This window comes from Cryptomeria japonica, chromosome 2 (genome assembly GCF_030272615.1).
Source record: "Cryptomeria japonica chromosome 2, Sugi_1.0, whole genome shotgun sequence".
NCBI classification, from domain to species: domain Eukaryota; kingdom Viridiplantae; phylum Streptophyta; class Pinopsida; order Cupressales; family Cupressaceae; genus Cryptomeria; species Cryptomeria japonica.
In genome coordinates, this window is record NC_081406.1 from 287,450,354 (window position 1) to 287,522,442 (window position 72,089).

Below are 72,089 nucleotides of genomic sequence, written 5' to 3' on the forward strand. Positions count from 1 at the left end.
ATCAAGACCCCATTGACAAAAAGGCTAAGATGTTACTAAAGCATGAAGTTATTGTGCTAGTGCATGAATCAAATTCCCATGGATTTGACATTATTTGCATGTTCTAGCTATTTTAAAAGAATCTCGTTCCATAGTCAACCAATAATAGCCCAAGCATATGAGTTTTCTCGGAAGGGTAAGACCACTTGAATGAGTACCACAAATGTTGTTATGGACTTCATGTAAGGCTTTCTCAGATTCCTCTTGTTTGAGACATCGTAAGAGAGTACTATCTAGAGCTCATTTAAACAGGGTATCCATGATGAGAGTAAAATGAGAGGATTGGTGAATACAATTTCTCTTTTGGTTCTTTGATAAATCTAGAGGTAAGATGTTGGATTTTAGGTATGTGTAAGTTTTGCCATAGCAAGAGGAATCATGTCCAATAAGTTGACAGATGGTTCAGGAATCATGATAATTAAATGCGGGATGAACAACTCTTCAATGAGGAATTCATAATGTTGTTAATTTTTCTATGTCTGCAATAGAGAAGCAAGTGTAGCCATGGCGTCTGATTCTTTGTTGTTATTTCTTGGAATCTGTTCAAAAGTGATTTTGACAAAGTACTTCTTGAAATCATCCACCATCTTTTTGTAAGGCATGAGCTTTTTATCTTTTGTTTGATAGTCATCATTGATTTGATTAATGACAAGATGAGAGTCTCCAAAGACTTGAAGTTGTTTAATGTTCCATTCCACAACCATTTGGATACCTATTACCAATACTTCATACTCTGCTATATTGTTTGTACACATAAAGCTTAATTTGTATGCTTTTGAGATTGTATGCCCTTTGAATGTTTTCAATGTTTTGATTTCAGTCTCTGTGATCCTTCATCTCTAAGCTCTAGTTAGAACAAGCATACACATGTGCTATTTTGCTTAGGATTTGATTGTCCAAAAGTTTGTTTTGAGTAAGTGATCAATAGTCAATTACAAGGCAATAGAGTGATATGACACTAAAAGAGAATTCAAGTGTTTAAAGGTTTGCAAGTTTTTTCATCTTTGGTTTAGGAGTGCAATGGTGATGATTTGATAAAAACCAAGTCTAGTAGGAATGATATATCCTACGATATGGGACAAGATTATCCTGACCAAACATTTCAGTTTCGTGATAAAGGATGATTGATCTTGGTGAGAAACTATGTTTGAGTGATCAGTTTATCAAAGAGGGTGATAATGAACTTTGAGATGTTTATGAATCCTCATTTTAATAAAAATGATACACACAATGACAATACACTACAAACAACAATGATACACACAATGAAAATATAGACAACTTTTCTGTACATTCAACAGAAGTGGAAAACTCCATTATGGATCCCCGTTTTAATTGATTGGTTGAGGAAATAATGAGGAGAGATCAAAAATACTTCTTACAAGTGATGGCACAAAGTGGAGCCAAGATTCCTCATGATTTTGACATTACTCAAATAATGGAAAATTGACCTTTGCAACAACCTCACCTCAACATGGATCAAAGGAGACCTAAAAGTGGAGGAAATAGAGGACCACATATGGTGCCTGAATCACCATCATCTTTGTTTCAAAAACCTGAGGTCCCATACACACATGATCAAGCATACGATACTCACCTTTGCAAACCATTATGGAAGTCATATAGAAAAATATACTCAATCATACACCAATGCTAAGGACCAACCACCAAAGCAATTGGATATCCAAAGGCATGATAAAAATTTGGACACAAGGAAACCCCACGTCAAATTTGGGGGCAACACACTAGAAAAATCTCATGACATGGTTGTAGAGTATGGTATACATGGAGAAAATAGATATGTCATTCCTCATCATGAATCTATACCAAGTGGTCCTTATACGCATCATCATTATAGACCTTCTCCATATGAAGATGTGTATGATCAATACCATCCATATATACAAAATTCTCCTCCTCCACCCAGTGGCTCAAGAATGGGATATGATCTAAGTAGTCAGTCTCCACCAAAGAACAATTTGGAATAGCAAATTAAGGACTTACAAAACAAAATGGAGGACATATATACACCAAAGCTAGCTTACACAATGAGAGACATATGTCCTTATCCATTTGACAAAATAATTCCAATGCCTACATTTCCTACACACTTTGTGACACCTAAGTTTGATGAGTATAGAGGAAAAGAGGATCCTAAGGAACATATAAGACAATTTTTCACAACTTGCATTAAGGTAGCAGTAGAAGAGACATATTTTATGAGATTAGTCCCACAAATCTTTGGTGATCAAGCTATGGACCGGTTCTCCCAACTCCCACCTAGAATTAAGTCATGGGGTGACTTAGTAGAGACATTTATCCAACATTTCTCATACAACATAGAGACAGATATATTAGTCACTACTCTATGCAACACCAAACAAAAGGATGGAGAATCTTTTTCATCATTTTTACAAAGATGGAGGAATTTAGCCAGTAGATGCTCTTGTGAAATTCCACAAAAACAAATGGTTGAGATGTTCACCCAGAATGTTAACAGAGACATTGGTTATGACTTGAGAAAAGAATGTTTGTCCACCTTCAAGGACATCAATGAAAAAGGCTTAGCAATAGAGAAGGTCCTAATTGAGCAAGGCATCATCAAAATATTCAAAGAAAAAAAGAGAACTTTAAAGGAAAAGACAAGCCAAGATTTTGGAATAAAAACAAAAACATGGTCAATAATGGTGTTGTTGATGCCAATATAGTGCAACCCAAAATCGTTTTTTCTAGATCAAGCTCTACAAACAATCAAGTGAATACTCAAGCAACTTCCAAGTCACGAAGGAAGTACACCCGATTGGGAGAACCACTAGAATCAATTTTCAAAAAGCTAGTGGCAAACAAAATAATAACAATTCCAAATTTGCCTCCATACGAGCCAAATGTTAAACCAAATTGGTGGAATGATGATGAATATTGTGAATTTCATAAGAGAAAAGGTCATAAAATAGGAAATTGTAATCGATTGAAGAACATAATACAAGATCTTATTGATAGAGGTGACATTGAGCTTGAAGGACACTCTTCTAACCAAGAACATGAAATTTTTAAAGAGTCATTCCCAAAACATGACAAGGGAAAAGCCAAAGCCACAGATGAGCAGACCAACTATACCAAAGCATCCTATAACTATGATTCAACTGTCAATCACATTTCAATGGACAATTATGTCTCTACCATTATCGTAAGGACAAAACACCTGAGGATTCTACCCAAAGACCCAAGGTTATCCTAAACAGAATTGGATCTTCTTCCGAACCTACCTTTGAATGTAATGTTACAACTCATCAACGTAAATTCAGTTTGCAAGGTGCTCTAGCTAAAAACACCGCTTCCTCATCAACCAAACCTGAGTATGACCTTGTAGAACAATTAGGGAAAACACCTATGCTTATCTCCATCCTTGAGCTTTTATGCATATCCCCCGCACATAAAGCCATTCTTGACAAAACTTTGAGAGACACTTCTATCCCCACTAATCTGAATGTGGACAAGTTTCAAGCCATACTGGGATACCTTTCCATTCCATACTCCCTTACATTTATAGAAGCTAACGATGCCTCTATGAGCCAACCACATAATGTACCTTTACACATTGAAGCCTTCCTACACAAGCATTGAATAAAGCGAGTCCTGATAGATGGAGGAGTAGGTCTAAACATTTGTACATTAAGCACTATTAAACAATTCGAATATTCTGAAAAACATTGTGAATGCTACAAACAATATTACTATCAAGGCATATGATGACAAAGAGCGTTCATCCAAAGGCACAACCACCTTACCTCTAAGAGTTGGACTGGTTACAAAGGATGTGATTTGTCAAGTCCTAGACCTAGATCTCACATACAACATATTGCTAGGACATCCATAGATTCATAAGATGAGCACGGTACCATCTAGATATCATCAATGTATCAACTTCCCACACAACGGAGTTGAAGTGACCATCAAAGCTGACCCAAAGCCATTCATATATCGCAACAATCTGGAACCTAGATCAAAAATAACAATACCAGTCAATTGAGAGGCTATTCCATCTTCAGCATATGTGGATCCAAAATCCTTGAAAGCTTCTACATCAAAACAAGTAGAGATCAAAGAAAAGTTCAAGTTTAAAGACATGGGATGTGGTGAGTATATCTTTCATGTTGATCAACTCCCACTATCTCCTAAAGTATTTAGTCGACAAGAATGATCTATAAACAATTTGCAATGCCAAGGAATTGGGTGTAAACAACCTAGTGTTGTGGCTACTAATTCTGAATGCAAATCTCCTCTAGTGGTGCGACCAACTCTTGATATCAATAGTCCTAAGAATGGTTCTAGCAAAGAATATATTGAGCGTATCGCTAGCCTTCTTGAGAGCTCGCATAGATTTACCATATGATCCACTCACTCCATTTCCACTTCTCTCCTAGACTTGGATCAACAAGAATCACAAAAGTCCTTACTCATTAAGGATGAAAAATCAAGCTTTGAAAAGAAAATAATAAAAGTCAAAAATAAAGAAAAGGCCTTTAGTCCAAATCAAAATCAAAATCTATTGGACTCTGCAAAAATCAATGTCAAGGATAAAATTTCTATGAAGAAAAAAGAGAAAGATTTGATCTCCCCTGATATCAAAATAACTGGGCGAAAAAGCTCTAAAATTTTAAGTGAAAAAGCATACTTGTTGATCCTAAGTCTCCATCATGCCATCCTACTTTAACTTCTTTTTGCAATCATAAACCTTCATAACTCATCCACTTGTTCTGCACATCCATTCCCTTCTCATGATACATCACATCAATGGACCTTTAATGGATCTTTCTCGAAGGACTTTGTTATCAGGGATGCCCAAACTTCTTTAGGTGACACGCATATGGGCCAAATTAGTCCACACATTAGTAATTCTATCTTAGTTCCTTTATCAAGGAAGACAGTCACTCAAGCTACACATCGTTCAGTTAAGGAACAATGTAGCTATAATCATTAGGTAATGCATCACAAATTTGAGGTAGGTGACTTATCTCTCAAAGAAAATCCTAAAAATCAGCAAGACAGAGAGAAGAAGGGAAAATTTGAACCAAATTGACTTGGTCCTTACATCATTACAATTACCTATGGATCTGGTGCATATCACCTCTCAAATCTAGATGGTGAACCTTTAGAGGATCCTATCTACAACATTCACCTTTGTAGGTTTTACACATAGCTCTTTAGAGTATCCTAATTCAAAAATACAAAAATAAAAATAAAAAATAAAAAATACAAAAAAAATCATAAATATAAAAAATTATTTCTTGGTGAAAACTTGGCAAACAGGCGCCTTGTGACACAAAAAAAATCAAAAAAAAAGAGAAAAAGTAAAGAAACATTTCATCCAATGGTGAAAACCACTTCGGTGGCGCCCTGGGCAAGTACCATGGTGAAAACTAGGTTATTGGCACCATGTGTAGAGATATTGCTCCTCCCTCCTTCAGGATTCAACCTCTTCATCCATAATAAACTTGCCCATTCCATCATTGCTTGTTATTGATCTTCACAAGATTAGTTAGCCATTCATAATAACCTCCCTTTTCACCCCTTTCCATCCATAATAAATCAGCTCCTATCTATGCTTAAGGCAAATCCTACATCTAGTGATGGGTGTGGAACTGAGAGCATTGCCTGTTCTGAGGAGTACAATTTCTTCCAGTTTTCTTTAGTCTATTCACACACAATCTGCAATAAAGCAGCATTTGCATCACCAGTCCACAATAAAGTTTCATATTCTCTGTAATAAATTATCAAATTCATGGATTCAGTCAGTTTCAGATGAGACAAGTAGCAATGGGCTTCAACAAATCAAATCTTTCAATAGACTCAGGCAATATTATGGTTCAATGCTATCTATCCTTTTGTGAAAGTAAACATTGTGACCATAGTCAAATAGACTTATACAAGTGACAAGAGACACTAAAATTGAGGACTATAGTGGATGTTGGTGTGGAGTCTTGGTATTCTTTTGATTTTTATTTTCTTGGTGACATGTCTTTTAGCTTTTCTGGGATGTCTTTGACTAGAGAATTTATCTCCAGGATGTCACTGACTAGAAAGGCGAGGATGGGGTATCGTCACCTATTTTTCTTTTGCTATTTGTGGATTGTCTCTTAGTAATTCTATGACTTGTCCAAGGATATGAAGACACTATGAGTCTAGTATGAACTAGGGCATTCCTTGTTTGCAATTGTCTTATCTCCATGCAAATGGGTACAATGACTTTCTAGGTCGAACATATGCCTCGATTGTCATAACCTACTTGCCATAATAAAACTCAATGATGATAATGTACAAGAAACTCTTTCAGTTTCATATCTTCTATCTTCCATCCCCCTTTCTTGATTGATTTCCATCATCCTTCTTGAGTTCGTGTAGCCTGCTATTACATGATTGAGTATAATGACACGCCAAAAATATTTGCATTTCACGTAGTTGCACCTGCATTACCACATATTAAGAATTTCATATATACATATAGATATCATAATTGCATCACATCCTACACATAACACAAGTTAGCACATTTTATATTTTCATCATGTAAATAATTATTTGCATTATCATATTAATATGCATTTCATACATTCACATTTGCATTTGCATAACATTTAAAAACATAAAAGAACAAAAATACATTGCATTTCCTCATGTACATATTTGCATCCATTTCATAAGCATCACATAGGTACACATGCATATAGCCACCACAATGATGAATCTCATTATTATATATATAATCACAAGTGTCATGATACAATGTTGTCAAATACATATGGCTACAATCACCTGAAGGTGTCATCATACAAAATGGTACAAAAACTAATACATAGGGAGCCCTCTAAGGCTATGATGAACTCCCTCCCTCATAGCCGACTGGCCTCGATGGAGTCTGAGCCCTGGAAGGACGTGCCCTAGGATCATCTCTCATGTTCCCTCTATCTGATGGTGTTGGAGGACCCATGACCCTACCACTAGATGCCTGTCTCTGTTACTACTTATCAAATTGCCATTTGCTTTTGTATTCAAAGTCATACTATATATTCTAGTCGGTTAGCACTACCGAATCATGCAGTCAGTACACATAGAGAAGTCGGTATGCACAGTCTAGTCAGTTACAGAGGAAAGTAGTCATGGAATGCAGTATACACTGATCTATCTACTGAGTATCTTTTTGAGACTACCAAGCAGCAAAGATAACACACCGAGTGAAACATGTTACCAGATACATTGAACCTAGACATGCATATGAAAACATGTTACAAGATCGAGGAACATCTAACTGTTATTACATTGGAAATTGCACCAGAAGATTGTGTATGATTACAAGGACAATCTAACCAATAAAATATTTTGTTTAGTTATTCATTTGAGGAATCTTATTTGTAAGATCGAAGCAATGAATTGGATCACCATTTTAAGAAGATCTATATATACAACATGAGTGAAGTGTATGTATGCATGAAGGAAGATTGTTATAGAGACACAAAGCTCACCGAGAAGGTTTTCAGAGAACAGTCAAAGAACAGAGTAAATAGAAGGGTTTACCGAGTTACTATATGGGTTATTGAGGTATGCTATAAGCAAGGTAATCTATTCTAAGCACATAGAATCTGCTATAACATTTCAAATGTAAAGTTGCAGATATTTGTAATGATTTTATTGTAATATTGTGAAGTTGAAAGAGAAACCTTTAATAGGGTAAAAGACTCTAATCAAGTCTATAAATTGTAAAGCCTCTAACTAGGTGCAGCATTCAGAATAAATGTTGTAAAATCCTTTAGCAAGGTAGATCTAACAGATCTTGTTACTCCTAACAGGGCAACCTATCAGAAATAGCTAAATGTAGCTCTAACCGAGCATTCTTTATTATTGCAGTAGTGAAGTTGTGGGTGCCATCCCCACCGTAGTTTTTCTCTCTAACCAAGTGTTTTTGCGTAACCAAAATATATGTGTTATGGAGTGAATCATGTATGATTGTTATCTATTTGTTTTAACTTTATTTTATGTTACTGCACTATTCTGTTTATGCATAGCAATAAAGTTATTATTCAAGAAAAGTTTTGGACTACTGATTCACTCCTCCCCTCTCAGTATAGTAGCTTTCCATATTGGGCCTAACAATTGGTATCAGAGCTTGAATCTTGGAAAAGGGTTTAACTACCTAAAGAGAAAGATCTTATCAATGGAAGGCTATAAAAAATCTCGGAGGATTGTGTATCTGCAAGAAGAGCTAGATCATGCAAATCAAGTGATTGCAGACATGCAAAGGCAAATGCAAAAATCTCTGAAAGTAAGAAGAAGATTATCTGATGATTTGCAGGATTCTCAAGAGTTAGTGGAACAAATTGAGACATCATCTGAGAATAGTATATCTAAAGAGACTGAAGAAATGATTGGAGTATTGAAAGAAAAGAACAAAGCATTGGCTGATCAACTAAAAGCAATGAAAAGAGAACATGAACATTTCAGTACATAGATGACTGAAAATCTAGATGCATTAAGGACATCAGAGGATAAAGAAAGAGATCTACAAAGAGAGAAACAACAACTTGAAGTCTTAGTATTTGATAAGAATGATGAAATCACAAGGTTAACTGGGATTCAACAAAATATGACAGATCAACTAGGTTATGCACATCATGAAGCAATTATGAGGAATGATGAAAATTAAGCATTAAGACTTGAAGTATCAAGGTTGACCAATGAACTTGAAACAGAGAAGAAATCTAGAGAAACATTGAAGAAAAGTTATGAAGCATCAAAGATGTTGGATGAGAAATTGAATACAAGAAGACCCAAAAAAGATGTAGGACTCAGTTACAAAGGAAAAGAATCTACTGAGAAAGAAATTCATTCTACCGAGAGAGGAGAATCATCAAAGCAAGCTGGAAACAGGAATAACATCAAAAGAAAGAAGCCTATTTGCTACTACTATGGAAATCAAGGTCACACTACCAACATATGACAAATCAAAAAAGGTAAGCAACCGAATATCACTAAGTCAAATGGTTATTGTTACAATTGCAATAAATATTTTCATACATCTAATCAATGTAGGACAAAGTCTGTTAACAATTATCAGAAGGAAAAATTCAAAGGGTTTTGTAAAAACTGCAATAGATATGGGCATAGTACCGAGAAGTGCTGGCTTAAGCAAAAGAACTACATGTGGTCTGCACACTGAGCAAATGCTTGAGGTTATCGAACTCACACAAATTCTTATCGACAATATGCAGCAGTACCATGGGATTACAATACAAAGATATGGTGCAAATTTTGTGGAAGATATGGACATATAAGTGCCAACTATTTTATAAGGTTTGGAATGAACAACCGAAGATCATGGAGAAATCTTGGAATGGCATGTTTTCATTGACACAAAGTTGGACATTTAGCTGGAGATTGCAGAGATCAACCTAGAGGAGACACTGAAGAGATAAAAGAAAAATTAAAGATGATTTGGAAAAAGAAGGAAATTGTGTCAAATGAAGAAAGCACCTTACCTACCGAGTTAGGTGCACCTATTCCAAATTAATCAGCAAAGGTACGAAGGGACTACATTCTCTGAAGGTTAAAATCATAACAGTTCCTATTCTATTATGTACTAAATCCAAAATTTGCATAGTTAAGATGTATTAGTAAGTTTGAAATTCTATCAAAAGTACTTTACAGGAAACCTATCAAGTCGGTGTATACAGGAAGCCTATCAAGTCGGTAAAATTTGGTTACTCAGTTAAAATGAAAAAAAGAGAGTAAATTGGTTTAAAGGTGAACCAAGTGCATTTAATGTTTTGACCTAACCCACATGGAGCCCGATAAGGTATTTTGTGTACTTAAAGGTATTTCCGCGGTCATTTTCATTCACCAAGTTTTCAAGAGAGCAGAACAAAGTGAATCAAGGCGATCAAACCTCATTCAAAGTGAATCCAAGGTATTTACACAAATCTCATCACACTGTTAAGCTTGTTTACCGATCTTGTCAAATTGCTATTATCTACTGAGTGTGAAGCGTCTGTCATTTGTAAACCGTCAAACCCTAAGGATAGTTTGCTAGTTTTATCTGAAATTTACACATGGCACCTAAGATCCAAGATCCCATAGTTGTCAAGAATGTCGAGAAGCCCACACTGAAATACTCTTTGACTCCTAAAGTTGCCTCTGAACCGGATGACAAAACTGCCTTTTCACTCATCCCTGATCGAGTCTTGTTAGTTGAAGATGTTAGATTCTTCACCAAATGTCGTGTTGAAGAACTTGATCATGTTGAGATAAGTGACACATATGATGAGCTATGTACCGATGGCAAAATGGATAGCAAGTATGAGCATATCAAAATCAAGGGATTAACTGAAGCCCTAGCCTATCCCTGTGTGTTCAAACCCCAGTGGGTTAAGTTTTTTTTTAGCAGAGTTCATGATTATTTTATGTGGCTAGAGGAGAAACCATTCAAAATCACTAAGGAAATCATTCATGTGATCACCGGTTATCCTATCTATGATCATGCACGAGCATAGAAGATGATATCATAGAAGGAGTTAATAAGTTTGACTAGAGTAGAATCTGATTACCAAGGATTGAAACTGAACAATGTCACTGATGTAGAACTTAAGTTTGCAATTAGAGTAATTGGTTACTATTTCTTCCAATAAGCAAAGGAAAACAGTGTACCTTGTGCAGCAGTTGACTTAGCCTATAAAATAGTGAAAAAGGGAATGAAAGTAGATTTATGTGAAGTGTTATTGAAAAACTTGTTTGAGAACCTGAACACAATAAGGAAGCCAAAGAAGAACAACTCAGCAAATACACTGAAGTTTGGTTCACTTCTTGTATGCATGTTTTTCTACTTTGAGAAATTCTTTCCATCAGTTGGTAAAGTAGTTTGGGGGCTACACTGACCAATCACCCATCAAATTAATGACTTTATCAAGAAATTGGGAGATAATTTCAATGATATCATGGATGACTACTTCAGAAAATTTCAAGAGAAGATGCACAATAGGTATTGGATTCCACCCCAGCTGGTAGAGAAATATAAAGATGATATATGTTTTAAGGTAGACACCAATTACTATTATGTGAATGCTATGGAACCAAGGACTCAATCTTTGCCACCAATGGGTTACGAGATTGACTATGATATCACACAATAGAAAATTGATGCATTTCTTACACTGCCAAGGCATGCTACCGAACTAAGATATGGAACTTATGAAGAAGTTAAGGAAAAGGTAAAAATGAGCATTGTAATACCTAAAGCTACAAGAAAGGCCACAAAGATGATTAAGGCATTATCTAAGAAATTCGGAGAAGAATCTTCCTCCACACCTATCAAAGGTACTCTTGCCATTATCAAAGAGGAATCAGAAGCTCAAGAGGCAGCAATAACATTGAGCACCGAATTGCCTAAGGGTAAAATATTGAAAAGAAAGAAACATGACATTCCAAAGGCCCTATTGACTCCTCCAACAAAGAAGCCAAATAAAAGAGCATCAGCTGCATCACCGAGTAAGAAACAAAAGAGTGTTATTGCTCCCAAGGTAACCAAGACCTACAAGAAATCTACTCGGAGACTCATTCTGGCAAAAGAGTCTAGTGATACAGAATCAGAGGATGCCAACAAATTCCAAATTGTCAAAAGAAAAAAGGTAAACATACATGGTGTTGAAAACTTTTGTGCAAATCTAAAAGAATACGGTGGATTTGGTTCTTTTAGATATGTCAAGTATGAGACTAGGAATAATGATGAGAAGAGACAAATTTAAGAAGCTGTCATTTGTACACTTCTAAAGTTTCAACTAGCTCCATTAGAACTAGTAAAATTACTTCCGAGTGAACTGTACTTACATATTGATAACAAGTGGAAATATGCAATGGACTCAGAGAAACAAATTAGAGAAAGAAGTCTAGTCCATCTATTTCCTGATATGTCTATAGCAGAGATTAAGGAGCATCTGACAACCTACAATTCTAAATTTCTTGTCAAATAGCGAGCCTTAAAATTGATGAATGGGCTATACATTGATGTAGAAAATGAGATAAAAGCAAAATGGCAGGAAATCTTCAAAATAAAAGATGTCGGTGAACAATCCAAAGTTGAAATTGTTGAAGTCATTGTATAAGATCCTGATGTCACCAAGCACGGTCCTGATGCTACCGAGCAAGACCCGGCTGACACTATTCAAATTGATGAAGATGTCATGGATGTAGAAGAATAGGAGCAAGAGATGATCGAAGGCACTACATATGCAAAACTTGTATCTAGTGAATCTATGTTAGTACAAGTTCAGCCTTATCTGCCAATCACTCAAACTCTCTCTACCGAAGCTCCTAAAGACATAACACAAGGCACCGAAGGTCACCAGTCTGAAGCAAGAGAAGGTACAACTCAAGAAAAGACCTCTCACGCACCGTCAAGCACTGAAAAATGTAGTAGCTGAGACACCCAGTATCAAGACACCCAAAGACACCATAGAAGCTACAGGTACCGACCAAAGTGTTGCATCTATCGAGCAACCTACCGAGGGTCAGTAAGCCTCACAATCTATTGTCTTGGTCCAACCGACCAAAGGTAAAGAGAAGAAGGTGAAAAAGAATAGTTTTAAAGTTGATTTATCTAAACCAATAGTGTTGCCCAATGTGGATATCTCAAAATTAAAGGGGCAAGCACTTATTGATTTTAGTGAACTATGCAAAGCAAAGGCCGAACAAGAAAAACAAATGGCCATTCAAAAGAAGAATGAAGTACTTTAGAAGGTGAAGACACTGCTGACAGATATGCTACCTACAGCTACAGTGTCAACCAATGCAGCCATCCACATTCAAGTAGATGAACTCCTTACTCAAATAGAAACATCTAGAGTTGATGCATCTAAGTACCTGAGCAAGCTAAAAGATAAGGAGCTTACTACAAAAATGATTGAAGAGGTACAAAAAGCTCTCACTATTAGAAAAGTCAAGCTTGTCAAATTCATTGCTGAGTTGTCCCCTCAACTCAAGCATATTCTTTATTTATTTCAGAAACTTTGTACATTTTCCATATTCATTAAAGATATCAAGAATAAAATTGATGCAATTGAGAAAGAGATCACCGATCTCTCAAATAAGTTGACCACAGAGCCCAATTCAGTTCAAAATTTTTATACCAAGCTTCAACAGCTCATGGCTCAATAGTTAGAACTCAGAAATGAAGAGCATAAGATCTGGATGGATATAATGACACTCCAGACATTATTCCTTCCTCATCTCTTATCAGTTCAAGATGTTGGAAATATGGATGGAGTAACTGAGAGGGGAGGGGTGAATCAGTTACCACAAAAATAAATCCACAAGTCCCTTAGATGTCTTAAATATAAACTGCTGAAACTCGGTAAATTAACTTATCATTGTTCATTAAACATTAACATGCATAAAACAAATAACATGAACACAAGTAACACCAGATATAACGTGGAAACCCAATTTTGGGAAAACCACCAATGTAACTAGTTACTGATTTTCACTCTTCTGAAGTGAGCCCTGTTAGGAGCCAACCCTGTTAAAGGTTACAAAACACACTGTTAGGTGTGACCCTGTTAGAGGATTTAATCACCCTGCTAGGAGTGGCCTTGTGAAAGGTCTTAAGAACAATTCAACTGAATTGTCACCTTGTCAGAGGATTTACAAAAATGGTTGTTAGACCAACTCTGTTAAGAGATTTCGGTATCACTGCTACAATGGTTAGAAAGCAACAATGAAGTGATCTGAATTAAATACAACTTATCTTGCTGATACAGATCTCTGTTCTGCGCCAATAGATCCTTACTGATCACATATATCTTTTCTGCACCTCAAGGATATCACTGATCCTTCATCAGAATTCGCACATTTCTGCTCCTTCACATTTCCATACTTCTCACACTTCCTCACACTTCGAAATCGCAACTTGATCTCTCATATATACCATTCAGGTTACCAAGTCGGCCCAATTACAAGTTACAATAAATATTACATAGGTCGGCTACATATACAAGTTTCAATAAATATTGCTTCGGTCGGCTGCATAAACATTTCACTGATGCTCGGTGAACACTGCTGATTCTTCGGTAACCGACTAAACTCGGTAAAGACTGCAAACTCGGTATAGCATTCTGGAGTGCTAGGTAGACTCTATAACTTGCTTCCCTTACCGTCTGAACTCGGTAGACTCTGTCTAACTGCCTTGCCGAACATTCTGAGCTCGATAGACTGATATGACATTTGTGTAACATCAAAGACAATACACAATTAAACAATTGTATCCAACAATCTCCCTCTTTGGCATTGATGGCAACACAACATGTCATAGCAGAATGAAATTTGAAAACAGGTCTTTTCTTTTATGACAGCAACATGCCAACATAACTTTCCCTTTGGATAGAGAACACTCCCTCTTTCAATAATCTCCCTCTGTGAAGTAACTTCATCTTTGGACGGTAAAACTCTCCCTCTTTATCAAACAACTCTCCCTCTTTATCTTAATGAACTTTCTTTCAAATTTTAGTAGGATATGACAGTAAAACTCTCCCTCTTTGACAACACATGCCAAAGACAATAAGACTTCATCTGAGTTATAATGTACCTTTTGTACTGATTCATATGCCATATTTTCCTGATTATACTGCATCAACTAGTAGATTTTTCACTTAGGATGAGTTGATGCATCAATAAAACTTTTCTTTAGTGAATTTCAGATAGGGGAGTGACCCCTAACTTACCTCTTAGATAAAAGAATGCATCCTTAGCCAATGGTTTTGTGAATATGTCAGCAATTTGTTCCTTTGTGTGAATATATTCCAATTTGATCTCCTTGTCCTGCACCAATTCTCGGACAAAATGATATTTTATTGCAATGTGCTTGGTTTTGGGATGCATCACTGGATTCTTGGACATGTCAATTGCACTTGTATTATCACAGAACATAACAATTGGTTCTTTGATTTCCATTTTCATGCCTGCCAATAGCTGTTTAAACCAAACAACATTTGAACAATTTACTGCTGCAGCAACATATTTTGCCTCTGCTGTAGATTGGGATATATAGTTCTGCTTTTTGCTTGTCCAGGAAACCAATCTCTTTCCTAGAAAGAATGCTCCTCCGCTTGTACTTTTTCTGTCATCAATGTTTCCTGCCCAATCAGCATCAGTAAATACTTTCAAATCAAAATTTCCTCCAAATTTGTACCATAATCCATACTCTTCAGTTCCTTTCAAATATCTCATTATTCTTTTGATTGCCATCATGTGACTTTCTCTTGGTTTTGCTGAGAATCTTGCAACAATACCAACTGCAAGAGCAATATCTGGCCTAGTATGAACAACATACTGCAGCTTTCCAATCATAGATCTATATAGTGTTTGATCTACTTCTTGTGATTCATCTTCCTTGGTAAGCTTCAATCCAGTACACATAGGAGTTCCAACTGGTTTACAATCTTCCATACTGAACTTTTTCAGTATCTCTTTGATGTATTTTGATTGTGTAATGTAGATACCATTTTTGTTCTGTTGAATTTGAAGACCAACAAAGAATTTGATCTCACCAAACATAGACATTTCAAATTCCTTATTCATTTGTACTGAAAATTCTTTGCAAAGATCATCATTTCTTGTGAAAATAGTATCATCTACAAATATTTCTGCTAAGACAATTTTGTTATCTGATCCTTCCTTGATATACAAGCTACTGTTATCATTAGTTCTTTGAAATCCAATCTGAATAAGATAGTTATGCAATCTTTCATACCATGCTCTAGGGGCTTGTTTCAGACCATACAATGCTTTATGTAATTTGCAAACCATGTCCTTCTTTTGTGGATCAACAAAACCTTCAGGTTGTTCAATATAAACCTCTTCATCCAATATACCATTAAGAAATGCAGATTTAACATCCATCTGATAAACTTTGAATCCTTTGTAGGCGGCATATGCAAGTAACGTTTTGACTCCTTCCAATCTTGCAACAGGAGCAAAAGTTTCTCCATAGTCTATTCCTTCTTGTTGAGCATATCCTTTGCATACTAGTCTTGCTTTGTTTCTTGAAACTTTTCCATCTTCATTCAGTTTATTTCTGAATACCCACTTAGTTCCAATCACATTTTTATCCTTAGGTCTGGGTACAAGAGTCCATGTCTTGTTTTTCTCTATCTGTTCTATCTCTTCTTTCATAGCCTCTATCCAACTATCATTTCCCAATGCATCTTTGACATTTCTAGGTTCAAAATCAGCAAGTAAACAAGTACTTTTCAACTTACCTCTTGTCATGGTTCCTTCAGATTTGTCTCCAATGATCTGATCTACTAAGTGATGTCGTCTGACATACTCGGCTAATACAGGTTTCTTGCCTTTAGAATGAATTTCATCATTGTCCTCTTGTTCTTCAACTGGCTGGTCCGGCTCGGTAAATATTGGCTCGGTTTCTTCAGACTCGGTAGACACTGGTTCGGTTTGCTCTTTCTATAACTCGGTTACTAATGACTCGGGAGTAGAAGATTCCTAATTAGCAGATGTATCTAGTATTGTATCAGGTTCAATAGACACAAATCTTCTATAATCTTCTGGTTCTCTTTTGCTTTCTTCTTCAGATCTTTCTGCAAACTCATCAACTTTCACATGTGCACTTTCTATAACTTTATGAGTAGACAAGTTCAAACATCTATATGCTTTACTCTTGCAAGAATATCCGAAGAATATACCTTCATCATCTTTCACATCAAATTTTCCTTTTCTAGATTCTTTCAAAATGTAACATTTACTTCCAAATACTTTTAGGTAACTTACATTAGGTTTGTAGCCATACCATAATTCATAGGGGGTTTTGAATGAGTCCTTCTTCAGCTGTACTCAGTTCAAGGTATGAACAGCAGTGCTGATAGCTTCCTTCCAGTATTTGATAGCAATATTCTTTTCAATCATTAAGGTTCTTGCACAATCCATGATAGATCTGTTCCTTCTTTCAGCTATTCCATTTAGCTCAGGAGTTCTAGGGGTTGATACTTGTCTTTTGATTCCTCTTTCAATGCAAAAGTTATTGAATTCATGAGAGATGAATTCACCACCTCTGTCTGACCTTAGACATTTAAGTCTTTTACCTGTTTCTTTTTCTACTCTAGTCAAATACCATTTGAACTTTTCAAATGCTTCTGATTTGTTCCTTAAATACATGACAGTGATTATTCTTGAGTAATCATCAACAAAAAGAATGAAGAACTTTTCTCCAGTATAACTTTCAATTCCTATGGGTCCACATAAATCAGTATGCACAATTTCTAATATATCTTCAGATTGATAGTTTTTACTTTTGAAACTAGTCTTTCCCATCTTTCCAATTTGACAATTCTTACATAGACTGACCTCAGGTTTCTTTATATCTGGAATACCTCTTACTTTTCTGAATTTACTTATTTTCACTAGGTTATCAAAATTTACATGACATAACCTTTTGTGCCATAACCAACTTTCTTCAACTTGAGCAATAAAACATGAATTTTCACTTGTTTCAAGTCGGAACAAATTACCTTTTGTTTGAGTGCCTGATCCAATCAGCTTTCCTTGATTATTTAGCGGTTTGGCCTTTCCATGCATGAATTCCACCTTGAGTCCACTATTAAGTAGCTGTGTCACACTCATCAAGTTGTGATTGAGACCTTCAACCCAGTAGGCATCATCAAATACAAGTTCTTTGGTTATAGGGATTCTACCTCTTCCTTTTATGTAGCGAGGTTCATTATTACCAAACCTTACACTACCTCCATCATAGTCTATAAAATGTTCAAACTTGGTTTTATCACCAGTCATATGATGAGAGCAACCACTGTCTATGATCCAAATATCATTTTTGCTTATATGAGAAATAAGTGCCATCTTATCTTCCTCATCATTATCAGAATCATCTCTTATAGCAATATAAACAATTTCATCTTCACTATTATTAGAATCCTTAGCCATAAAGCATGTTTTCTTACCTTTGAATGATTTGTAGTCCTTTTTTCCATTCCATTTGTGATCTTTCTTCTCATCTTTGCTCTGCTTGTTTGGGCATCTAGCAGCAATATGACCGACTTCATCACATGAAAAACAGATTAGAGGAACTTTGCCTCTGTATTTTCCTCTGCCTTTGGAATATTTCCTTGCTAGAAGAGCTTCAATTATTTCAAGATCACTGTCTGAACTTGGTTCTGATTCATCTTCACTTTCTGACCGAGATTCCTTTTTCTTTTTGACTTTCTCCTTGAGTGAAACCTTAGCCTCAAATGCTGATTCCATGTTTTTGGAAGCTGGAACATAGTTGTCATAGTTGTCTAACTCAAATGCAGTTAATCTTCCAACTATGGCCTCTAAATTTATCTTATGATTTGCTTCACATCTTCTTTCCTGAATTGCAGAAACTCTGATTGCATAAATGGGTAGTAATGTTCTGAGAACTTTGCTTATGACTGTTTCCTCTGAGATATCACCTCCAGAAGCTTTGATTGCACTGACACTGGCTTTGACTCTTTCAACATATTTTGCAATATTTTCATCCTCACTCATTTTTAATTGATCAAACTGTCCTCTCAAGCTTTCTGCTTTGGCTCTTCTCACATTGTCATCACCACCATAGATATCTTTCAGCTTGTTCCACATTTCAAATGCACTTTTGCAGTCTTTGACATCATCAAACTCTTCATAGCTTAGGGCAGATGCAATGTCTATCATCATGGTGTTATGAGTCTTCTTTGCAGCAATATCAGCAACAATTAGTGTACCAGTGGGTGTCACATATTCTGTGTCAAGATGTGTCAATCCTGTATCTCCAATGGAAGCCAAATGGAGTCTCATGAGACCTTGCCATGCTGAAAAGTTATTTCTGTTTAGCCTTGGAATTTCCCTCTTGTAAGATATCTTGATCTTTAGCTTAGATCCTTGAAATCCTTCCTACAAGCACCGAAATCTCTGATACCAATTGTTGGAAATATGGATGGAGTAACTGAGAGGGGAGGGGTGAATCAGTTACCACAAAAATAAATCCACAAGTCCCTTAGATGTCTTAAATATAAACTGCTGAAACTCAGTAAATTAACTTATCATTGTTCATTAAACATTAACATGCATAAAACAAATAACATGAACACAAGTAACACCAGATATAACGTGGAAACCCAATTTTGGGAAAACCACCAATGTAACTAGTTACTGATTTTCACTCTTCTGAAGTGAGCCCTGTTAGGAGCCAACCCTGTTAAAGGTTACAAAACACACTGTTAGGTGTGACCCTGTTAGAGGATTTAATCACCCTGCTAGGAGTGGCCTTGTGAAAGGTCTTAAGAACAATTCAACCGAATTGTCACCTTGTCAGAGGATTTACAAAAATGGTTGTTAGATCAACTCTGTTAAGAGATTTCGGTATCACTGCTACAATGGTTAGAAAGAAACAATGAAGTGATCTCAATTAAATACAACTTATCTTGCTGATATAGATCTCTGTTCTGCACCAATAGATCCTTACTGATCACATATATCTTTTCTGCACCTCAAGGATATCACTGATCCTTCATTAGAATTCGCACATTTCTGCTCCTTCACATTTCCATACTTCTCACACTTCCTCACACTTCGAAATCGCAACTTGATCTCTCATATATACCATTCAGGTTACCAAGTCGGCCCAATTACAAGTTACAATAAATATTACATAGGTCGGCTACATATACAAGTTTCAATAAATATTGCTTCGGTCGGCTGCATAAATATTTCACTGATGCTCGGTGAACACTGCTGATTCTTCGGTAACCGACTGAACTCGGTAAAGACTGCGAACTCGGTATAGCATTCTGGAGTGCTAGGTAGACTCTGTAACTTGCTTCCCTTACCATCTGAACTCGGTAGACTCTGTCTAACTGCCTTGCTGAACATTCTGAGCTCGGTAGACTGATATGACATTTGTGTAACATCAAAGACAATACACAAATAAACAATTGTATCCAACACAAGAATAGATTAACAGAGCTACACGCCTATCTACTACACAAGAGGGAAGCACTCTTGATGGCTTAATATCACTATTGGCTGGTATTCAAGCACAACATTCTTTAATGGAAAGTGTATAGGATTCACTCTCAGTCGCACTCACCGATGCCCAAAAAAGCATAACTCTATTTTTGATCAATTACCACCTCCAAATGGAAATTAAGTTTTTGATGTTTGTCAAAAAGGGGGAGTAATACTAATATTTGGGGAGTGATACTATATAGGGGGAGATATAGTTTTGGTAATATAGTTTTGATACAGTATTCAGAGTATTATATACAGGGGAAATATACCAAGTAGAGTATACAGAATATCCAAGGACAGTAAGCAGAGCACACAAGCACAAAACCGAGCACACAAAATCAGAGTTATGTATAGTATAATGATAAGGGGAGTATATCAGAATATACTATTTCATTGACTATTGTATTTACTGTTAAGTATAGTCATTTTGCAAAGTATATAGATTTCTGAGTTATGACTTTGAAAGTAGTTTTTGTCAAACATCTCAACTAATGTCAAAAGGGGAGATTGTTACTACTTATCAAATTGCCATTAGTTTTTGTATTCAAAGTCATACTATATATTCTAGTCGGTTAGCACTACCAAATCATGCAGTTAGTACACATAGAGAAGTCGGTATGCATAGTCTAGTCAGTTACAGAGGAAAGCAGTCACAGAACGTAGTATACACCGAGATGTCTACCGAGTATCTTTTTGAGACTACCAAGAAACAAAGATAACACACCGAGTTGACATACACTGAGTGAAACATGTTACTAGATACAGTGAACCTGGACATGCATATGAAAATGTGTTACAAGATCAAGGCACATCTAACCATTATTACATTGGAAATTGCACCAGAAGATTGTGTATGATGACAAGGACAATCTAACCAATGAAATATTTTGTTTAGTTATTCATTCGAGGAATCTTGTTTGTAAGATTGAAGCAATGAATTGGATCACCGTTTTAAGAAGATCTATATATACAGCATGAGTGAAGTGTATGTATGCATGAAGGAAGATTGTTATAGAGACACAAAGGTCACCGAGAAGGTTTTCAGAGAACAGTCGAAGAATAGAGTAAACATAAGGGTTTACTAAGTTACTATATGATTTATCGAGGTATACTATAAGCAAGGTAATCTATTTTGAGCACATAGAATCTGCTATAACATTTTAGATGTAAAGTTGCAGATATTTGTAATGATTTTATTGTAATATTGTGAAGTTGAAAGAGAAACCTTTAACAAGGTAAAAGACTCTAATCAAGTCTATAAATTGGAAAGCCTCTAACCAGGTGCAACATTCAGAATAAATGTTGTAAAATCCTTTAGCAAGGTAGATCTAACAAATCTTGTTACTCCTAACAGGGTAAGCTATCAGAAATAGCTAAATGTACCTCTAACTGAGAATTCTTTATTATTGTAGTAGTGAAGTTGTGGGTGCCATCCCCACCACAGTTTTTCTCTCTAACCAAGAGTTTCTGCATAACCAAAATATATGTGTTATGGAGTGAATCATGTATGATTGTTATCTATTTGTTTTAACTTTATTTTATGTTACTGCACTATTCTATTTATGCGTAATAGCAAAGTTATTATTCAAGAAGAGTTTTGGAGTACTGATTCACCCTTCCCCTGTCAATACATTAGCTTTCCATATTGGGCCTAACAGTCTCTTGTCTCTCCCTCCAGTGGTCGTCATCATCCACGATGGTCTCTGGAAGCTCCTAGCCTGCAGATCGGGTGGCACTGCTCCATAGTATATGTCTCTCCTATAGCCTATCTCCTCCTTGGCTCACAGAACATAAGCATATCTTGCCCCTATGTCCTCTACTGCATGCCTCCCTACCCTTAGTGCTATCTTAGCCTCTATATAGTGCTGAATAGTCCGATCCCTGTCCAATTTAGTATCCCTCAGCTATCTCTTGAGTCTAGTTGTATCCCTCTCTAAAGTTCTCTCCCCAAGCCACATGTCCATCCCTCATATCCAGTCTTGGATCCTAGAACACTCATCTCAGCGTATCCCTATCTTCCTCTTGATTGTAAGGAACTAACTCTTCATCGATTGGTATCCATAGTATCCTATATACATCCTCTAAGGTGACTGTCATCTCACCCATTGGTAAATGAAATGTGGAAGTCTCTGAGTGCCTTTTGTCAGCTAATGCAATAAACAATCCCATGTTCACCTGAAACTCAGGCACATACAAAATATATCATAGACCCATGACCTCAATTGATACTCTATCCTTGAATGTCAGCTCTGATCGCAAACTCTGAGTCGAAGGGAATCTCTCTTGCGACTCCAGCATCGGTAGGTCCTCCTACAGTCAAGCAAATCAACTATGTCAGTTAAAGTGGTATTCCTTGTTCATCACAAAATGCTACTTTATATCCTAGTGCATATGGCACTCCCTGTTCATCACAAAGTGTTGCTTTTTATCCTAGTGGTACTCCCTGTTCATCACAAAGTACTACATTTTTACACTCCCTATTCATAACAAAGTGTTGCTCTTTTTAGTACTCCCTGTTCATCACAAAGTACTATGTTTTGGGATTACCTATTCATCACAAAGTGTCTTGATCTATCCTATCCTAGGGCCTCTTCTTGAGTGTATCCTCTTGAGTAGTTTACTAATTGGCAATGTATGTTGTATCACAAAATTGTCAATCCTAGCCCTATCTACTATTCCAGTCTTCCCTAGAGGACTTGCTTGAGTGTATCCTCTCAGCAGCTTATCCAATCGACAATGTAACAGAACTGTCAATTTGACCTTGAAGACATAAACGTGCATTCATGGCATAAATGCTCTTGCATACTTCACAGACACACCTTGACATTTTTACCCCACTTGACATTTTTCTAGACATACCTAGAGTGCATTTATTGCACTAGCTAGCATGCATTTATGACAATAATTAATGCGGCAAAGTACAAGGAGGTTTTGTGGTACTAACTGGCTTTCCTACATCTACTGGCCTCTCATATCAGTGAACGTGATCGAATCTGTGCACCAATGCCATTGTTGTTGACTTCTCTCTATTCTCTCTGCACTCTAATGTCTTAGATGTGTGGATGACAATGAGGATGTTTTCCCTCATAGTCTATCTTATAGACTACCCTAACCCTAGTCTCTTGAATCAGTCTTCTTTATCCTGTGACTTTGTCACTCTATCCTATCCAGTCAATCCATTCTAGCCTTTCTTTCTTATCGAGAGATTGTCTGTGATCTTTCCAGATATTTTCATCCAATCTCTCAAGGGGGCATATCATTCCCATCTTGGGGTAACTTTGTATCAGTTCATATTATCTTCTTTGAAACAATGCAACAAGCTGCATTGTCTCAAAGAGGGGCAAAATGTAGACACCTAAAATTGCTTTGTCTAATTAAATAAATATCTTTAGTTATTCAATTATTTTAGCCTAACTCTTCTATTAATTGAATAAATATTTATTTATTTAATTAATTCATTTATCCTCTTCTAGCCTTATTTCTCATTTAAATAAATACATTTATTTATTTAAATTATCCCTTTTCCTAAATTAAATAAATATCTTATTTATTTAATTGATCTCACTTATTCTATTAATTAAATAAATCTTTATTTGTTTAATTCATTCATTAACCTTTTCTACCCATGATACATGTCATTCATCTCTTAATTCCTACACTACCTACCCTCTCATTATTTTCTTATTTTCTCTACCTACCCTCTAATCATAGCCGACCATTTATCTTTTACACCTCTCAATCTTATCCCTCAATTTCTTATAGTGTCTTCTATATAAGGAGATGCTTCCTTCATTATCAACCCTAATCATCTGAATCATTCTAATCATTCTATTCAACTAATCAGCTAATCAAGCATCCTAGCATTCAAACTTTCATATGCAATCAAGCCTACTTGCAACCACATTTCCGTTCTTTGTTGAGCTTTTGTGCACACATAAAATCTAAGAGCAAATATATCAAGCAAGATCAATGGAGATAGGAAGAATGAAGATCCAAACCCTATTGGACATTTGATGGTATAATCTTTCTGATTTCATTTGATTGGCATTGTCTTAGGTAATCTTCATATGTTATGGTGGATCTTTGTTGTTGTTAGGCTAGGGTTTTATGGTTGAATTCATTTAGTCTTTCAATATTGTTGTTTCCACTTTTCACCATAAACATTTTGTCAAGCCCAGTGGGACATGGATTTTTTTTAGATCTGTGTTTTTTGCAGATTTTTCTAACCCTATATTGTTGTTTTGTAAAATAATTTGGAGAATAACTTTGTGTAGCTAGGGTTTTGGACACAAGATCAAGATCTTGGAGAGATTTGATCCGTTCTCACAAACAACTTGAAATTTTTCCATCAAATTGTTTTTGCAAGTTTGGGATAGTATCAAAAGCTCACAATCCAAAATTCAGATTTTTTAGATCATATTTAAATTTTCTATTTATTTTTTATGAATTTTCATAAACAATTAATTTTGAAAGAAAAAAGAGTGAATTTTTCAGATTTTTTTATATTTTTGGAAATCTCTCTGATTTATACAAAGGCTCTATTCTTTGTGATTTTATTTTTGATACAAAATATTTCCTTAAAAATAGGATCTTTAAAAATTAGGGTTTTTCATTATTTTGATCAGATCTCACAAACTGCTTTCAATTTTGGCATCAATTTTTTTTTTTAGATCCAAAACATTATCAAAGGTTCACAGTAAAAACTTTAGAGTTTTTGGAGCATATTGGAATTTTCTATGAATTTTTTATGAATTTTCATTAAAAAATAATTTTGAGAGAAAATTAGCGAATTTTTCAGATTTTCTTACATTTTTCGAAATGTCTCAAAATTATAAACAGGATATATTCTTTGTGATTTTAAATTTCATGCCAAATCATTCCTTAAAAATTGGATCTTTGAAAATTAGGGTTTCACATTATTTTGATCATATCTCACAAACTGCTTGGATTTTTTGCAGAATTGTTTTTATGCAAGTTTGAAAGACCATCAGGAGTGTCCAGTAAAAAATTCAGATTTTGTGGATCAATTTTTCATTTTATATGAATTTTTTATGATTTTTCATAAAAGATTAATTTTTGGAGAAAATTAGCAATTTTTTTTGGATTTTCTTACATTTATGGAAATTTCTTGAAATTTTACAAGTGCTCTTTTTTATGATGAATCAAATCTTTGAATTGGTCAAAAAAATGCATTGTTGAAGGCCCCTATTTCACAAAGTCTTTTGGATCTAAAATTTACCTGACCTATGTGCTTGTCGGAAGGGGTAATAATTTGAAACAACCCAAACTACTAAATAATATTTGTTTTAGGACCTTGGCAAGGGTTTTTTTGATCTTCATTTGTTTTCCTTGTTTTCATAGACTAGCAAATACTTCAATTGGTGCACTAAAATTGAACCAGTGTCTTTTGTGTCTTGAGCAATAGGCTCTTTTTGTTTAATCTCTAGAGGGCATGTCTCCCCATGTGGTCATTAGGACTACTAGTGAGGAGAGAATGACCCAAGTGGTACCGAGGAAAATCCATCCTCTTTCGAACCACTATAAACAACTATATCTATGGTGAAAACCATGGGTAACGTGTGCTGATTAGTTCATACCGACACTATGTCTCCCCATAAACCCATTTGATCAAATTTATTTGATCATTTGTAGGGCGTAACCCCTACCGGTTGGGAGCCTTCTGTATTTATAGAGCCAAAAGTGTTGCATGTATGGCCACACGAGCAGATGCCCTTACTAGCACATTTTTGTTTTAGAAAGCCAAAATCCTTCTAGTTGTTGGGTTAGGAGGTCGGACCTCTGGAGTGACCCACACACATACGGTTCTTAGCAGAGATACAAAGCTCTCAATGGGGAGTTTTTGTGGGGACTGATGCTTGGCTACCTTAGAGAAGTCAATGCCGAGGGTGGAGCCAATAGGATCAAGCATCTAAGTATTCGCTTTGAATAACATAGCCTCAGGGGAAACTCCATGTGGGATCAACAACTATTGTCTTGGCTAGCCATAAGAATTGTGCTTGTCTTCTTTTGAACAATCAAACATTCAAGATCAAACATCAAAACATTGTGTCTTTTGTGTCCTTTGTGTCTTTAAGTGTATGCAAAACAATTTTACATAAAACAACACTCTTCTCTTTGAGTCATTTTTGAGTCTAAACACTTGCAAACATTGAGTCTTCATCAACATTGTGTCCTCTTGCCATAGAAATATAGTCAAAAGTTCAGATTGGGTCACTACAAACAACTTCACAAATTGGAAAAATTTACAGTCCAACAAACAAGAGCAATCAGTTTCAGAATTCTTTGGCTTCCTAGGTTATTTTTCTAGATTTTCATCTAGCATTCAACCTATCTTTGGGTCTCACAAAGTTCATCATTGCTTTACATCATGCATTATGTTCACATTTGTCTAAACTTGAGTCAAAAGGTCACTTGCTTGTCTCCTCATACTTTGTCAACACATTACATACAAAATTTTGATAAGTGGTCCCTCATCAAGGTCTATCACCTTTGGGTCTCATTTGGTCTTACTTAGAGTCAAGGTCAACTTACCTCATCAAGAGAAACTATCATCTCTTTGGAAGCCACACCTACTCTACTACATACATACTTGGTCTTACACTTTGGACATTGCAAGTAAACCTTAGATTCATTTACATTTCATCCAACTCTTGGTCTTCCATACCTTTCCATTTTCATCCAGTCTCTCACATCTTGGTCAAGATCTAGTTCATGGTTGAAACCCGTTCCAAAAATCTAGGAGAGAAACTAAAAAGGCTCAAGAATCTGCAAACATGAGTGCCTATGACTGACAATAATATCTTTTTCAATTATGATCATGATACATTACCTGACATGGATTCCTATAGAAACATTACAAATGTTGAGAACATGGACACTACAAACAACAATTATACACACAATGACAATACAGACAACTTTTCCATACATTCAGTAGAAGTGGAAGACTCCATTATGGATCCCTATTTCAATCGATTGGTTGAGGAAATAATGAGGAGAGATCGAAAATACTTCTTACAAGTGATGGCACAAAGTGGAGCCAAGATTCCTTATGATTTTGACATGTCTCGAATAATGGAAACTCAACCTTTGCAACAACCTCACCTGAATAAGGATCAAAGGATGCCTAATAGTGGAGGCAATAGAGAACCACATATGGTGCCCGAATCACCATCATCTTTGTTTCAAAAACTTGAGGTCCCATACACACATGGTCAAGCATATGATACTCACCTTCGTAGACCATTATGGAAGTCTTATACAAAAAAATATACTCAATCACATGCCAATGCTAAGGACCAGCCACCAAAGCAATTGGATATCCAAAGGCATGATAAAAATTTGGACACAAGGAAACCCCACATCAAATTTGGGGGCAACAAACTAGAAAAAACTCATGACATACCTATAGAGTATGATATACATGGACAAAGCAGATATTCCATTCCTCATCATGACTCTATACCAAGTGGTCCTTATATTCAACATCATTAGAGACCTCCTTCATATGAACATGTGTATGGTCAATACCATCCATATATGCAACATGCTCCTCCTCCACCTGGTGGCTTAGGAATTGGATATGGTCTAAGAAGTCAGTCTCCACCTAAGAACAATTCGGAACAAAAAATAAGGACTTACAAAAGAAAATGGAGGACATAAATACAACGATCCAACTTACTAAATGAGAGACATATGTCCTTATCCATTTGACAAAAGAATTCCAATGCCTCCATTTCCTACACACTTTGTGACACTTAAGTTTGATAAGTACAGAGGAAAAGGGGATCCTAAGGCACATATAAGACAATTTTTCACAACTTGCATTGAGGTAGCAACAGAAGAGACATATTTGATGAGATTATTCCTACAAAGCTTAGGTGATCAAGCTATGGAATGGTTCTCTGAACTCCCACCTGGATTTAAGTCATGGGGTGACTTAGCAGAGGCATTTATCCAAAATTTCTTATACAACATAGAGACAGACATATCCATCAATACTTTGTACAACACCAAACAAAAGGATGGAGAATCTTTTTCATCATTTTTTCAAAGATGGAGGAATTTAGCCAGCAGATGGTCTTGTGAAATTCCACAAAAACAAATGATAGAGATGTTCACCCAGAATGTTAACAAAGACATTGGTTATGACTTGAGAAAAGCATGTTTGTCCACCTTCAAGGATGTCATTGAAAAAGGCTTAGCAATAGACAAGGTCCTAATTGAGCAAGGCATCATAAAAATATACAAAGAAAACAAAGAGGACTCTAAAGGAAAAGACAAGCCAAGACTTTGGAATAAAAACAAGAAAACGGTCAATGATGGTGTTGTTGATGCCAATACAATGCAATACAATTTTATTTTTTTTGGATCAAGCTCTAGAAACAATCAAGTGAATACTCAAACAACTTCCAAGTCACGATGGAAGTACACTCCATTGGGAGAACCACTAGAATCAGTTTTCAAAAAGCAAGTGGCAAACAAAATAATAACAATTTCAGATTTGCCTCCATATGAGCTAAAGGTTAAACCAAATTGGTGGAATGATGATGAATATTATGAATTTCATAAGAGCAAAGGTCATAAAACAAGAAATTGTCATCAACTGAAGCACATCATACAAGATCTTATTGATAGAGGTGACATTGAGATTGAAGGACACTCATCTAACCAAGAAAATGAAATTTTTAAAGAGCTATTCCCAAAACATGACAAGGGAAAAGACAAAGCCATAGATGAGCAGACCAACTATACTAGAGCATCCTATAACTATGATTCAACTATCAATCAGATTTCAATGAATAATTATGTCTCTACCATTATTGTGAAGGACAAAACACCTGAGAATTCTACCCAAAGACCCAAGGTTATCCTAAAAGGAATCGGATCTTCTTCTGAACCTTCCTCTAAATGTAATTTTACAACTTGTCGAGGGAAATTCACTTTGCAAGGTGCTCTAGCTAAAAACACCACTTCCTCATCAACCAAACCTGAGTATGACCTTGTAGAACAATTAGGGAAAACACCTGCACTTATCTCCATCATTGAGCTTTTACACATATCCCTCGTACATAAAGCTATTCTTGACAAAACTTTGAGAGACACTTCCATCCCCATTGATCTGAATGTGGACTAGTTTCAAGCCACGGTGGGATACCTTTCCATTCCACACTCCCTTACAATTACAAAAGCTAATGATTCCTTCATGAGCCAACCACATAATGCACCTTTACACATTGAAGCCTTCCTACACAAACATCGAATAAAGTGAGTCCTGATAGATGGAGGAGCAAGTCTTAACATTTGTACATTCCGCACTACTAAATAATTGGGATATTTTGAAAAAAGTTGTGAATGCTACAAACAAAATTATTTTCAAGGCATATGATGACGAAGAGCGTTCATCCAAATGCACAATCACCTTACCTCTCAGAGTTGGACCAGTTACAAAGGTTGTGGTTTGTCAAGTCTTAGACCTAGATCTCACATACAACATATTGCTAGGACATCCATGGATTCATGAGATGAGCACGGTACCATCTAGATATCATCAATGTATCAACTTCCCACACAATGGAGTTGAAGTGACCATCAAAGCTGACCCAAATCCATTCATATATTGCAACAATATGGAACCTAGATCAGAAATAACAATACCAGTCAATCGAGAGGCTATTCCATCTTCAATATATGTGGATCGAAAATCCTCGAAAGATTCTACATCAAAACAAGCAGAGATCAAAGAAAAGTTCAAGTTTAAAGACATGGGATGTGGTGAGTATATCTTTCATGTTGATCAACTCCCACTATCTCCTAAAGTATTCAGTTGATAGGAACGATCTATGAACAATTTGCAATACCAAGGAATTGGGTGTGAACAACCTAGTGTTGTGGCTACTAAGTCTGAATGCAAATATCCTCTAGTGGTGCAACTAGCTCTTGATATCAATAGTCCTAAGAGTGGTTCTAGAAAAGAATCTATTGAGCATATCGCCAGCCCTCTTGAGAGCTCACATAGATTTACAATATCATCCACTCATTCCATTTCCACTTCTCTCTCAAAATCAAAAGCTATTGGACTCTGTAAAAATCAAGGTCAAGGATAAAAGTTCTATGAAGAAAAAAGAGAAAGATTTGATCTCCCCTAATATCAAAATAACTGGGGGCAAAAGCTCTAAAATTTTAAGTCAAAAAGCATACTTGTTGATCCTAAGTCTGCATCACGCCATTCTACTTTCACTTCTTTTTGCAATCATAAACCTTCATAACTCATCCACTTGTTCTGCACATCCATTCCCTTCTGGTGATACATCACATCACTAGACCTTTAATGGAGATTTCTCAAAGGACTTTGTTATCAAGGATGCCCAAACTTGTTTAGGTGATAGACATATGGGCAAACCTAGTCCACATATTAGTAATTCTATCTTAGTTCCTTTATCAAGGAAGACAGTCACTCAAGCTACACAACATTCTATCAAGGAACAATGTAGCTACAATCATAAGGTAAAGCCTCACACATTTGAGGTAGGTGACTTAGTTCTCAAAGAAAATCCTAAAAATCAGTAAGACAAAGAGAAGAAGGGCAAATTCGAACCAAATTGACTTTGTCCTTACATCATTACAATAACCTATGGATCTGGTGCATACCGGCTCTCAACTCCAGATGGCGAACCTTTGGAGGATCCTATCAACAACATGCACCTTTGCAGGATTTACACATAGCTCTTCAGAGTATCCTATTTCAAAAATACAAAAAAAAAATAAAAAAAAATACAAAATACAAAAAAAAATCATAAATATAAAAAATTATTACTTGGTGAAAACCTGGCAAACAGGCGCCTTGTGACCCAAAAAAAAAATTTTAAAAAAAAGAAAAAAGTAAAGAAACATTTCATCCAATGGTGAAAACCACTTCGGTGGCATCCTGGGCAAGTACCGTGGTGAAAACCAGGTTACTGGAACCATGTGTAGAGACATTACTCCTCCCTCCTTCAGGATTCAACCTCTTCATCCATAATAAACTTACCAACTCCCATCATGGCTTGTTATTTATCTTCGTAAGATTAGTTAGCCATTCATATTAACCTCCATTTTCATTCCTTTCCATCCATAATAAATCAGCTCCTATCTGTGGCTAAGGAAAATCCTATGTCTAGTGATTGGTGTGCAACTGAGAGCATCGCCTATTCTGAGGAGTACAATTTATTCTAGTTTTCTTTAGTCTATCTATGCGCAATCCGCAATAAAGCAGCATTTGCATCACCAACCCGCAATAAAGTATCAGTTTTATGGATTAAGTCAGTTTTAGATGAGACAAGTACCAATGGGCTTCAACAAATCAAATCTTTCATCAGACTCACACAATATTATGGTTCAATGCTATCTATCCTTTTATGAAAGTAAACATTGTGACCACAGTCAAGTAGACTTATACAAGTGACAAGAGGCACTAAACTTGAGGACTATAGTGGATGTTGGTGTTGAGTCTTAATTTTCTTTTGATTTTTATTTTTTTGGTGACATGTCTTTTAGCTTTTCCAGGATGTCTCTGACTAGAGATTTTATCCCCAGGATATCGTTGACTAGAAAGGTGAGGATGGGGTATCATCACCTACTTTTCTTTTTTTGTCTGTTAATTGTCTCTTAGTAATGCTATGACTTGTCCAAGGATATGAGGACAGAGTGAGTCAAGTATCAACTGGGGCATTCCTTGTTTGCAATTGTCCAAGCTCCATGCAAATGGGTACAATGACTTTCTAGGTCGAACATATGCCTCGATTGTCATAACCTACTTGCCATAATAAATATCAATGATTATAATGCACAAGAAGCTCTTTTAGTTTCATATCTTCTATCTTACATCCCCCTCTCTTGATTGACTTCCATCGTCCTTGAGTCCGTGTAGCCTGCTATCACACAACTGAGTATAATGACACACCAAAAATATTTGCATTTCATGTAGTTGCACTTGCATTACCACATATTAAGAATTTCATACATTCATATAGATATCATAATTGCATCACATCCTGCACACAACATAGGTTAGCACATTTTATATTTTCATCATGTAAATAATTATTTGCGTTATCATATTCATATGCATTTCATACATTCACATTTGCATTTGCATAACATTTAAAAACATAAAAGAACAAAAATACATTGCATTTCCTCATGTACATATTTGCATCCATTTCATAAGCATCACATAGGTACACATGCATATAGCCACCACAACGATGAATCTCAGTATTATATATATAATCACAAGTGTCATGATACAATGTTGTCAAATACATATGGCTACAATCACCTGAAAGTGTCATCATACAAAATGGCACAAAAATTGATACATGGGGAGCCATCTAAGGCTATGATGAACTCCCTCCCTCAGAGCCAGCTGGCCTCTACAGAGTCTAAGCCCTGGAAGGACCCACCCCAGGATCATCTCTTATGTCCCCTCTATCTAGTTCTGGTGGAGGACCCATGACCCCACCACTAGATGCCTATCTCCTGTCTCTCCCTCCAGTGGTCGTCATCATCCATGATGGTCTCTAGAAGCTCCTAGCCCACAGATCTGGTGGCATTGCTCCAAAGTATAGGTCTCTCCAGTAGCCTATCTCCTCCCCGGCTATTAGAACATAGGCATATATGGCCCCTGTGTCCTTTGTTGCCTGCCACCCTACCCTCAGTGCTATCTCAGCCTTTGTATAGCACTGAATAGTCTGATCCCTATCCCACTCAATACCCCTCAGCTGTCTCTTGAGTTTAGTTGTATTCCCCTCTAAAGTCCTCCCCCAAGCCACATGTCTAGCCCTCATATCTAGTCCTAGATCCTGGAACACTCATCTCAATGCATCCCCATCTCCCTCTTGATCATAAGGAACTAACTCCCCATCAATTGGTATCCACAATATTCTATATACATCCTCTAGGGTGACTGTCATCTCACCCATCGGCAAATGAAACGTGCAAGTCTCTGAGTGCCATCTCTCAGCTAATGCAGTCAGCAATCCCATGTTCATCCAAAACTCAGGCACATACAAAATATATCACAGACCCATGACCTCAACTGCTACTCTATCCTTGAATGTCAACTCTGCTTGCAACCTCTGAGTTGAAGGGAATCTCTCTCGCGACTCCAGCATCGATATGTTATCCTGCAGTCAAGAAAATCAACCATGTCAGTTAAATTGGTATTCCCTATTCATCACAAAATGTTTCTTTTTATCCTACTGCTTATGGCACTCTATCCTAGTGGCACTCCCTGTTCATCACAAAGTGTTGATTTTTATCCTAGTGGTACTCCCTGTTCATCACAAAGTACTACATTTTTGCACTCCCTGTTCATCACAAAGTGCTGCTCTTTTTAGTACCCCCTATTCATCACAAAGTACTATGTTTTGGCATTCCCTGTTCATCACAAAGTGTCTTGATCTATCTTATCCTAGGGCCTTTGCTTGAGTGTATCATCTTGAGTAGTTTCCTAATTGGCAACATATGTTCTATCATAGAATTGTCAATCCTAGCCCTATCTGCTATTTTGGTCTTCCCTAGAGGATTTGCTTGAGTGTATCCTCTTAGCAGCTTATCCAATTGACAACCTATGTTTATCATAGAATTATTGATTTGACCTTGAAGACATAAATGAGCATTCATGACACAAACGCTCTTGCATACTTTGCAGACAGGCCTAGACATTTTTACCCCACTTGACATTTTTCTAGACATACCTAGAGTGCATTTATTGCACTAGCTAGCATGCATTTATGACAACAATTAATGTGGAAAAGTACAAGGAGGATTTATGGTACTAACTAGATTTCCTGCATCTGCTGGCCTCTGAGATCGGCAACGTGATCAAATATGTGCACCAATGCCATCATTGTTGATTGCTCTCTGCTCTCTCTGCACTCTGATCTCTTAGATGTGTGGATGATAATGAGGATGTTTTCCCTCGTAGTCTATCGTATAGACTACCCTAGCCCTAGTCTCTTGAGTTAGTCTTCTTTAACCCGTGAGTCACTCTATCCTATCTGGTTAGTCCATTTTAGCCTTTCTTTCTTATCAAGAGATTGTCTATGATCTTTCTAGATATTTTCATCCAATCTCTCAAGGGGGCATATCATTCGCATCTTGGGGCAACTTTGTATCAGTTCATATTATCTTCTTTGAAAGAATGCTGCAAGCTGCATTGTCTCAAAGAGGGCAAAATGTAGACAGCTAAAATTGTCATGTCTAATTAAATAAATATCTTTATTTATTTAATTATTTTAGCCTAACTCTTCTATTAATTGAATAAATCTTTATTTATTTAATTAATTCATTTATCCTCTTCTAGCTTTATTTCTCATTTAAATAAATAAATATATTTATTTATTTAAATTATCCCTTTTCCTAAATTAAATAAATATCTTATTTATTTAATTGATCTCACTTCTTATATCAATTAAATAAATCTTTATTTATTTAATTAATTCATTTACCTTTCTACCCATGACACATGTCATTCATCTCTTAATTCCTACACTACCTACGCTCTAATCGTAGCCGACCATTTATCTTTTACACCTCTCAATCTTATCCCTCAATTTCTTATAGTGTCTTCTATATAAGGAGATGATTCCTTCATTATCAACCCTAATCATCTGAATCATTCTAATCATTCTATTCAACTAATCAGTTAATAAAGCATTCTAGCATTCGAACTTTCATATGCGATCAAGCCTACTTGCAACCACATTTTCATTCTTTGTTGAGCTCTTGTGCACATATTAAATCTGAGAGAAAATATATCAAGCAAGATCAATGGAGATAGGAAGAATGGAGATCCAAACCCTATTGGACATGTGATGGTATAATATTTGTGATTTCATTTGATTGGCATTGTCTTAGGTAATCTTCATATTTTATGGTGGATCTTTGTTGTTGTTAGGTTAGGGTTTTGTGGTTGAATTCATTTAGTCTTTCAATATTGTTGTTTCAACTTTTCACCATATGCAGTAGTCATTTGTGTTTTGAATTTGTCTTTGACAAGTGTATCTTTAACAAGCATCCTATAGAAAAGAGTTAGGTTGCAAACATCTCGTAAACAGATTAGAGTTAGTGTTAGAAAATTTCATATTAGAATCAGAAAACCCTAAAATGCAGTTTGCTAAAAATCACAAAGACAGAGACTTGTACGACATAGATTTCTAGTTAGTACGACACAAATTTAGATCTCTGACACAAACCAAAGCTAGCTCATTCAAAACATAATTATGCTTAGTACGAGTAAATAATTTGCAAGAAATAGACTCATACAACATAGATTTAGATCTAGTACGAATAAAGAATTTTCAACATAGAAGCTCGTATGACACAAAATTATACCTAGTATGAGTGAGGATGAGGTGTTGTCCTAAGCTGAAAGGAAGTTCATATGAGCTGAAAAGGCAACTCGTACGAATTTCTGACCCAGAGCCGGACATAGATAAAGTTTGTTGAAGAGTAAGAGGCCAAAAGTGATGATTCCGGCCCCACTTTGGGCACCAAAATGTCATGCTCTGTGAAGTGTACCTGTACCTGCAAACAAAATGCACTCAATAAATCATTACAAGCAATGGTTAGTGAATTAAAACAATGAAAGACAAAACCATAGCTAATTGACTTATTCCCTTCTAGTAAATGCGAGTATGCAAAATGCTCTCAGATCTGAGTATGCAAATTCTAGTGACTTGACTACACTTAGATTGAGGATTTGATGGATGAAATTGTATGATCTAGCAAGAATAGCCTGATTCAGCTATATTAATTCATGATTATTCTAGAAAATAAGCTAGAATGAAGATGCAATTAAGCTAAAATTGAGCATGATAACATTGCTAAAATTGATAAACTAGAAGCTAGATGCCTATAGTAACAATGCATAAGATGAGAATGAGATGGGATGAATCGGGATGCAAAAATGATATGAATTTTGGTACCCTTTGTGCTCCAAAATGAGGTCTATTTATAGGATTTCCAAGGCTAGGGGTGATGTGGCAAGAATCAACGGTCAAGATTGATCTGAAGATATCAATGGTTAAATTGGAGGAGGTTGGATTAAAGGGAACATCTGTCATCTCTATGGTGACAAGTGTCAAGAGGCTTCTAGAAGAGAGTGGATGAAAGGGAACACTTAGTGACAAGTGTCACAAAGGTTCTAGAAGAGGATGAAAGGGAACATGGTGGGTAGGTAGAATGAGTTAGGTTTAGGAAGGGTTAGGTTTAGGAATGGTATAAGTTAGGAGAATTTGAGTTTAGAAATTCAAATAATATGAAAAGGATAATTTTGGATGGAAGGAATTAATTAATTTGAATTAATTAATTAAAGGGTTGAAATTAACCTATTAAATAAATCCTTAGATTTATTAATAAGTAGATGAAAATAGAAAATTTAATCAAATTGTTGATAAACTCAATTAAATTGGAGAGGAGGATTAATTAAATAATTGCTTTTTTAATTAATTATCTTCAAACCATTTTTAGGTGTATACAAAGATATGTTGATGTTTAAATGTTTTCATTATGCTTGTGAAATATAGTTCTATAGTTATATTCATGTTTATTTAGGTGACTTCTTAATATTTAGTGTTTGATTTAATGCAAGTTAATGATAACATAGTAAAAATGGATGTTTTAAAAAATAAAAAGATTTTTATCTCCATTTATTAGTAGATTTTAGAATATTTCTCTAGGGTATTTTGGCAGGCATTATAAGTGATAAGTGGTGGGTCAATGGGAAACCAACTTATGGGTTCAAGAAATGTATTGTTTCACTAAGCGCCTTGAATTTGTGAAGTATGTGTTGAAATGGTGTAATAGACATTGTTTTGGGAATATTTTCTCTACCAAGGCTGCCACTCAATCTTGTTTGGATGAGATCACTTGACAAATTCAGGATCTAGGACTTACTGAGGATTACCTTAGTCGTGAAGTCATTATTGTGAAGGATCTCGAGGAATGGGAATTGCAGGAATAAATCTTTTGGAAGGAAAAGTTGAATGTGGATTGGCTTTGGGATAGAGATCATAACACTGCCTTTTTTCATAATTGTGTCCAGGAGATGAAACAAGGTAATCATAATTATTCTCTCAAAACCATGAATGGGAGTCAAGTATCCTCCACTAGATTAATCTCAAGAGAGGCTATTCATCATTTTTCTACTTTATTTACCGAGGACACCCTCATGGCTACGGAAGAGGAGAGGCTCATCTTGAACTATATTCCCTCTTTGTTATAGAATGAGATGAATGAATATCTTACTACACCTATTAGAATGGATGAATTGCAAAGGATATTTTTTTTAAGACGAAGAAGGGTAAGGTTCCTAGTCCAAATGGTTCCCGACAAAATTATTTCAAGAATACTAGGATACAATTAAGGTGGATCTCTTGAAGGTTGTTTTGGAATCTCAAAGGAATAAGCACATGTTGAAAGCTATGAATGCTACTTTTATTTCCCTTATTCCTATAAGGGGAGATACTAACTCTTTGGACCTTTTTAGGTTGATTTCTCTATGTAATATGGAGAAGGGTGGTTTTGTGGTAGGAAGACTATTGGACACAATGGATCACTGAGAGGGGGGTGAATAGACGATTTAAACTCTTTTGCTTCAACAAGGAGGTACTGATAATGTATAAAACAAACTAGGCACTAACTAGTAACTTAAACAATGCAGATAGAGTGTGTGAAAGGACATACTAAAACATTAACATAACACATGCATAAATATGCATCACATGACACCAGATATATATGAGGAAAACCCAAAGTGGGAAAAACCTTGATGAGAATAGCTGTTGGAGCTCTTCTACTCCAATCCAACCTCACAATGAATCTGATTATAATATTTAGGGCACCAACCCAAGGAGCACCAACTCAAAGGAGAACCAACCCTTGCACAATTTATAGGCTACAACCTAAAGGAGCTACAACCCCTGCAATAAGCTACAACTTAGTGAAAACAATATGAATCTCAGATATACAAATGAAATAGTCTGCTAGTTTCTCCCTTATTAGTCTATATTCTCTCCATCCACTCTACAACTTGACTTTGTTGATAAATTTTTGAAATCCCCTCTCATAATGTCTTTTCACCTTCAACTCACACTTGATCACTCTTAATCAGGCACAGCCTCTAGCGGTTTATCACCTCTGTGATCAATGCACACTCTACTGGTTGTTCCCTACACCATTTTATATTGCTTCTCCTTATCAGTCAGATATTCACTCATAAACACTTGAAGTGTTTATCTCTTTGGATTTAAGACAAAAAATTTACACTAGTCTTCACTCTACTACAATAACAACAACAGCCTTGGGTCATCATATTTAACCTTGAGCTTTCCTACTAAGAAACAATTCAAACTTAGACAGTTAGGGTTTCCTTCACCTAAGAAGATCTACATAAGATCCAATCTAGTTTGTCTTGGATCAATCACCTGTACTAGAAGAATGCATCTGTACATGTTTTCCATTATCCAATGCATACTTGCTAAAGATAGCAATCTCGTACATGATTTTCTACCTTGAATTCTGTCGACTCATAAAATGCTCATTTGTTTCCTTTTTTAGGTCTTCTTGCAATATGATTTTCTTTGCTTAGATCTAGGCACCAACTTCTTCCTAATCTTTCCAGGTCATACTTTCTTCGTTGATTAGCATTAGTTAGTTTCAATCCCATGATTTTTGGTTGTTTCATTAATGTCGACTAGCTATTTCAGGAACCATGTCTATTGTGGCTTTACTAACCTTTGCATGTTTGCCACCTCAACTCCACATGGCATCACAATGGTCATATACTTATCTCACCAACATATAGTGGATATACACTTTGAACATCCAACAAACTCATATCGGTATAGGCCTTTACTAGTGAGACCATCTTCTCTTGCTAATCGGTAATGCACACTGCACCAATAACAATTCTTCACCTCTGGTGGTTTATGATTACTATAACATTCTTCCTCTTCATCATAAATAGATAGCCAAACTATAGACTAGTATAATCTCTACCGGTTATTACTCAACATGCTCACACACAAATGCATCTCACCTCATATCAATGAAGTCACTGATAGTGTCAAAAACTACTTGTCTTTCACCATACCAGTTGACAAGCCTTCATGTCAATATGCTAAATACCTTATTTGTCTTTCACCATCACCATACCAGTACATTCTTCTTTATACCGGATGGCATACCTGAAATACTAGTTGACATCAATGACAACTCAATGCCAACAGTCTCCCCCTTTGGCATTGATGTCAACATCTTCTTTTTTCAGTTTCGCTCCCCCTTTGATAACAATGGCAAAGGGAACCTTAGTCTCACACCAATAATCTCTCCCTCGACTACATTCGGTTAAGACACACTCTCCCCCTATGTCCATGCTTTATGATTCAAGAGTCATAAGATAGTAGCAATGGTTACCTCCCCTTGAATAATGCAATCACTTATGCCTTGAAGTGCTGCCAGATGGCGGGACAACTCCCATCTTTTTTCTCAAATACTCAAATGGACCCAAAGGAAGTAGCTTGGTAAATATGTCAACAATTTGTTCATCAGTGGGAACATACTCTACCAAGACCTCCTTGTCATCTACCTTATCCTTCAAGAAGTGATACTTGAATGCAATGTGTTTTGTTCTTGAGTGCATTACTGGATTCTTAGAGATATTGATTGCACTTGAGTTATCACACCGGATTGGAATGGGTTTTGATATCTCCACCTATATGTCTTTTAGTGTTTGCTTCATCCATAAAACTTGTGAAAAAGTAGCAGCTGCAATATATTCTACCTCAGTACTAGACAATGACACTGATTCTTGCTTCTTACTGTGCCATGATACTAACCGGTCTCCTAAATAGAAAGCACCTCCACTTGTACTTTTTTGGTCATCAATACTTCCTACCCAATTTGCATCAGTATAAGCCTATAAAGAGAAGTCTCCTTTCTTTGGATACCACAAACCATAGTTGATAGTTCCTTGCAGATACCTGAAGATTCTTGTGACTGTATTCAGGTGATAGTGTTTAGGAGAAGCTTGGAATCTTGCTACCATGCAAACAACTTGTTCAATATCCAATCTAGATACTATTAAATATAACATACTACCAATCATAGACCTATACAGTGTTTGCTTAACTTCTGGTGACTCGTCTAGTTTTCTCAACTTACAACCGGTAATCATGGGAGTACTTACCATTTTGTTGTCCTCAATTTGGAAAAATTTCAGCATGTCTTTTGCATACTTGGTTTGGGAGATGAAAATTCCTTTCTCCTTCTGTGAGATCTCCAAACCAAGAAAATAGGACAACTCACGCAACATGGACATCTCCAACTCTCTCTTCATCTAATATGCAAATTCTATGCACATGATGTCCTTGTCTCCACCAAAGATAATTTCATCCATATATAGAAATACTATAATCATGTGATCACCATTTACCTTGACATATAAGTTCCTCTCTGCATTTCCTTTTCTGAATCCTTTCTCCTTCAAGTATTTGTCTAACTGGGAATACAATGCTCTAGGAGCCTGCTTCAAACTATATAGGGCTTTCATCAACCGGCACACAAAACTCTCATCTTCATGCAACAAGTACCCCTCCGGTTGTTACATATACACCTCTTCATTGAGATTACCATTAAGAAAAGTATATTTTACATCCATCCGATACACCTTATATCCCTTATAGGCTGAGAAGGCTAAAAAAATTCTTATTGCCTCTAACCTAGCAACCAGTGCAAAGGTTTCTTCAAAATAAATACTTTCCACTTGTGCACATCCCTTACAAAATAACCTTACTTTATGCTAGACTATCTTACCTTCTTCATTCATCTTGTTCTGGTAGACCCATTTGGTACCTATGACATTCTTTTCTGCCAGTCTAGGAAAAAGTTCCGAAGTCATATTTTCTCAATTTGTCTCGATTCTTCATCCATGGCATCTACCCACTTCTCACTTTTGCTAGTATCATCAAAGGTTTTTGGCTCTACTTCAGTCACGAGACATAAATCTACCTGCTCACCTTCTTGGGCTGAACTTCTTTTGGTTTGCACACCTTTATTCTTATCTCCTATGATATGTTCTTCTGGATGATTCTTCTGCACATACCAGTTGGGGATTTTGGTTGGTGTATCTTCGACCAGTCCATTTTCAAATTGTTCCTCATTTTCAACATCTAAATTGTCAATGTAAGGTGTTGGTCAATATTTTTCTCTATGTGAGTCTTCATCTATTCTCATATTTAAACTCTCAACTACCCTTCTCAACCTCTTGTTGTAGCATTTTTAGGCTTTATTATTAGTTGAGTATCCCAAGAATATTCCTTCATCACTTCAGGAATCAAAACTTCCTAATCCTTCAACATCTCTCTTGATGAAGCACTTACTTACAAACACTTTGAAGTGCTTGAGTGATGGTTTCCTTTCATTCCATAACTCATAAAGAGTCATTCTACTATTCACTCTTAACTATACCTGGTTTAAAGTGTAGACAATAGTATGAACAACTTCCTTCTAGTATATATCTAGTATGTTGGCCTCATTAAAAATAGTACTAGCCATCTCATTCACTATCCTATTTTCCTCTCTACCACCCCATTTGCTGAGGTGTCATTGTAGCTGAATATTGTCTTTGAATTCTATGTTTCTCATAGTAGTCGACATTTTATTGGAAGAAAATTCTCCACCCCGGTCAAATCTTAAGCATTTTAACTGGTGTCCACTCTCATTTTCACCATCTTTGAGAAAATTTTGAATCTCTCAAATGCTTGGGACTTGTCTTACAAGAAGGTTACCCAAGTCATTCTTGAGTAATCATCTATAAACAACATGAAATACCTTTCTCCGACCAATGTTCTTATCCTTGTTGGCCCACATAAGTGTGTATGTATGAACTCTAAAGGTCTTGAGGTGTTGTATTCTTTTTTTTTAAAATTGACCTTTGGTTGCTTACCTCTGACACATTCATCATAGAATTTGCTTGCCAGTTTTATGATCTGAGGTATGTTTCTCACATACTGGTTCTTTCTTATTTTAACCAGATTATTAAAATTCACATGGCCTAATCTCCGGTGCCATACCCAACTTTCATCAACTTGTCCCATCATGAATTGGGACTCATAGCTTTCCTTCAGATTGTAGACATTTCCCTCTATTCTATTTCCTTTTAATACCACTTGACTGGTACTCTACTTTCTTATTTGACAATCTATAGAGTCAAATGAGAACTTGTACCCTTTGTCACACATTTGACTTAAATTCAATAGGTTATGCTTCAGACCTTCCACATAATACACATCATGAGCCTTGAGCTTTCCATCAATATTCAATGTAGCTCTTCCTTTGATCTTGATGGAGGAGTTGTCATCGAAATGGACTGAACCACCATTCCAATCATCAAGCTTGATGAACTATTTCTTATCGTTGGTCATATGATTTGAGCAACCACTATCAACTACACATTTACTTCTTTCAGCATGTAGAGTAGTCTGTACATTCAGGCTAGACTCTGTCTTATTTTTCTCCTTCTCAACCCAAACCGGTTTCTCTTCTTTCTTTTCCTCTTTCATCACTTTGTGTTCTAGTTTTGTTTCCAACTTCTCATCCTATACAATTCTATTTTTTTTGTTAGTTCTCAACTGATAATACCTTGCTATGTGACCAAAATTTTGACACATATAGCATTTAACATTAGCACTATAAGATGTACTCAATTCATTCTTGTAGGACATTTGCATATTACCCCTACATTCATAACTCTTGTGAACAAACTCATTACAATTATAACATATGACATTTGTACTTTGTAATATAGAAAATGAGTTTCTACTCTAAAAATTAGAACTGGCATTCATTTTCCTACAATCTACCATTCTATGACCGAATTTATTACACTAGTGATAGTAACCATGAAAATTTGGAACATACTAGTTAGGTTGCCTTGAACCTGCATATGGATACCTCACTGGGGGGTCTTCCTTTCATGCTGCTAACTCTTGTGAATCCTTCATGGTTAATATTTCCATTTATCCTTGGATCTACATGTTAGTGCATTGAGTATGGTCTCATGTTCATTGATTAACTATATCGGTTTGTGTGGCAGTTTCTAGCAACATTTGCATATGTCTTCTTATCGGTATCCTTGCCTACCGTGAATGTCTTCTTCTCTTCACCCTTATTTGAAGAAGTGAATTGTATCTCCTTATCAGATGTGTCTTTTTTGTTTGAACTTTGACCTTATTGAAAGCCTAAGCCACCGGTATCTTTTAATTGCTTCTATTTTCTTAGCATCTTGTTTAGGGCTTCAGTGTTGCCTTCAAATTTGCTTCTTACTTTTATCTCTTCTTGACTTTTCTCTAAGACCTTCCAAAGTTTTACTATTTCTGCTTCAAAATTCTAATTTTCCTTTTCCTTTTCACTCAGACCAATACTAGTGACTTCACACATCCTCTTGGCCTCTTCCAATTGAAGTTTTAGATCTGCGATTTTTCTCTTGGACTCTTCAAGAGATTGCTCCAGCAATTCTTGTTCTTCAGTCACAACCCTCTTTACCTTCTTTAAGTGTCTTCTTCTTTTATTTAGCTCATTTAAGAAACTAATGAGTTATGCTTCAAGGTCAACTTCTCCTTCTTGCTCTTCCTTTTCTGCTTCTTAAGGTACTGGTACCTCTTGAGCCATAAAAAAGTTTTCTCTGACCTCATGTCCACTGCAGCAGTCATCTGAGGCACTTTCCTCATCTGTGGTATTGTCTTCATGTGTGCAAACACCACTATTCTTTCAGTAGACATTGTTCTTCCTATCTTTACTATATGATCAACTACCACATGATTGATCATCTTTATTCTTATTACCATAAGGACATTTAGCATCAAAATGTCCAATCTTTCCATAGTTGAAACATTTTAAAGGTAGCTGGCCTTTATATTTGCCTGAACCTATCTTGAGTCTTTTGACAAAGTTTTCCATGATGTCATCAGAGTCTTCACTAGTTGCGTCATGAGAAGATTCTTCATTTCCTTTTCTTGATGTCTTGAATTCAGCTTCTTTCTTCACAACATTAGTATTGGCAGTCCTCATTTCATAAGCAGTTAGGGAGCCATACAACTCATCCATTGTAAAGAATTTTAGATCTTTTTCTTCTTCAATAGCTAAGACCTTTGTATCATACTTAGATGTAAGAGATCTAAGTACCTTCTTTACTACCATCTCATCTTTTACTTCTTCTCAAAGCCCTCTAATGGTATTTGTTGTTTCATCAACCCTTTGGAGATAGTCAGCTATCTTCTCTTCATCTTTCATCTTCAAACCCTCAAGTTGTGTTGTCATTGTCTACAGCTTAGCTTCCTTGATTTTAGCATCACCTTCAAATATCTTCTACAACTTGTCCCAAGTTTCCTTGGCAGAAGAGCAGTGCATGACTTTAATAAACTCATTATCAAAAAACCCACTAAGAATGGCATTCTTAGCTTTAGCATTGTTCTCATAATCCCTCTTAGCATATAGATCAGTAGGGGGATTATTAGGGACTGTATACCCATTCAAAACTAACATCCATACATCACAACCTAAAGAGGATGGATAGGTTTCCATTCTTCTACTCCAAAAGGCATAGTTGACACCATCAAACATGGGAGCTTTTGAGGAGGCAGATTCATTTCTTGCCATTGTGAACACTTGACATGATCTACCCAAGCTGGAGAATTCTTTTGACAAAATAGGGTACCTAGGTTCTAATACCAATTCTTGGACACAATGCATCAATAAGAGAGGGGTGAATCAGTGATTTAAACTCTTTTCCTTCAACAAGGAGGTATCGGTAATATATAAAACAAACTGGGTGCTAACCAGTAACTTAAATAATGCAGATAGAGTGTGTGAAAGGACTTACTAAAACATTAACATAACACATGCACAAGAATACATCACATGGCACTAGATATATATGATGAAAACCCAAAGTGGGAAAAACCTCAATGAGAATAGCTGTTAGAGATCTTCTGCTCCAATCCAACCTCACAATGAATCTTTGATTGCAATATTTAGGGCACCAACCCCTAATTTATGAGCACCAACTCAAAGGAGCACCAACCCCTACACAATTTATAGGCTACAACCTAAAGGAGCTACAACCCCTGGACTAAGCTACAACTTAGTGAAAACAATATTAATCTAAGATACAAATGAAATCACTATTGCAAATGAAGTTTTGCAAACCTTACAATATTCTCCTCTATTGGTTTATCCCATATCGGTCTGTATTTTCTCCACCCACTTTGCAACTTGACTATGCTGATAAGTTTTCTAAATCCCATCTTACAATATCTTTTCACCTTCAACTCACACTTGATCACTCTTAATTAGGCATGACATCTCACAAACACTTGAAGTGTTTATCTCTTCGGCTCTTAGACAATAAATTTAAACTTGTCTTCACTCTACAGCAAGAACAACAACAACCTCAGGTCATCATATTTAACCTTGAGCTCTCCCACCAAGAAACAATTCAGACTTAGATGGTTAGGGTTTCCTTCACTTGACAAGATCTGCATAAGATCCGATCCAGTATGTCTTGGATTGATCACTTATACTAGAGGAATGCATCTTTACACATTTTCCATTATCCAATGCATACTTGCTCAAGATAGCAATCTCCTACATGATTTTCTACCTTGAAATTTGTCAACTCATAAAATGTTAAACTATTGCCTTTTTAGGTCTTCTTGCAATCTGATTTTCTTTGCTTCAATCAAGGCACCAACTGCTTCCCAATCTTCCATTGTCATAGTTTTTTCCTTGAGCTGTATCAGTTAGTTACAATCTCATGATTTTTTGTTGTTTCATTAATGTCGACTAGTTGTTTCAACAACCATGTCAATGGAGGCTTCACCAACATCTGCATGTTTGCCACCTCAGCTCCACATGGCATCACAATAGTCATACACTTAGCTCATTGACACACAGTTGGTTTATAGTTTGAACATCCAACAAACTCATACTGGTACATGAATTTACCGATGAGACCTTCTTCTCCTGCTAACCAGTAGTGCACACTACAACGACAACACATCTTCACCTCTAGTGGTTTGTGATTACTATAACATTCTACCTCTTCATAATAAACATGTAGCCAAATTATAGACCGGTATAACCACTGCCGGTTATCACTCAACATGATCACACACATATGCATCTCACCTCATACCGGTGAAGTAACTGATAGTCTCAACAACTACTTGTCTTTCACCATACCAGTTGACAAGCCTTCATGTTAATCTTTTCAATACCTTATTTTTTTTTCACCATCACCATATCGGTACATTCTTCTTTATACTAGATGGCATACCTCTACTAGTAGCCTTCCTGCAATACCGGTTGACATCAATGACAAATTAATGCCAACAAAGACAAATTTTGGATAGGGTGGTCGAGGCTAGTGAGGCTATTCATTCCATGGCTACCTCTAAGGAGAAGGCTATGTTTATCAAGCTTGATATGGCTAAGGCTTATGACCATCTCAAGTGGACCTTTCTTACAAAGATTAATGAAGCTTTTGCCTTTGGTCAAGAGTGGATCATGTGGATTATGAGTTGAATCCCTTCAACATATTTCTCAATTCTTATTAATGGGGATCCTTTAGAGAAATTTGGAGCCTCTCGTGGTATTTGTCAAGGTGACCCTCTATCCCCTTATCTTTTCATTTAGATGAAAAAAGGATTGGGGACGTTTATTAAATATTGGGTGAGTACTATTCTTATAGAAGGCTAGAATTATGGAAATAGTATCCCTTCTCATTCTCATTTGTAGTTTGTGGATGTTTGATGGGTCTGGCCAAGGTGAAGGACGCTGCTAATTTCAGAAAATATTTGGATGTCTATTTGGCTACATCATGGAAAAGGATTAATGAAGAGAAATCATCTATTTTATTCTTCAACACTCCTTTGCTTATTCAAAATAGGATTTCAATAATTCTTAGATTTAGTTACTAAAAGGTTTTGGCAGGACATTTTAGATAGAATTCGTTAGAGTATCCTATTAGAATAATAGATGGTTTTTTGTTGCTTGTCAGGTTACTCTTATTAAGTCTATGGTTCAGGCCCTTCCAATTTATAGAAGATTTATGCAAGCTACTCCTTATAGTTTCATCTTGGAATTTGATACCTTGTTTCATTAATTCTTATAGCGCGGGCACCTTGACTATGAGGAAATGGAGACTGGTGAATTGGACTTCAATTTGTAGACTAGAGCAAGTTGGGGGTCTGGGTATTCACCTGACATCCTTTAATGGCCAAGCCCTGATAGCTAACCTTTATTGAAGATGGTGTTCTTATCAGGATTGGACTAAAATTCTTAATTTGAAGTATTTACATGGAGTTTCTAGTAATAATGTTCCTAGGTAAAACATTGAAGGAAAGGGGTCTATGGTTTGCAACACTCTCAAACGCAGAGCAAAAATTATTAAAAGAAACTTATTCTGGTTTTGTAATAATGGATTTGAGGCTCTTTTTTTTCTTGATTATTGGGATGGGTTCCCTCCCATCTTGACTTCTCACACTCATTTGGAGTCTTTATTTGATATTTTTAGGGCAGCCGGTTGGAATAGAGTATAGGATTACATGACTTCTAAGTGGATTGGTCAGGTTCAAATGACTTGGTGGAAAGTGCCTACTGAGAGGCCCATAGGGGTTTTAGATAAAGATAGGCTGGAGTTATATACTATTTTGACTAGCAGAGCTTACTGCTCTTTGGAGGAGAGGGATTTCCTTGCTTGGGGTCTTGACCCTAAAGGTAAGTTTACTATTTCCTTGGGGTATCAGGATCCATAAAAACAAGTGTATGGAAGAGAGGAGGTTTTTTGGTGGAAATAGGTGTGGAATAAATTTTCCTCGCCAATATGTAATTTTTTCATGTGGTTCATTTCCTAGGATCATTGTCTTACTTGGAACAATTTGAGAAGGATTAGATTTCCTAGGCCCTCTACATGTTTCCTGTGTTGGCAAAGTGAGGAAAACTCTCATCTTTTCTTCTCTTGTCCTTTTTCTAGGGAAATATGGCATTTTTTGTGGGAAGTGTTGCAGAAGGCTTTCTTTTATGTCTCTTCTCTATTGGAGTTCTCAAATCGTGTTGGCTTCTCACCCACCAAGACTCCTTTTCTCCAAATTGCTTGGGATATTAGCCCCTCATTTATTTTATGGAATATTTAGTTGGAGAGTAATAGATGGATATTTAAAGGGAAAAGTATGGCAAGATATCAATTGTGTATTCGCATTTAGAGTAATTTGCAAAAAACTATTAGGACCAATTATGATTATTTGGTCTGGTGGTTGTCAGTGATCAAGTTGTTCTGCAGAGTTCTTGTTTGGATGAGTATCTAGGTAGGCTTGCTCATTCTAGGGATGACAAGAAAAATAGGAGAAATGTTAGAAGAGATGGTTGTTGTGCCCCTCCTTCCTTTGGAGTCTTGAAGATAAATAGTGATGGCTCATCTCGTCGCAATCCAGGGCATGCTACAATTGGAAGAGTTTGTAGAGATAGCTATGGTGTGGCTCAATTTTTTTCTCCTCTTAAATTGGCCAAGATACTAATAACATGATGAAGGTTGTAGCGATTCTTCATGTGTTGGAAAAGTGTTGTCTCTTTGGTTAGAGAAATATTGCTATTGAGTAAGACTCTCCAATCAAAGTGGATATGTTGGCTAGACAACAGTTGGAGGGGGTGAGTTGGCCTTTGGCTCATGTGGCAAAATAAATCCTCAAGGTTTGTGTCTTTGGAATATGTTACTTTTTTCCATATCCCTTGTGAATGGAATAGGGTGGCAAACTATTTGGCAAAATGAGCTTCCAAGAAGGTTGGTCATTGGTACATGGAGGATTGGTGTCAGTTGTCTTTAGATAATGCTAGGGTTCTTGAGGAGTTAGTTATGGATGATATGTGTGGCCATGAGAATATGGGGGGCTAGTTCTAATTCTTAGTTTTTGTGGGTTTCTTAGCCTCTTTTCTATGTATTGCAGTTTTTTGATTAATAAATTTTTATCCCTTTTTTGAAAAATAAAAATAAAAATTTAAGTATGTAATTATAATTATAATGTTTTTAAGATTATAATAATAAAACAAAAATTTAGTTCCAAAAGAACTATACCTCTATTTTAGCAGATGCAAAAATGGGTAGGAGAAGGAGCGGTAGTGGCGTTAGGGTTTTAGGAGGCCATGGCAAGGTAGGAGAGACTGCAGATGATGGGATTGAAGATGAAGGCAAATGATGATGAGACGAAATGGTGAGAGGATTGCAGAGTGTGGAGCCTTCTAGAGATACTCAACCTTGTGTGAGTTTTTCCCTTTCTGTCAACTGATTACAGAGACTTCCGTATTGTTTACTCTGCCCCTTGTTTCAGTGGCATTGTTGCATTTGGGGATGCTGGGGGTGACCTTTTTGTACCTCGTGGACTAGTCGTGCTCGACTGGTGTCAGATTGGTGGTCTGACTCATTGTTTGGTGGGAGCACCTATTGTTTCTTTGTGCTTGAAGGCGTTTGTTGCTAACACAGACTCTTCTCTACTTATGAGTTATGACCACATGGTTGATGGAAGACTTTTCCAACCAATGGTGCTTTGTTTGATGGGAATTGTGGGTGCGGATGAGGCTGTGCATGTTGATGGGGTTCTCTACCCTATCCACTTAGCTTCTCTTCCTTTCCATGTTGTCTGTGGTGGACGTTGGCTCTATGGTTTCTTGGCTCTGGATCTAGGATGGGTTTTATTTTGGACCTTGTGGGTCTATGAGGTGGAGATGCAAATGTTGGTCATTATGCTACATAGGAAGGTTTATGTGGTGGCTATTGTGGTCTACGCTCTGTCTACTAATCGTTCTTTCCTAGTTGAGCCTTGATGTGACAGGGTTGTTTGGGATTCAAGTGGATTTTATGTTTTCTTGGAGTCCCTTCTCCCCATGGGTTATTTTCTGGCCTTTGGGAAAGTTCTGGTGTCGATGGGTGTCCCTATCTGGGAGGTCCCTGCATCTTTTTGGTGTTGTTTTTCAGAGTTTTCTCTTGCAGATTGTGAGTTATTTTATGGACCCATTCATTTCAAGAGATTCTCTGGTGTTTCACAGGCTATCTTCTTTCCATTTCTCTCAGTCTGTCCTATTGAGGTCGACCAATATTTTATAGAGGGGAAGAAGTGTGGGCTTAGTTTTGTTGGATGGCTCATGTTGGGGGCATTAGATACCTTTTTTTAGGCTAGATGTGTTGTTGTGATTATCTCTCTATTCTTGGGTTTATTTCTCTCTTCTCTTATAGAAGTGGAGATTTTGGGAGTCTTTTCAAAACCCTTCCATCCATCTAAGCATCATGAGATTACGTGTCAGTTGCTGGACTATGTTTTGTGGTTAGAAGCATGGTTCTCTCCATGGGTGGTCTCTTTCCTTCCAATTCCTATTGAGGTGGTTTCTTGTCCTATAGAGGTGGAGATGTGTTTTGTTGGAGGGTGGGCTCTGATTAGATGCTGGGAGGTGACAGGTGTCCTCCTACTAGTTATGGGATCCATTTTAAAACCCATTTTTAAGGTTCAGGATGCCTTTCAAAATCCCCCTTTTGGCTTTTGCTCTTTGTTTATGTTTGTGATGCCTGGTTCATCTTATGGGAGCCTTATAAAACCTACATGTAGGCTAGATGCTAGTAGTTTTCAAGGGCCTATCCTGGACAGTTGTTGTTTTTGTTTTTGGTTAAGCACATGTTTTTCTTTTGGAGATCCGAGGTCTATGTTGCAGGTTAAGGGAGCCTAGGAAAACCCTTCATTACTAGTTTTTGGGGCCAGTTCAAAACCTAGGTTGAAGGTTAGGGTACCCTTTCAAAATATTTTGAGTCTAGATTGTGAATGTATGCCTACCTATTGTAATCTAGTCTCTTAAAAGTTTATGGGTGCCTCAAAATACCCATGGTGTCAATTGAAGGTTAAGGTAGCCTTAGTAAAACCCTTGTGCATGTATTAGGGGCTGGTCTTTTGAATTTTAGTTGTTGTTGGGTTGTTGTTTTTTTGATGATTATTCCTTTAGGCAGCGCTGTATTGTGGGTTCTAGATCTTGGTAAAATTTGAGGGTTTCGGGTCCCTTCAAAACTTGTTGTTTGGGGTTTTGGGTCCCCTCGAAACTTGTTCATCCTTAATTAAAAACAAAACCAAAATTTATTTATTTCATTATTTACATATATATTTATTATTTTTATATAACATTTAGAGATTTTAATGTGTGAAAAGTTGTTCAATGATCTATGTTTCTTCACTAGTCAAATATCCATTTCTAGCTTTAGGCCTATTAAAGCTTATGCGAACTATAACTTGAGGAAAATTATTGTTGTTTGATTGAAGCCATCCAACTCACAAGTTGATCCTATACCATTTGACGTTGAATCAATTTTTGATTTAAACTTGTCCTTCATCACAAAAGGGATTTCTAGTTTGACAATATGACATAATACAAAAGCACCATGCAAAACTAGAGAAAATTAGGACCAACACTTGCTTTACAAATTGCTATTAATACAACGATAATAAATATCAAGAATGTTAACATCGAAAGTAATTAAAATATATTGAGATTCTCAATGTAAAAAGAAATTGTAAAGGTTAACTCAATTATATGATCTCATTATAAAACAAGGGGTAAATAAATAAAACTATCAAAATATGGTAATTCATCTTTAAAGAATACATGTGAGAATATAAAGCTACATTCAAATTGATACATGTTTTGTAATTGCCTTTTAACATTATATTTGAAAGGATGTGAAATATTTTTTTAGTTTAGGTTAATTAATTATGAAGAAAATAGAGTAAAAGAAGGTGGTTTATGGTTCTACAAGGTTAAATATCAAAATTATTTTGTGCTTTTGTTGGTTATTGTTTTTGATTAAAAAGAAGTTTTTAAAAAGGTTAGTTAAAAAAGTAATTCTAAAAGTATTAGTGTTTTAAATTAGATATTTTTTTGTAATCTAAGCATTTTATAATATAGTACAGTTTTGTGTTCATTACATATTTATTACAACAATAACATTCTATTCTATTCCTTCAGTCTTATTTATACATTATCCCTATTTCAATTTCGAATACAAGATGACGTCAATTTTGGTAAAGATAACTGTTTTGTAGATGACAGAACAAATAAGACACTTGAGATGACATCTTATTGTGTTAAATGTAATGCCCGACAATAAAAGACCGAGATAGTTGAACAGTTTTTTAAATGATGTCTGAACAAATAAAGCACTTGGGATGACATCTTATTGTGCTGAATGTAATGCCCGACATAATAAAAGATGAGACAATTTAACTATTATTTTACATGATTTTATAACAATGAGGCAATTGGGATGTTAGACCGTTAAAAATTAACTTTTGCATATTATAAGGACAAAAGGGTTTAGATGTCAGTTAAATTCTAACTTTTACATTTTATAACAACATGAAAGTTCAATGTCGGACCATCAATTTCAAACTTTTCATAGGAATGAGAATATTTGAATCTTTTATTTTATCTTTTATTTTTTAATGGTAAAGTTCATGTTGTAGGCACCTAAATGATGCTAATTTCAAATCTTCTACAATACATACATGCATACATATATATTACAAAATTATGTTAGATTTAAATTATACCTTTAATTTTACATATAAAAAATAAATATTGTAGTTTACTATTTCTACATTAAAAAATAAGTTTTCCCTATCTTATAACCATCCTTGACTTAAATGTTGTAGTTTAATATTTCTAGATGAAAAATAAGTTTTCTTCATCCATGACCTAAATTCACAATATTCTTAAATATTTTTTTTTAAACAATGAACCATTCTAATTTCTTCTTCAAATGATAAGATTTTTATTATAAATAAATTTATATATATATTAAATATATATAAATATAATTCAAAATATTAATTTTAACCATAAATACAGACACATGCCCATCAAATTGAAACCCTAACACAAGCCTGGCATGACAGTGTGAAAAGGTCCAGTTTGAAATTAGAACGAAAGATCACGAAATCTGCTGTGGAAGGATTCGTTGGAAATAAATGACTGAAACGAAACTCGGAATTCTCCACAGACTTTGTTTTTACGGCGCTGCCTTTTCCGCAATTTGCGTTTTGGGGCTGTGTGAGCCACTCTCCTTTACAAGAATATAAATGGAATTATGGATCTCTATTTCCCACAGACATTCATTTGGTCAAAGCTTTTTATTATTTTCATTTCCCAAAAAGGAAACTGATTCCATGAGGATTTCCTGTCCAAATCTCGATCCTATTTAGTTTTAATTGAAGAAGCTTTTTACCACAACCGACCTTGCCCGAACATAAAAGAGGATCGCGAGGGTTTCGAATCAAATTCCAACACAAAACGGAACAATTGCAGTGATCTCCAGGTGGCACAATGGCACGGGACTGGGAGAAGGGTGTTTGGGGACTTAAATTGCGGATCTTGACTGAACAAGAAAATCACGATCGCCAGGTTTCAAAACATTTGCAGTGATTTGCAGGTGGCACTGGCAACAGAGAACGGTGTTAGCGTGATATGGAAGGCACAGGAATTCACAGCCTGGACTGGATGGTCGGATTTCATCGAGACAGGAGATCGGGACTTTAATTCCAAATTCAATTATATGTTTTTTATCACAATATTTATCAATGATCTTCTTTATTGCTTTCTTGTATTCAATTTGAATTGTCCCTCATTGATCTTTTTTAACTTGGTAGAGCCTCGGCTCATATGGTTGATATCTCTTGTACGTTCATTTGTTTTCAAATAAATTTTTGTATTGTATTTTCTTTAAAAATAAATTTTATAGAATGTAACTTCAATTAGAATGGAAGTCATAATAATTCTAAAAGTAATTACTATGTTAAAATTATACCTCTAACAAATTTATGTATATTTTTATTTTCCTTTACAATCTCTAACATCTCTTTGTCAAAACTACTTTTAATTTCCTGTACAATCTCAACAAATTTATGTATATTTTTATTTCCTCTACAATCTCCAACACCTCCTTGCCAAAAATACTTTTAATTTCCTCTACAATCTCAAACAGAATATTCAGGAGGATATTTGCAATATTGTTTAGAGAAATATTATTGGGAAGCAAATGATCAACTACAAATTTTTCAATCTTATCTTGATCATATGAAGGTCGCTCAAGCCACAAAACTCTAATCTTTTTAAAGCCATCTACTTCACCAAGAAAAATTAAAATGTTTTCAACACTGCAAAGATCATCTTCATGCATATTGCCTTCTTATTTCTCAACGAAAACTAGCTTTCCCTTACCTTTTGTATATGGTTTCGAATAATCAAGGAAAAATATCTCTTTCTTCTCTTCACTCTTCATCTTCTTCATCAGTTCGGGAGGGGACACATCAATTCTCTTCTTTGAACTTTTTTTGCTGGAGGAAGGAATCTCCTTAGAAGTACTGACAATGGTAGGAACTAGACTAAGGAATTAAAACTTTTGAAGTTTCAGGAAATGATTCTCATATGCCTAATCTCTCTCTAGATACCTATATATTTTCTTTCCCATAGAAACATTTGATTTTCACACAACATTCTCTTTCAACGGTAAGGATTTTATGAAGTAAAAAATTAAGCCCATGATCAAAATATTTTCTTTCTTTCACCATTTGATGTGCAATATATATTGCTGTCATAAAAGTTGAACCTTCTTAGTTTTTAAAATAAATTTTGTAAGAAGTACCATAAGAAATATAGCTCACTATAGGGTCAATGATTTTATCAATATCAATGTCAGTTGATCACCTATAACACTAGGTAGGGTTTTGACTTCTTTGTTCTTGATAGATTTCTTCACCAAAATGGATCCAACATCACACAGACTAGAAATAATTGATATTGATTCCTTCAAAATTTGATATCATTTGTCTAGAATTATATTATCATCTTCAATATGGTTTAAAAGACACTTTATCAAACCCTCATTTGCAAACCATGGAAACTTTCTCCAAATATCCAATCCTTTGTGCCCTACTTTCTTGATTTTCTATAATTCTTCATTCAATAAAGAACTTTCCAAATTCCTAATCTTCTCATGACTATATTCCTCTAATTGCACTTTACAACTTTCTGATCATTTTTACAGCTAAATTCTCTTGCAAGTGACATCTTAGGATCCATTGACAAAAGATATGAAAAATACTTGTCATGCTTACTGTGCTCTGAATTTCTTTCTACTCTTCTACTCATCAAACTCTTCAATGCATAATGCAAAATAATCTTGAAAATTAGATATTTAACAAGTGTTTGCTATACCTAGGGTTCTACCACCAAAAATGGTGTTGTCATAGTGACATGAACTAAATTTTGTACTCATACACAATTTACCAGAGCATACATCAACACCATCATCTACACAAGTATGCATAAGCTTCCATATGCATTTCCTTCATGAGAGGAGGTACAAATAGATTTTTCTTTGAAGTTCCCAAAAAGCTAAAGCTACCAGTTCAATTTTTCAGAGGAAGAAGCACCTACACCGAACTCAGGGGAAATAGACTCAGTCACATCGTTACTTCTCCGTACCCTACCTTTATTCTTCTGAGTTTTATTTGATTTTATCAGAGCATTCACATTCATCCATTGGTTAGAAAAATGTCGATATTTGTTGCAATTGTAACACTTGATATTTCTCTATCGTAAATTAATCAAATTTGTTCTAGCTCTACACTGATTAGCTTTGTGACCAAATTTATAGAATATGTGGCAATAAAATTCAAAGGGCTTATTTATATGTGATCTATTTTTTCCATTCACAAATGGTCAATATCTTCTATTCATAACTTGATTCCTGCAACTTTTAACCTTATGTCCAATTTTTTTACAAATAAAGCATTCAGTATTCTGATTTTCTTTACTTCTGCAATCTATAGCTTTATCTCCAAAATAATTGTATTAAAAATAATAACCATTGAATGATGGGTACCTTTGAGAATTAGGTTGACGAACTTGAGGTCTATTTGCAATAGGTCTTAGATTCTAGACCTTTGTTTAATCTTTAGGTTTCTTCTCAGCCTCAACCTTCTCCTTGCCTTTTCTTTTGTCATTCTAATTTGAGCATTCTCCAGAAATGCCTAATCCTTCTTTATCCTTATGAGATTTCTACATGGTTAAGAGTATATCTAACAATGTACTTCTTTCACTGACTTTTGCTTTTGACGTCATCATTATGATTTCTTGTTCCAACTTCCCACATTCTTTTGACTTTTGATTGATTGTATCCTTTAGATATTCTTCCACCTTCTTTCTTTCTTCAATCTATTACTTCAGACACACAATGGTTTCATTTATTTATTTTAATTCCTTGATAACCTTTTGATGCCTTGCTTTGAACTTCCTGAACTGATCTCTTAGCTTATTCACACATTCATTTGCTACTTTAACATTTTTTTTTTAAATCTTCAAGGGTTGTCTTAAATTCTTCATCCAAATAGTATTCACCTATCATATCCAAAGGAGCCATCTATTCAAATCAAGATCTCCCCCAAGTGGTTAAGCTAGGAACGAGGAACTAAGCTCTGATACCAATTGTTGAACAAACCAAAATACTGAGAAGGGGGTGAATCCATATTCCCAAATTTAACACACATAAATTTTGAAACTAAATTTGATTTGAATTAAGTTTAGAATGAAGCAATTAAAATGAAATCCAACACATACACAGCCATAACAAAGACACTAGATTTTTATATGTGAAAAACCCAAATGGGAAAAACCACGGAGAGGGTTAACTCTCAAGATAATATAACTAGTTATATGGGATTACAAAAGGAGACTCACTATCAAAGGGCTCATTTCTAGAGGGCTCACTGCCCAGACTACAATAGTTTACTGCCAAAAGGTTCACTACCAAGAAAACTAAGAATGAATAAAAGTTATTCAAGAATGTTGTAGTTGTGGAACAAAACCAGTTGATCAAATGCCTTGAAGAATCTGAGAAGTGTATCTCAGAGTTGAAGAATCAACAAGAAAGCACCAAGGAGTGTTGTTGTAAAGAACAAGCATCTGAGCTAGTAGGAGATATGGAGAGTCTTTTAAATGACCTTGAGAATTGTTAGGATGAGCTCAAGGCATGAATCTGGTTTGATGGCAGTAGTGATGCCTTGGACAAAATGTTGAAGAAGTAAAAGCATTCCAAGGATACTGGAGGACTAGGAAGTGGTACTAGTGAATGCTCCACCAGCAAGAATGTCTCCCACAATGACATTCGGTTTGTCTCCTCAAATAGAGATAACAAGCGACATACCTTCACTGTCTAGAATACTCCTCGAAAGAAGGTTGATCTAACCATAACCTGTGAAGGCATGAAGAAAAGGATGACGATTAGTGCTACAAGATAGAGCAATAATGCTGATCCCAAAGGAAAAGGGAAGATGGGAGAAGGCAGCTTCACCGAAAGCAAGAACATGAGAAAACAACAAAGAAGACCTCCTACCAGTAGAAGACAAGGAAATGCTACAACCCTCAAGAAAAAGCAAGTGTGGTAAAAGAAGAGATCACATGGAAGAGCTGCAGAGTGTGGACAATCCAAGATCCATCCTTGGAGAAGCAGAAATAGAAATAGTAAACCCGTAAGATCTCCTTGTGCATAGAAGAATAAATTTGTAAGTGATATGCCATCATTTATTAGCTACTGCTTCTCTTGCAAAGATTATGGTCATAGGGCAAATGAATGCATAAAGAGGTCTAGAAATAAGAATGTTGTCTATCTAAGAAGTAATACATATGATCATAGTATGTCAAGTTGTAGAAATATGCATAGATCTGCTCCTATGAACAATAAGAAGAGTCCATTTGCTGCCTCAAGAAATGAAAATTATGTCTATTATAATTGCAATGGATTTGGGCATAGAAGTCATGAATGCAGGAATAGGAAAGTTTAGTCACACGACATCTGGTATAGTACCTATGCTCAACATGAAAATGAGTATAGAGAATATGAGAGACAAAATGCTGTGTAGAACAAGAGGAGAAGTGTTCCTATGCATTCAAGGAATCCATGGAGACCAGTAGCTAGCTACAATAGTTTAATCAGAAAAGGAGGAGCAAAACAGTATATTAGAAGGTCCTCCAATAATGCATTTGGCATGAACAGTGTTTGCTTCTGTAGCAATGCTTATAGTCATGATGTTGAATCTAGTAGAGCAAGGATCCATCAGCAAAAGAAGGTAACACCTACTCCCAAGACTGAAAATGAGAAGAAGAAAGAAGATGCAGCCATGGACCGACACTATGCATTCAATGCATAGGTGATATCTCCTAAGTCTTAAAGGAGATGCAGGACCTTAGGGAGAGTAGTACACTGACCATATCATTCACCCCCTTAGTGAAAGAGGACAAATGGAAGAACAGGATGATGCCAGTAAGAAAGAAAAAAAGATAAGATAAGTGTATGTTGTGGCTACCTTGGCTACACTTCTACTGAAAAGAGATGGATCGTTGATGCATGTGTCAATGTATGGATAATTTACAATTGGGATCAAAACAAATTGACACAAAAAGACAAGAGTTAGAGGAAGGTGCTCTGGTAGAAATGATGTACTGGTGCAGGAAACTGGTATGAGCAGTAGGTTAGCAGTATGTATACTAACATGTATTTACAAGTTATGTAAGACAATGAGGTTTAGGATCATTGCATTAACTCTGGTAGCATGGATTGAGGAGTTTATGTCTCAGGTGGTACTGATAAAGACTTGAATGACATATGTTGGCCTGGTTGTTGATTATGTATGCATGCATCCTTTGTGGGCTAATCAATTTAATTTATGGCATGTTGGTGATATTGTATGGCATTGTGTACATCTAGAATCATGTCATATGGTGTGATGGCTATAATGGAGTTGAAAGATCGTTAGTTGATCACATATGCACAGCTCAACTGGTATATGGTGGAGATTGGAGCTTCGGTTTTGAATCTGATAGACAATGGGAACCTGAGATGTATGACTCAAGGGGAGTTGACAGCCATGTTTTATGATTTATACTAGATTTTTTGAATACAGAGGGTGTGCAAGTGTCTATGGCTGTACTGGTATGATTGTGTTTTTGGAAGTGTCCGGAGTTGTGAGATATTCCAATGTCTATCCAATTGAAATCACAACTAGACCACCGGGAGTGTTGTCTATAAAGAAGGAAAGCTACCTACACAAGAGAACCTGCATTTGGTATTGGATAAGATACAACTAGTATCAGTGTCATCTTCAACACTTGATATCAACAAATTGGGGTCAGAATAACTTCTGCATGTCAAAGAGAGATGATGCAGTCTAATCGACATGTATGTTGTATTCACTAACACATGTTCCATCAATTAGTTTCAAACTTGTATATGCATGTACTTCTGGTTTGCATATACACCTAGTTGTTCAGAAATTGGTGTCAGTTGGTGGTTGAGCCCTCCATCTCAAGTGCGGTGAATTGAGAGGATGCATTGTATGATGGTCAAAGGAGGAGAATTATTCAGTTGAGAAAAAGGGGCTTAGAAAATTGTCAGTGCCTAGTAGACACAAGGAGAGAAACCCAGTCAATACCCTTTTCCATTGTTGTCAAAGATGGAGAGAGATTTTGTAGTATGCCGCAACTACATGTGTGAGAATCCATGAATCACACAAAGGGAGAGAGAGAATATGTAGTATGTTGGATACTACATGTGTAGACATCAATGCCAAAGGGGAAGATTGTTGGCATTGTGTTGTCATTGATATCAACCCGTATAGGATGTCAACTGGTATAAGAGATGTATGTGCAACATTGTCATTGATGCATACCAGATGTGTTTTCTTTGATGTTACCTAGCTTAGCAGGTCACCGATAAGAGAGAGAATGTCACTCAACACAATGGCCATTAGAGTCATCGGTACATAAGTTATTGTTTGACTTCTATTGAAGATATGGACAAGAGATCAATATGATATAACAATTGGTAAATGATGACATTTGTAAGAGGGCAAGATGTTCGGGTGTTGATTAGGATGAAGAGAGGGAATGTTACAAAAATCACATCAACACCGGAAGTGAAGTATGTGTAGGCCACTAGATAAAGATGCAATAACCATTTGAAGAAATGACTGACAGTGAATGTGCCCCAACCAAATCACATGTGCATGTTTGAAGATATGCTTCTCAAATTGGGAAGCCACATTTGTGCATTGCAGGATGCAGATGATAAGGATCCACTCCCACTCATAAGTGGATCTTATCTCCTATTATGCATGGAATGCATCATAGTTCTTGGAGATAAGATAAAAGAGTTAAAAGAAAGTGTTTGAAGGCTCACACTAGATTAATCAGTAAAACACTAAGTTGCCTTAGGTGCATGAGATCATAGATATGCACCATATCAGTTGGGTAGACATGATGAGTTTCCAATACAGAGAAGCAAGGATATGTTTGTCACTTTGACAAACCAATTGATAGGAGAACCGGTCAATAGATGAAGAAGACAAGTTTGAGTAGAAGAAGATAGATGGATATTGGTGAAGGCTGATGACATGATGCCATCAAGTGTTTACTGGTAAGTATGTCAACCGGTAATGCTGACAAAGTACAGATGCAGAAGGATCCCATCTGATGAAGATGTGCATGAGGTAGGTTGGCATGTGTGCTGACCAATTTAGGTGCTCCATCGGAAGAGAAGAAAAGTGAAATGTTGAATGCAGACCAATTAGGGTATAACCGATAGGGCCTGTGAATCGGTAAATGAATCCGATTGTGTGGTTGGTATGTGATCTTATCTAAACTGACATAACCAACCTAGCAGAGGTGGATATAGACAAAGGGGCCACATGGAGGTGAAGTGACATGCATGCATAGGTCAATGTGACATGTCTGTGATGTTGTTGGCAACTAGTCCAATATTTATGACAACTGCAAAGCTTGAGAAATGAACAGAATGGATTGTGACTTGAGATCAAGGAAAAAAATAGAGATCTAGTATAGACTGGTCTTGATGATCAAAGAGGATGAAGGAAATCACATCATGCATGTGATCGATCAGATAAAAGGCCAAAAATCATGCTACAGACGACAAAAGAGAGAAGACGTGGTTCGCAAGGTAAATAGTTGGGTGATGCTCATTGATTGAGTGTTGAACATCGATCAAGGAAATGATATCAGATTGGATATGATGTGTTGTGATGATCAGAGCTATGATCATATACAAATTCAGTGAATGGTGGAAACCCTAGCATGCTAATGTTCAAACTTACGTTTAGGCAGGAAAATTAGGCTATAAGAGTGTGAGCCAAAGATATTGTTAGTGTTGATGCATGAGGAATAAAGTCAATCAAGTGCTCAAAGACAATCATAGAAGAGATTGAGTGTGAGAGAGAATCGGGTTGAAGAGTTTAACCGGCAAGAGTGAGGGAACTGATAGCCTATCGTTAAGTCTGAGAGAGGAGTATACCAGTGGTGACTGAACCAGTAAAGAAGAGCCATAGAAGATTAAGGTGAAGAAGGTGAGCAGAGAACCGATAGGAGTCAGATAGAAAACAACTGACTGTGAGAAGAAGACCTATGGTGGATAGCAGTAGTGTGATCAAAGAGTAGTGACTAGAGAGTAGAACTAGCAAAGAAGAAGAAGAGGTTGAACCAGTAAGGTTGCAGCAGGAGATAAGGTTGCAGTAGAGAGAAGATGAGCAGAGAACCGATAGAGGATTGAAGAGATGAGAACTGGTGGAAAGATTTGCATAAGAGTTACAAAATTCTTTTGTAACAAAGATATTACTTTTGAATCTAGTATATGTTTATTTTAGAACACTGAGTTGGAGTTCGGTGCAGGGGTTGGTACTCTTTGGGTTGGTGCCCTAAATGTTGTAACCGAGATTTTCATTGTGAGGTTGGATTGGAGAAGTAGACTCCAGCAACACTTCTCACCAAGTTTTTCCCATCTAGGGTTTTTCTCGTACATGTGGTGTTTTGAGATGTCCCTTTCATGTGTGGTTGCATATGTGTTATCCTTCCATCAAACTGGTATGTCTTCTTTATGTTAGATCAGTTAACTAGTATATACACATAAGATAGAAAAGGGAAAAGATTGGGAAATCATTGATTTACCCCCCCCCCCCCCCCCCCCCCTCTTAGTGACATCTAGTGTTCAACAGGTACATCAAATCTAGGTTATTAGATATGTTAAATTTCTATCGATAATTGCCCTCTACAAGCATGAGGATGTTATTTATTTATTCTGTAGCCTATCAAATTTAAGTATGAGTATATTTAATCCTACTTTATTTGTTTTATTCTATTTATAAGTAGAGACATGGAAGAATAAGATTGTTTGATGGAATGTTAATAATAGTAGTATAGTAAAGTGCATCAATGTTCCCATTCCTAAAGGTTTTGGGACATCAAGGTTTAGCATGTTAGAAGATTACGTTAATAATATTTTGTCTCATTTAGAAGGAGAATGGTACAACAAAACTTAGTGGGGTATAAGTAAGTAATGTTTCAATATAGAGGAATGTAGAAGAAAATTTAAAGGTTTGAAGAGACAATGGATTATGGATTTAAAGAAGCAAAGATTATGTTTCCAAGATGTTAAGGAAAATGGTTAAGAAAATTATTAAATGGTCACAAGAGATAGAGGGATAAAATCATGAAAGGAATAGGTATTTAGGGTTTTGGATATAGAGATACTAATGAAGAAAACAAAAACATAAATAGGGAAATTCAATGTTGTGGAGCTCAAAGGCCTAAAATTTGGACTCAAGTGTAAATATTTTGGAATACCTAATATAGGAATAAGTGGGTATCAAGATTCATCATGCTCTTGGTGTTTTAAAGAGGTCCATCAAGATTCATTTGAAACTTAACAATAATTTCTAAGTTTAAAAGAGAAGCAAATATTTGTAAACATTGTCCTATAAAGAATGAAAAACCAATATGTGAGGTGACGTAATAGAGAATAATCATCTTAATGTGTCATTCAACTATCCTAGTAATGTATCTCCTCTAGTTTCATGAGTCTCAGACATTCATTTGTGGTATACCTCTCTTTAGCATGTAGTTTGGGTCATTATTTTGAGCTTCCATGGGTTTTTAGATATCTTTGATGACACTAGGAGTATTCTCTTTTCTCTTTTTAATATATTTCCAAAGGAAATCATCATTTAGCATTTCACTTTATCCTTAACATTATTCATTTTTTCATTAAGAAAAAACATAGGGGTTCAAACAAAAGGCATACTCCACCCAAGTTTTGCCAAGTTGATGAACTGGAAATGGAAAGTCCAAATTATCTTATATCTGAAACGGATTTGACTATTCATATTATTTTCATTTGTATAATTAAATATAATAATACTCAATAACCTTGCATAATATTTTTTAGATAAATTCTACCTATTAATTTATGTAGAGTGAATAGGAGCACACAAGAAGGTGTAAATTTAGATACATGAAGATACAACCCAGAATTTTCATATTATATTTCAATTTTTTTTGTACTTTAGAACCTCATCCTCGCATAAATTATCATGATTAACACATTTAAAAGATCAGTATTGTGAGAATATTTACTTTTACATGTACTATATTTTTTGTTAGGGTATTACACATATTTTAAATTACTAATATAATATGTATATGTTAATATTTAATAAAATGTAAATGATATGTATGTATAAGGTTAATATAGTTCATAGAAAATGAGAATAATAAAGATATAGTTCAAGGTTATTGTACAATTTTTCCTACATACATATATAATTAATTTTTTTTTCAAATATAATTGATTAATTTATGATAATTTTTTTTTTACTTTTATTTCTGATATATAAACTCCCCCAAAAATATATATATTAATTTATTATTCAAATATTATTATAAAAAATTTATTCTATGGTTTCTTTCTAGCTCTCTTTAGTAGGGGCTCGCACCCTTTATAAAGGCCTTTATACCTTGTATAACAAATACTTGAAAACTAAAATCAATTTGAAAATAACAATCATGATAAAGATTCAATAAAATATTAATATAAGCATCACTTTTCAAGTTTATTCTTGAAAAAAAAAATATTTTAAAAATATTCAATACAAAATCACAATGAAATTTATGTTTCAAGGTAAAAATAACTATAATAAATTAAAAAAATAAGATTAATATTTAGAAAAGTATTATAAACATAAGCATATCAATAACGATCCATGAATATATAGATAGAAATATAGAATAGTCTACTTAAATTTTGAGAGAATACAAAATTTTAAAATATTGATATTATTAATTTTATAACTTATAATTCTTTAAAATTTAAAAAATAAAAGTAGTTAGTGTAAGAAAATATTTGAATATATAGAACAATATAGGCAAAATTTTATTCAAAATTAGAAAATGTATATATGATGAATATATATATAGGTGTCTAGTAGATGTAAAATCCAAGATGAAAAATGGTGCATATATACATTATCAAGTGCTTAAAGAACTAGTACTTACATATTTTATAAATTTAATCTTTCAAAATTACATTCAAATTCCACATTAATAAATGATTCTCTTATACACTATCAAGTGTTAGTTGCCAAAAGAACTTGGACAAACATATTATAGATTTAAGCTTCCAAAATGACGGCAAAGATAGTGTCAGTTGCTTAGAGAACATGGACAAATATATTATAGATTTAAGCTCTGAAAATGACATCCAAACCCCATGTGAAAAATGATTCTTAAACACTATCAAGTGTTAGTTGCTTTGAGAACATGGACAAACATATTATAGATTTAAGCTCCCAAAATGACGTCCAAACCCCACGTGAAGAATAATTCTCAAACACTATCAAGTGTTAGTTGCTTTCAAGTGTTAGTTGCTTGCAGAACATGGACAAACATATTATAGATTTAAGCTCCCAAAACAACGTCCAAACCCCACGTAAAAAATGATTCTTATATACTAAACCCCACGTGAAAAATGATTCTTATACACTATCAAGTGTCAATTACTTAAAACACTTGAATTGACATCTTGTAAATTTAACCATTAATTTTTTGAAAACATTTTGATTACCATAAAATATTTCTAATATTTTTCACATGATATTTATATAAACAAATGATTTTCATTTAAATATAAATAACAATCAATCCATTAAATCTATTTAATTATATATAATTAAAAAATAATAATTTAAAATATCAGTTTTTTTAAAACATTTTGATTAATTAAACTATTTCTGATTATTTTATCATAGTTTACATAACCTTTTGATTTTTGTTTAAATATAAATACTATTTAATTATAGATAATCAATATGTTCAAATTATTTAATATTACTGTACAGATAAGAATTAACATACTAGGTTATCCATTTACACTCTCCAATTTGAATTAATTCTTTTATTAAAAGAATTGCATGCGGTAAACGGTGCCTCTAGAACTTACAATTACAGCCGTGGAATCAAAGAAACAATTTCCAAGCGGCCAAGCAGGAAGCAGCCTCACATCGTGAAGAGGGCCACCACTTCTAAAAACCTGTTCCTCTGCCTCGTTTCTACCTGAAATCTCCATCACCATTATCTATGCCACAACCTCTAATGCGGGCAAGTTGTTTTCTTTGATACGTGGAAGAAGCACGATTATCATTGCATACCAAGTTTCTAATAAATACATCACATATTACACAGGGTCGCACACATTCCATTTGCCCTAATTCTGTAAACCAGCAAACGAGTTGGGCGGCCAAAATGGAGAACAGGCAGCAGGCTAAGATATGGCGGTCCGGTGTGAAGGTCCACGAGATCAATTCTGAAAGCCTGCGTGAAATGTGGATACACGATTTAACCGATTTGCAACGAGGTGTTCTTGTGGAAGCTGGTATTCTTCCATTCTTATATGCGGTCACATACAGATGCGACACCGCTCTTTGTGCGGCGGTGATCGATTTCATGGCGGATGGTCAACTAACCGTAGGAGATAGACGCATGGATATCACCGAAGACCAAATCCGAGAAGCTACGGGTCTTCCAACTTCAGGTAAAATCGTTTCACCGACAAGAAATTATCATCGAGGTGATATATTGATGCGTCTTACTGGATCTGGAACGGCTGTGTGTAGTTCTGGATTGTTAGTGGAGAAAATAGTTGACCCAAATGTGCGATTTGCTTGCAAGTTCTTGGCCTGCAAGCTGTTGGGGGTTAAGACTCCGGGCTGTATCCCGTTTAAGTATGTTGAGACCGCCATTGAGGTTTCTCAGGGGGTGTGCTTTAACTGGTGCAAATTTGTGAAGGAGAGGATGTTTGAGCAGATCGAATCTATTCAGAAGAGGCGCACGATCTCTTTTGATTATCCAACCATCCTCCAGTATCTCGCATTTAAAGCATTCGGCGAATCCTTGATTCCTCGCACTGTAATTACGCCTGGAGATCCATCTATCAACATATACAAAGTCTTGGGAAGGGATGGCGAGGGGAGCATAGAGGATAAAAGAGTGGCCAACAATGGGATTTCACATATAGTACATATTATTATGATGGCTCATGGACACAGGGTTCTCGGTGGAGATGGCCGGGAAGAACAAGGAGTGGATCGCGTCAACGCTGATCTCTTCAGATTATCCCGCGAAAAGTCCATGTGGGAAGCAGAGAAAATGCATTTGGAAAGTGAAAAGGAGCAGCTGCAGATGGAAAATTCTCGTTTAGAAGCTGCCCTCCAACAAGAAATCCAGAAGAGTGCGCCGACTTTGGACGAAAAAAAGGAGCTGCAAATGAGAATCACTCGTTTAGAAACTGCCCTCGGACAGCATCAAGCAAAACTGAAGAGAATTTCGGAATTTATGAAAATGGAGGTCGCCGCCGACATTTAGAGGAGTGCTCTTTCATTTCTGATTACATGTCTTATTTTGGTCTTTGCAGTCTATTCCAGTTTCACTTTAAAGAATGTTGCATTGGTTAACGTAAAAGAACATTAGGCCTCTGGTTTTTTTGGTTTTTTGAATGGTGCATTGTCTGAAATAGATATTAGGGCAAAAATAGCGGATGATATAGAGCGGAGCAGAAATTTTAATTTGAAACAGTAGCAACTATATGTAAAAGCCTAATCTTTTTGTAAAGTATGATTAGGTTTTCATTTTCAATGATATGTAGATGTTGTCGTTTTCGTCTATTTTTGAATGTCTATTTTTATTTCAAATATCTTACTTTTATTTCCTAATTCTTACCATACCATTTATGTACACGTCTTACATCATTTTGAATATTTGACTTATCTTATAAGTCATCCACACTACATGGATAATTGAACGACCTATTACAATGACTTGTCTCTATTATGTCACCTAGCATAATGGTTTTTATTTGTCGATGAGGAAATTTTAATCAGTATTTGCTTGCTATTCTAAAATTCTAGATTACATGTTTGGTTCCAAATGAATCATGATAGAACTTTGTTACATACTAAGTGTGTCATGAATTTTTATTAGGTACTCTAAGCTATTTATTCTTGAATCTCAATTTTAAGCCTTTGAAATTTTCATATAAAACTCTCCTTTTTCATTGATTATTATGTCTATAACTGAAACCCTAATTATCTATGATATCACACTTTCATCCCTTTATTGCTTGTGGACATTTAATAATTTTTCTACCAATCTTTCTTAACATCTTGATAACTTGATCTTTACTCCCTTGAATCCTAACTCCTTTATCTCTTTCAAGCCTTCAAAATTTACTCTTCCATACACCATTGTCCATTTAATATATAGTGGATAATATTATGAAAGAGCGTGGACACAGGTTTCTCAGTGGAAGTGGCCAAGAGCAAGTGCGAAAAAAAGATGAGACAAAATTGATAAAGAATCAAGAGAAATGAAGAGGACAATGGATGATTCTTATTTGCGGGATATAGATGACAAAGATAGGTAGAAAACTTATGTGAATAAATTAACCTCTTTCCTAGAACCAATCTCTTGACTACCTCTAGAGTGATCTTCCTATATTATTGATGGAAAATCCATGTAAGAAGTAAAGCGACCTTACCTAGAAGCTCAAAAAATACACTTAGGAACTAAAACATTTTTAAAAATAACAACAAAAGAAGAAGTTAAAAATGCAAACCTTCCATTAATAAATTTCCTTCAGGCATGGAATATAGATTAGTGCGTCAACTTTAGATGAAATCAAGTAGCTACAAATGCAATATTCTTGTTTAGAAGTTGACCCTAGAAAAATTGAAATAAGATTAAACAAAATTTATATAGTTATGAAAGATGTAAGAGACTTTTACAAGATTGACCTTTTTATTTTATTATTTATATTAGTTTTCTATTTCTAATCCTATTTCAGTTTCAATCTAAAGAATGTTGTATTGGTGTTGATGGATAATACAAAAGAATATTTGCTCCTATAAAAAAAAAAATTATTGTCATATTGTATTGTGTGAAAACTCTTTGATTACTTAAACATCTACTAATATGTGTAAAATTTTTACAAATCTCCCTAGTTTTATTGGATTTTATCTCCTTCTAGGAGGACATGATAGACTCTTGTTTCAAACAACTAATTTAAAAGTGCATATTTATGGAGACAATTATTAAACTTAATGAAGCCCTAATTTCAAACCAAAATAAGAAGACTCCACTTGAATCTAATTTTTCTTACTTGATTAGTAATATATTGAAAACTTATATTTTAATTTTAAGGAGAATTATAGTTTGTAGCACTAACAATTTACATTGATATCTAGTTTTATAGTTGAGTTCAAGTAACAATATATCCTAAACCAACACATATAAATTCTATTTCATGTAGACTAAAACTACATTTACAATTACCTTAATAATTTTGGATAAAAAAATAATAATAAACCATTTAACTTTAGGAAAGTTAATATAGAATTTATATTACATTGTCTAATTAATAATCTCTACTTAGTTTAATTAGTGGTGATGGTTACATAATTTTATTTCTAATTGAATACAATTACATTAACAATATCTCCTTGTATAAATTTTGTTGCATTTAATCAATAACATATCGAGCATTGAAAAATCCTACAACTATATGTTTGAAGAATCCTTTGGAAGATCTTGTAGAAAGGCATTCCCTCTTATTTCACATGGATTCACTACATCTACAATGTAGTGTATGTTAGATATTGTAGGGAAATTATGGGTGCCAAGGCCAAGCTATACCATTGACATGTAAGAATTAAATTGATTGTTTTCTCTAGGTTCTTGGAGACATTTGCCTATACTATGATGACTCATTGTTGTATCATCAAAAGCCTTCTTGAATGTGAGTTCCAATTTGGAAGGCATGAGCATAGGTATCCATGTAATTGATACTAAGGAGAGTCAACAAGTCAATATTCCAATAAGCTAAAGATGCAAATATGTTGAGGGGCTCTAATAGAACATAGGTTCTAAATCACTATTGATCAATAAACCATCTTTCTCAAAGACTATTCCATTGAAGGTGTGAAGTAGCAATGGAACCAAAAATCTATTCTAGAAAAATAACACAAATGGAGGAGTTAGCTGATATCAATAGGTCTTTTATTGAGAAAAATGTTAAGACGGTTCAAATGATGAACAAAATTGTTTAATCTCTAGGACTTATAACCTATTTTCTACTGTTTTTGTTGATACTGGCTCGTTGTGGCCTTGTTGTTGGTTTGTCTTTATAGACTGTTTCTTTTTGTATAGGTTTTGGGTCCCTATAAAACTTGTTTTACACTAATAAAAGATAATAAGTCTCTTTTTTATAAGTTATCTTTTGAATCATAAACTTAAGGTGAAGTTATAGGTCAAGAAAGGAATCAAATCTTATTTGATCATATGAGAAGGTAGAAAAAATGCTAGATATTTTAAGAATGGTCATCTTCTGAACTTGATATAATCTCATCATCTATAGTTTCTCTATCTACCTCCTACTACTCTATGAAATTACTGATATTGTAACATTTGTTTTACATCCCTATATGAACTTACTATTAAAGAGATGGTAAGAGAATTTCCTAAAATTCCCTTTTCTTCGTATATGTTCATGATGTCTAGTAGGAAAATCACATTAGGATCCCTTTGAGCTAAGTCTCTTTGATTCTAAGGACCATGTTGTGGTTATACATACCAATTTTTATAGACACATTTCTACTTCTTTTCAAGGGTATTGTTATTTCCTATTGTTGGTGGTTGACTTCTTTCACAAGATATGGGTGTTATTTCTCAAGAATAAAAGTCAAGCTTTTGCGCACTTTTGGCCTTATATGAGCAAGTTTTGTAATAGATAGGATGGCATCTCTTCCTCCTTCACTCAAATTGAAAAAAAAAATTACATCAAAAGAGTCTTTCTATTCTCAAGAAGAATAAAAAAATTAAACAACCCTTCATCTCCCCCTATACAACCCCAAGAAATTTGATATACAAATTGTGGTAATCAAAATGTCATGGATATGGCTCATACTATGTTTTTTATAGTTGAGCTGGAGGATTAATTTCTTGAAAAATTAGTCGAGATAATTATTTGTCTTGTTAACAAGGATACTATAAAGAACTTGCAAGATGAGAGATAATATCTGTAGACACCTAAAATTGTCCAGTCTAATTAAATAAATATCTTTATTTATTTAATTATTTTATCCTAATTCTTCTATTAATTAAATAAATATTTATTTATTTAATTAATTCATTTATCCTCTTCTAGCCTTATTTCTCATTTATATAAATACTTTTATTTATTTAAATTATCCTTTTCTAAATTAAATAAATACTTTTATTTATTTAATTGATCCCACTTCTTCTATTAATTAAATAAATCTTTATTTATTTAATTAATTCATTAACCTTTTCTACCTATGACACATGTCATTCATCTCTTAATTCCTAGACTACTTACCCTCTCATTATTTTCTTATTTCCTCTTCCTACCCTCTAATCCTAGCCGACCATTTATCTTTTACAGCTCTCAATCTTATCCCTCCATTTCCTATAGTGTCTTCTATATAAGAGGATACTTATCCATTATCAACCCTAAGAAGCTAATAATTCTAATAATTCTAATCATTCTATTCAATTAATCAGGCATTCTAGCATTTGAACATTCATATGCGATCAAGCCTACTTACAACCACATTTCCATTCTTTGTTGAGCTCTTGTGCACATATAAAATCTAAGAGAAAATATATCAAGCAAGATCAATAGAGATAGGTATAATGGAGATCCAAACCCTATTGGACATGTGATGGTATAGTATTTATGATTTCATTTGATTTGCATTGTCTTAGGTAATCTTCATATGTTATGGTGGATCTTTGTTCTTATTAGGCTAGGGTTTTGTGGTTGAATCTATTTAGTCTTTCAATATTGTTAATCCACTTTCACCATAAACACTATCAGATGAAGATAAATTGGATGATGAAGGATTTGTCTATGCTTCGAATTGGGGCAGGGTCTATTCAATTGTGACCATTTTTCATTTTGGGCCCCTTGTGGCTGATATATGTGACTAGGCACTTATAGGTTCTTCTCTAGTAGACTCTCTAGACCATCATCACAAGGAGGGGTCCACTATTCTTGTTAGCTTGGTGTAATTGGCTACTTCCTTTGTCGATGTGCAACTTATTTCAATGATGCCTAGTTTGTTGACTATTGTTGACTCTTCTAGGTTTCCTCTTTGCAATTTCGGGCTTGTTTTAAGGGAGCTCTTCATTTGTCTCCCTAGCTTTGGAGTGACGCAACTTGGGATGTTGCCTATTGTTTCTAGTTTTGTGGTTGTCATTGGTGATCTCAATGCATTGGAGGTGGATCTTCTAGGCACACATGGAGGTGGTATTTTTTTTTTTTTTTTTTAGTCTCATCAAAGGAGGATGGTGTCTATTTTGTGGATGTAAGGAGTGTTGTGGATGTAGCTTTTGATAGAAATGTTCATTGTTGCTCT